Genomic DNA, 70,936 nt, shown 5'->3' with positions numbered 1-70,936 from the left:
ATTTTTGGTCCTGCTGTCATCATAACCTCCTTGCTCCAGGCCCCAAGGACTCAATCTTAAACCACTACCTTGGCCTTCTAGCCTGTCTCCTTAAAACTTCCTGTGCCCCAGGGAGTTCCCTGGCAGTTCAGTGGTTAGGACTCATCACTTTCACTGCCCGGACCCGGATTCAGTCTGGATCAGGGAACTAAGATCCTGTAAGCCACGTGGCACCGCCTCAAAACGAACAAACAAATAAAAACCCCAGGGTGCCTGGCCAGCTACCTAACCTACAACCTATTGACAGAGTAACCTCTGTAAAGCATACATTTAATCAAGCTACTCCCTTACTCTAAAATTTCTTAAAAAAAAAAAAAAAAACCAGAAAATTTATTAATAATTTTCTGCTGCACCGGGTCTTAGTTTCAACATGTGGGATCTTCAGTTTTAGTTGTGGTATGTGGGATCTAGTTCCTGGACCAGGGATGGAATCCAGGACCCCTGGATTGGGAGCCTGGAATCTGAACCACTGGACCGCCAGGGAAGTTCTAAAATTCTTAATAGCTACAGAACAAAGTTATTTAAGGTCACATTCATTCTTTTATCAGTAAGTGTTGACACTGTGTTACATATGTACAGTGTCTGGGACCTGTTCAAGTTATTGGAGAAATGGAGACGAATAAGACAGTTTCTACCCACAAGAAATTCATAGTCTGGCAGAAAAAGACACATTTAGGATTTATGACATCAGGATGGATGTGATGGAGAGACGTGGAGGGTGGTGTGATGCTGGGACACTGGGGCCAGCCTGTCTGCATTTGAACATCAGCGACAAGGGTGACCTTGGACAAGTGATCTAATCTCTCTCATCTATAAAGGAGTTGATGATGATAACAGTGTCTATTCTCTGGCTCGATATGTGATTAGTAATCATAACTCCGAGACCAGTGCCTAGTACACAGTGACACCTTATCAGTGCTTATTAAATGACCCACCTGTCAGTCTCCCCTTCCTGAAATCATCCTTTGCTCCTTTCTGCACCATTGCTTACGCTACTTCCTCCTTGCTTACGGTGTTCCTGCTTGCTGAAATGTCACACAGCCGTCAGGCACCTTGCAGATGCTCCCATCTCCACCGTGTTCTCCTTTGCCTCCCGTCCCCATTTGCCTGGTTTAGATGACCCTTTTCTGTGTGCTCTGGTAGCATCTGTCTCATCTGACTTTACTGAGGACATTTATCACTACTAATAATATCACTCATGTTCTTTTGCTTTGTGTATGTCTCTTCCTTTGGACTTAAGAAAAAAAAATCCATTTATTTCTTTATTTTTGGCTGCGCTGGGTCCTCATTGCCACGCCCAGGCTTCCTGTAGTCGTGGTGAGAGAGGTTATCCTCTAGTTTCAATGTGCAGGCTTCTCATTGCTGTGGCTTCTCTTGTTGCAGAGCACGGGCTCTAGGCACACGGGCTTGGTACTTGTGGTGCAGGGACTTAGCTGCCTCACAGCATGTGCGATCTTCCTGGACCAGGGGTAAACGCATGTCCCCTGCACTGCCAGGCAGATTCGTAATCACTGGACCACCAGGGAAGTCCTCCCTTGGACTTTAAACCTCTTAAGAGTCAACACATAGGAGGTAGTGGAGAAGCATGGGATTTGGAGCTCAAAACCTCTAAATTCAAATATCCGTTTTGTTACTTCCTGTTTCCATGGAATTCCCCTTAATATTTATGAGCCTCATAATCATTTCTTGTGAAAGAACACAAATACTAATCTTGAACTGCAATTGTAAAGACCAGAAATAACACGTGGAGGGACTTTCCCGGTGGTCCACTGTGGCTAAGACTTCAAGCTCCCAATGCAAGAGGCTTAGGTTTGATCCCTGCTCAGGGAACTAGATCCTGAATAGCGTAACAAAGACCCAGTGAAGCCAAATAAATAAAATTAAAAACAAATAAATATCTTTTAAAAAGAAGAAGAAAAGAACACATGGAAAGGCCCCCGGAGCACAGATTAAGATCTGAAAATCTTCTCCGACTCTCAAATGGCCATGGCAAGCCACAAAGTGTAAGCATCAATGCGATCAGTTCAGTTCAGTTCAGTTGCTCAGTCGTGTCCAACTCTTTGCAACCCCATGGACTGCAGCACGCCAGGCCTCCCTGTCCATCACCAACTCTAGGAGTTTACTGAACTCATGTCCGTCAAGTTGGTGATGCCATCCAACCATTTCATCCTCTGTCGTCCCCTTCTTCTCCTGCCTTCAATCTTTCCAAGCATCAGGGTCGTTTCCAATGAGTCTGTTCTTCGCATCAGGTGGCCAAAGGATTGGAGTTTCAGCTTCAGCGTCAGCATTCAGCCATGCGATAATGACCTTCACTAACCGCGGGATCTGTGGTGATCTGCACTGTGCGCCTCCCTTCCCTGTCTGATTTTGCTCCCACCCTCTGCCCAGGCAGCTCTGCAGGGAAGGGAGGGCATGACCAGTCAAACTGCAAAACTGCACATCACTTTTGCTTCTCCCTCTCTCTCCCTCCTCTCCTTCAGAATATCTCCTGATTTCCCCCTTCTTGCTGATCCATGGTCTCTTAGTCCAGATCCTTCTCACCTTGAGTTTTAATGGCTAACGTTTTAATGGCCCCAGCCCCTCCCTTCACACCAGGATAATCTGCCTGCAGAGTCGTCCAACTCCCTTGGGTGCCACTGCTGGTCAATCCAAAGTGGCAACTCCCTCCTCCTAAACCGTCCTGTTCACTTCTGGCCAACTCATCGTCTTAAAATAGAGCCGTCACGAGGCAAGGCCGCCTCCCTGGCTGAAAGCCTTTTGCAGCAGCTCTGGGTCCCACCTTCCTAAATGCCCTTTCTCTGCTCCCCAGAGGAAGCCTTCACTTCCCTGGGGCGGGTTCGCTCTCGGGTCAGCAGAGAGGACACTAATTTAGGACTTAGGCTGGCGCCTTTGCTCACCCTCTGCTCACCACGTCTCTCCCCAGGCACTCACGCAAGCCCTCTCTGTCTCCTAGACGCCGTCTTCTCTTTGAACCTTTCAACAGACACAAAATCTCCTCCGGGGACCACTATTGTTATAGCATCCACTGTCTCTGCTCTCTTGGGATTTAATAATATAAACAGTTTATCGAGACATCTCAGTATGTGGCCTGTTTCCTGTCCCTTAAAATTCTGGGCAGATTCAATAACTTTACAGTCACTTTCAAAGTCAGGACCATCCAAAATGCATGCACATCCAATAAGAGAGCATCAAAAGACATGGAACAGGAACTGACAAAACTGAAGGGAGAAATGTTTAGTTGCCAAGTCGTGTCCAACCCCTAGCTATCTCTTATATGGTCCTCCGTCCATGGGATTTCGGAGGCCAGAATACTGGATTGTTGCCATTTCCATCTCCAGGGGATCTTCCCGACCTAGGGATTGAACCCGCATCTCCCACTTGGCAGGCAGATTCTTTACCACTGAGCCACTAGGGAAACCCGAAAGGAGAAATAGAAAAATTCAAAACTGTTTTGGAAATAACGCAATAACTTTTCTTCTAAAACTAAACATAGAGACTTCCCTGGTGGTCCAGGTGGTCCATGCTCTCAATGCAGGCAGCCTGGGTTTGATCCCTGGTCAGGGAACTAGATCTCATATGCCGCAACTAAAAAGATCCCTCAAGCTGCAACTTAGACCTCATGCAGCCAAATAAAAGTATAAAAAAATAAAGCTAAACATATACTTTCCTTATAACACAGCAATCCCACCTCTAGATATTGACCCAAGAGAAATAAAACTATGTACACAAAAAAGGCTTGTACAACAATGTTCACAGCAGGCTTACTCATAATTCATAATAGCCAGAACTGGAAACTACCCAAACATCCATCAAAAAAGAGAATGAGTAAATAATGTTTGGCGTATTCATACAATGAAATGCTTTATAAACTTTAGAGGATCCTCAGATTCACCAGTAGCCTGAGAAATGCAAATTAAAAAGAGAAACCTGCTTTTACTTATCAGATGATTAAACTTGAAAGCCGTTTACAAGATCCAGTGTTGCCGCAGAGGTTGGAGAGAGAGTTAACTTTCACACGTTTGTGTAGCCTTTTCTGAGGATGACTTGATGGTGTCCATTGACTTTTTTTAAAGATTTTTTTTAATGTACATCATTCTAAAGTGTTTATTGAATTTATTACGATATTGTTTCTGGTTTTTATATTTTCAGTTTTTTTGGCTGCAAGGTGTGTGGGATCCTAGCTCCCTGAGCAGGGATCGAACCTGCACCCCCCAACATTGGAAGGCAAAATCTTAACCACTGGACCGCCAGGGAAGTCCTTCCATTGACACTTAATGTGAACATATTCATTATCTTGGCAATTCCACTTGTAGAAATCTACCTACGGAAATACATAAGTGCCCAAAGGTTTGTGAAAAATGAGTGGCAACCCAAGTGCCCATAGATGGGGTTGGCTCAGCTATATCCATCCTACAGAAGCTATGCAGCCATGGAAAGGAAGGGAATAGACCTGTATGTGCCAACATGGAAGGAGGTCCGTGATATAGTTGATTTAAAAAGTCAACCAATGTGTATAGTGTGATGCCTATCTGTCTGACCGTCCAGCCATCCACCCACCTGTCTATCTATCTACCTACCTATCACCTACCTTTGTTGTTTAATGCTGTTTAGTCGCTAAGTTGTACCTAACTCTTTGAGACCCGATGGACTATAGCCTGTCAAGTTGCTCTGTCCATGGGATTTCCCAGGCAAGAATACTGGAGTGGGTGGCCATTTCCTTCTCCAGGGGATCTTCCTGACCCAGGAGTTGAACCCATGTCTCCTGCATTGGCAGGTGAATTCTTTACTGCTGAGTATCACCTACCTATCTACCCACTTATCCATCTGTTGGAAGGGTTTGTCTAACACAAGTTAAAGAGCACAGATTATGGAACCAAAATGTCTGGGTTTGATTGCTGGCCCTGTAACTACCAGCAGCATGAACTTGGATCATTCATCTAAACTTTCTGTGTCTCACGCATAAAGCATTTAGAATAGGGCCCAGCATATACTGAGTACTATAGGAGCATTAGCTACAATAACATAGTAATTATTTCTACACCAAAGTGTTAAGGGTGGTTACCCATGGAGACTGGGTAGTGACAGGGTATCGTAGGGAGAGCTTTATTCTTGCTTTGCCTTGGTGTATTTTTAAAAACTTCATGAGGGTATGTTTTATTTTCAAATTCTAAGAGTAGTGAGACAAAATCATTCAAAATACACTGAATCTGGAAAGGTAGAGGTCTCTCCCTACAGGAGATGTGTTTATCAGAAAAATGGCCTAGAGTGTCCTTTTGAAGGGTTCACTTGGGACCCAGAATTTCAGCTGCCCCCCTAAGTGAGCAATGTCTCGTTTTACTGACAAACATCTCAGAGACTGTATGATTTAGAATTTAGTGGGAAACTTCCCTGGTGGTCCAGTGGCTAAAGTTCCAAGTTCCCATTGTAAGAGGCCCAGGTTTGATCCCTGGTCAGGGAACAGTAAAGAATCTAACTGAAGTGCAGGAGACCCAGGTTTGATCCCTAGGTTGGGAAGATACTCAGCAGAAGGAAATAGCAACCTACTCCAGTATGCTTGCCTGGAGAATTCCATGGACAGAGGAGCCAGGTGGGCGATAGTCCATGAGATCGCAAAGAGTTGGAGATGACTGAGCAACTAACACTTTCACTTTCAGGCAGCTAGATCCCACATTCCTCAACTAAATATCTCATGTGCTGCAACTAAGACTCGGTGCAGCCAAATAAAGGAACATTTTATTTTTTTAAGAAAGAAATATATATATATGTAAAGAAATTAATGGAATTCATGGGATGAATCATTTGCTTTAGTACACAGAGAATGGCATGTAATGAACCCCAAAGCTGAGGTTATTACTCACAGACCTAGAGGGGAAAATAGTTTTCCACCTATGCCTTCTGGAGACCAGACCAACAGTTATCCAACTGCTGCCTCTACCTCCTCTGTGTATAAGCCCCACGGCCCCCATTTTCCTGTTATACCACCTCCATGTACCCCGAGTCTCCCCTTCCGGCTTCATAGCCCATGATTCCTGACAACCTTCATGATCCCTGACACCACCTCTCACCGCAGAGGTGTCTCAGAAGTTCCCCATCCTCCCCGGGCTATCATTTTCCAGTTTCTTCCAATAAACCACAGGGAACTCGGAAAGGGCAGACTCTTACCTGCTAGGCTTTGTGTTAGGTTCCTTAATAAAGGAGGGCAAGGTGAAGAGGAGGAAGATGAGCACAGCCAAAAGCAAAGGCCCCTGGACAGTTTGGTCCAGATGACAGAGTCTCCTTGGGCAAGGCCTCATGTTTGGGGGTCCAGCCTTGCAGGGAATTTCTGCATGTCCTGAGGCTCTGATGTAGACAGCACACAGTTTAACTGCTCAGATCTCCTGGTCAGGGTGTGCACCCTTTTGTCTTAAAAACGAGCCACTGGTGAACGCAGAGCCTTTCGGAGTGTGCCAGGGAAGGGAGCCGCCTTCTCTGCCTTATGAAGGTTTAGAGGCTGGCGTGGCTTGAAGGAAGAGAAACTCCTTCTGTGCAAACAAGTTTACCTTCTTTTCCTGCTGTCTCTGAAGCCAGATTCTGAATGTGGAACTTTAATGAGAAACACATACACGTTACATGGAACCTCACTTTCATCAGGTCGCAAACCCTAGGGGACCCTGGACAAGTACCTGGGCTGGAAGGGCCTTGCATAGCCTCCATCTTCAATGGGAGTTTTACAAGAAAAACAGAGGGTACCCTTTCAGGTTTGACACCCCCTAGCCATCTTCCTCTGAGAGACTGTGCAGCCTTGGATGGGAGCTCTCAGAACATCTTGTTTCCCGAGTTATTTTGAAGGGTGGCTCTCAGTCTTGCGTGTCCATTAGAATCACCTGGGAAGCTTTAAAACATCCTGATGCTCAGGCTACACCTCGACGAGTCAAGCCTGAATCTCCGTGGAGAGCTAATTTCCACGCATGGGTATTCTTTGCCCCAGGTGATTCCGATGCGTGGCCACGTTGAGAACCACTGATGTGCAGCGGTTCTGTTCAGTCTTCACTGCTTCTCACGCAACGTGGTGAGCTTCGTATGCATAAATGCATCCCTCGAAGCCACCCCAGGAGCGGAACACTGTATTATCCACTTCCTTTTACGGTCGAGGAAACTGCCTCTGTGCGGGGGCAGCTTGCCCAAGATCACGGAGTGAACCACTGGCTTGGGGGACTGGATCCAACCTGAGCCTCAATATGAAAAGCACGAAAACACAGGACACTTGGGGAAAAGGTACAACTCAGAGGAATAATATCAAGATCAGTGGTAGAACACTGAGAAAATTCAGAGACGCCGCCCTTCCTAAAGTACTGTGGATTTTCCGTTTTTAAAATGACTGCTGGCAGTAAGATCGAACCATGCAGTCGAAGTGGAAGAGGTGGAGCTTGGAACAACAGGGCTTTGAAGAACTTGGGACCTGGGCTCCCTGCTCAGTCATCACAGTGTGCACTCCCCGAATGCACAGCGTCCAATTCTTCACCCAAAGTTCTTGGTTTTCACCCAGATGATGTGCAATAGATGCTTGGATCGCCTTCCCCAGGGAGGATGAAAAGGTACAAACGTGATCCTGTAACTTGTTGTACTACTCCAGCGGATGGACTGGAAGCAAGGAGAGAAAATTCGCTTAGTACTGGTCCTGTCTCTTGTCTCTCTGTCTCTGTGCACCTAACCTGTTAAGTGTTCAAACACCGACTCCATAATAAACATGTTCTTTATAGACCCATGTCCGCTCACAGCTCTTCGGCTTACCTGACACTTGGCCCTGGCTTCTCCTGTGCACTTGGCACACCCGGTCCCCTGACATCCTGGTGCCTGTTTTCGAGGCCAGGCAAACGCCCTGCACAGGGGGACGGGGCTTTCTTACCCACCGAGTGGATTTGCCTAAATGCCGTGTCTCTTTCACCTCACCTTGTGTTTTGAAGAAGGCACTGGTTATCAGTGTTCTTTCAGGCTTCCCCAGAGCGTGGAGATCTAGTTGAGCTCCTGGGCACCAGCTGAGCTGCTGTATACAGCCTGTCCCTCTCACCACCTTAGGGGTGGGTTGAATCTAGTGTTCTCAAAGCCAGTTGGTAGGGGCGGGTTCATTCAGCGTTCTCACTTCCTGGTTCTCAGATTCCAGTCCAATGTGCTTCTCTGCGTGTGCCTGGGCCCAAGGGGAGATGCAGAGAAGTATGAATTTTCATGGAAACTGGCTTGCCAAAAGTTTTTCAAATATCACGATGTTTGTGCTCAGCAAAGTCTCCTTTTTCTCTCCTATTTAAGCAAAGCTTTTTGACATTAATCTTCTTTATACACCAGCGCATAGGATGTGTGGGACCTCACATGCAGATATGACTTGTTAAAATATTATTTTCAGGGCTTCCCTGGTGGCTCAGTGGTAAAGAATCCACCTGCCAATGCAGGAGACACAGGTTTGATCCCTGATATTGGAAGACCCCCCATGCTGCAGTACAGCGAAGCCCCTGTGCCGCAACGATTAAGCCTGTGCTCCAGAGCCCAGGAGCCGCACTAGTGAGCCATGCGTCCCAGCTGTTGAAGCCCGAGTGCCCTGAGCCTGTGCCCCGCAACAAGAGAGGCCACCACAGTGAGAAGCCTGCCCACTGCAACTAGAGAGGAGCCCCTGCTTGCCACAGCTAGAGAAAAGCCCTCGCAGAAATGAAGACCCAGTACAGCCAGAAATAAATAAAAAATTTTAAAGATTATTTCCAAGGCAGAAATAGACGCACAGACATAGAGAACAAACATATACCAAGAGGGGCAAGTGGGAGTGGGATAAATTGGGAGATTAGGATTGACATTTCTATACTACCATAAATAAAACAGATAATTAATTAGAGCCTGCGGGTACAGCATGGGGGAAGAAAGAAGGTACGATCTGTTTGTAGGACATTACTAACTTTAAAAATACATTCTAGTATATATTAGGTGCAGAAAAATACTATTTGATTCCACTTATGCAAGGGACTTGGAATAGTCAAATTCATAGTGCCAGAAGGGCTTCCCTGATGGCCCAGAAGGTAGAGAATCTGCCTGCCATGCTGGAGACCTGGGTTTGATCCCTGGGTCCGGAAGATGGCGGGGGAAAGTAAAAGGCGACCCACTCCAGTATTCTGGCCTGGAGAATTTCATGGACAGAGTAACACTTTCACTTTAGTACCGGAAAGTACATTGGTAAATGTCAGGGCCAGGGGGTAAGGGGTAGGGAGAAGGGGAAGTGGGGAGTTATATTTAGTAGGGACAGAGTTTCAGTTTAGGAGGGTGAAAAATCTGGGAGATGGAAGATGGTGGGAGTTTCATAACAATGTGAATATATTTAGTGCCACTCAAGTGTACAGTTAAATATGCTGAAAATAGTATGCTTTATATTATGTGAGAGTGAAAGTCGCTCAGTCGTGTCCAGCTTTGTGACCCCATGGACTATACAGCCCCTGGAGTTCTCCAGGCCAGAATACTGGAGTGGGAAGCCCTTCCCTTCTCCAGTGGATCTTCCTGACCCAGGAATCAAACTGAGGTCTCCTGCATTGCAGGCACATTCTTTACTGACTGAGCTATCAGGGAAGCCCATATTATGTGACTTTTTCCATAATAAAAAAAAATTTAAAAAGATTGTTTTCAGCAAGAGGCAAAATCATAACTCTCTTATGGATACGAAACATGAGAATGCGTTACAGATTTTATTCCATTCAGGAGAAAACCAGGCAGATGTAATAACTAATTCAGAACAGAAGTGCAGAGGCGCAGCGCACACAGAGTGGGGACTGTGAAAATGAATTAAATAGGCAGGAGGGAGGTCACGGCCAGGGCATAATTTGCATGCTTATCAACAGCCCACAATCCACAGATTGTAAAGTTGTTCAAAGATGATGGAAAACTCGAGTCAGCTAACATGGAGGGGTGTCGTCTAGAGAGCACATGTTTTTCCACGGAAGCACAACCATTTTCAAGAGTGAGTGTGCACCTCAAAGCCAGTGCCCTGGGACAACCCTGAGGGATGGGATGGGGAGGGAGGTGGGAGAGGGGTTCAGGATGGGGGACGCATGTACACCCGTGGCTGATTCATGTCAGTGTATGGCAAAAACCACCACAATATTGTAAAGTAATTAGCCTCCAATGAAAATAAATAAATTAATTTTTAAACATACATAAAAATGAAGAACAAGGAAAATAAAAAAGAGTGAGTGTGCATGAGAACCACTCCAGGATTGGAATTCTTTAAAAAAAATTGATATTTATTAATTTATTCATGGCTGCACCGGTCTTTGTTGCAGTGCAGGCTTTCTTTAGTTGCAGCGAGCAGGGGCTGCTCTCTAGTTGAGGTGCTCAGGCTTCTCACTGGGGTGACTTCTCTTGGTGCAGAGCGAAGGCTCTAGGGCTCGCAGGCTTCAGGAGTTGTGGCACGTGGGCTCAATAGCTGGGCTCCTGGGTTCTAGAGTGCAGGCTCAGTACGTGCGGTGCAGCTGCTGTGTTGCTCTGTGGCGTGTGGAATCTTCCCGGATCAGGGATCGAATCCGTGTCTCCTGTCTTGGCAGGCAGATTCTCAACGACGGAACCACCAGGGGAATCCTGGAAATCTTTTTTCCTTTTCCTTTTTTGGCCACACTGTGCGGCATGTGGGATCTTAGTTCCCCAACTAGGATTCGAACCCTGTAAGTGGAAGCGCAGTCTTAACCACTCAACCACCGGGGAAGTCCCAGGATTGGAATTCTTGAAAAATGCCATTGGATGCCCTCTGCTGTAAGATACACTTTATGGTTTAGAGGAAGCTGGATTGAATGGAAAGAGGTTCAGCTCTCTAGAAGTCACCTTGTCGGTTATATATCCTGTCTTCTCTAATTCTGTTTTCTGTGCCAGGCCCATCCCTAACTTTTTTTTTTTAACAGCCTGAGATATAACTTATTTACTATATAGCTCACCCATTTAAGTGCACAATTCAATCGATTTTAGTATAGAGTTGTGTAACCATACCATAATCTAATTTTGAAGCATTTTCATCATGCCCACAAGAAACTTTATTTTCATGAATAGTGACCCCTCCCCCAACTCTCTTCCTTCCCCTCCCAGCTGGAGGCCACAACTAATCTATGTTAAGTCTTTGCAGATTTGCCTATTCTGGACATTACATGTAAATGAGATCATATCATGTGCATGCGTGCTAAGCTGCTTCAGTTGTGTCCGATTCTTTGTGACCCCGTGGACTGTAGCCTGCCAGGTTCCTCTGTCCATGGGCTTCTCCAGGCAAGAATACTGGAGTAGGTTGCCATGCCCTCTTCCAGGGGATCTTCCCGATCCAGGGATCAGACCCACGTCTTGCAGGCAGATTCTTTACCACTGAGCCACAGGAAAGCCCGAGATCATATCAGATCCTATGATCTCGTGGCTGTCTTCTACCACTTAGCATATGTTTTCAAGGTTTACCCACATGGTAGCAGGAGTCAATGAGTCATTCCTTCTTATTCCTGAATAATAATACTCCATTGTATGGAGACACTGCATTTTGTTTTTCCATTCGTCAGTTCATGGACATTTGGGGGTTTTTTTCTCCCCACTTTTTGGTTATTATGAATAAAGCAGCTCTGAACATTCAATGTGTAAGTTTTTGTGTGGTTATATGGTTTTGCTTCTCTTGGATAGACACATTGGAGTATGTCAACTGAGTTGTATGTCAACTATGTGTTTACTTTATTTTGTTTAATGTTTAATATTTATTTATTTGGCTGTGCCGGGTCTTAGCTGCGGCAAGAATGATCTTTGATTTTCATTGCGGCACGCTCTCGCATGGTCTAGTTCCTTGACCATGAACCTTGCATTTGGGAGTGCGGCGTCTTAGCCACTGGACCACCAGAAAAGTCCCTATTTATTTAATTCTTAACTAATTCTGTTTCCTGATTTGTGCAGAGTGTGCATCTTCTGATGTCTCTGCTCAGATTCTTTTTTCCCTTAGATTTCTTTTGGGGGGATACACACTGCTTTCTTTACTTATTTATTCTTGGCTGTGCTGGGTCATCATTGCTAAAAAATTGTTTTTTCTTAAAACATTAAAACAAAATATTTTAACCTGACTCCCCATGTCCTGCTCGGGAAGATCCACATGCTATGGGGCCACTGAGCCCTCAAGCCAGAGCTGCTGGGTCCACACGACCTAGAGCCATGCTCTGCTACAAGAGAAGCCGAAGCCCTGCAACGAGGGAGTAGCCTCTGCTCATTGCAACTAAAGAAAGACTGCGTGTAGTGACGAAGACCCAGCACAGTGAAAAAAAACACGAAGCTGTATGTTGATGGTAATGGGTCATGCTATAGCAGCTTTGAGCACCAGACAAGTGGCCTAAGTGCTCGCTGCTCTTTAAGTCTGTACATGCATGTGAGGTGAGGCCTTCTACCGTGTGAGGTCCAGGGAAGAGGCCCTTCTTATCCCTGTCTGAAGGTAAGACCATTCTATACTCCCCTTTGGCCAAACTTTCCTTTTTTTTCCTACCTAGAATGCTTCTGTTTCCCAAAACCACAGTATTTTTCTTAGTAATGGGTATATCCATTTCTTAGAGTTTTCTCGTAGGAAGACCAAGGCAAAAATAATGTGATTTGGTGCAAATAGGGAAAAAAAAAATGGAACTTTCATTCATGAATCATCGCTGTTTAATGAAGGAGTAGATGATTAAGGGTGCCCTAGGCAAGGATTCAATATTAAGTTGGCTTGCTAGCCTTTCTTCCATACAGAATGTTCTGCCTCCTGGATGGTCACACTCAGCAAGTGTGCTTATCTTGGAGACTGAACTGGATCAAATGGCCTGTTGTGAGCCCTCTGGGCTGCTGGAAAGGCCAGGCAGACACTAATAGACTTGTGTGATGATGGGTCTTCAGTCTCTGGACACAACTACGGTATTTCTTATTCTTGTAAGGCTCCAATATCAACAACAGAACTCTTGTTCATTTTCTAAGGTCACAGCTTACCATTCTCCAGGGCTTTGGAAGTCATCTACCATCCCACTGCTTCTCCTTTTGGAGGAATAACTGTCTGATAGACACTGGGCCCCCGGTGTCATTGGGTATGTAAAAGCCACATGACATGGGGACTTCCCTGGTAGTCCAGTGGCTAAGACTCCAAGCTCCCAGTGCGTGGGGCCTGGGTTCGATCCCCTGGTCAGGGAACTAGCTTGCATATGCTGCAACTAAAGACCCCATGTGCCAGAAATAAAAGACCCCACAGGCACGCTGCAATGAAGATCCTGTGCTGCCACTAACACCCAGCACAGCCAAATAAATACATTTAATATTTCAATTCTTAAAAACAACATGACTCGAAATCAAAGTTTTTGCTGGTGAATTCATTTAACTTGCATTTGTTGAGTGATCACTAAACACTGGACTGCTAAGGAACTGAAAGCTGGCATGTGACCGCGTGGCAGAAGACACGTGGGTCCACTGGAGCCACAGGGGAGGAGGCCTGACCAGCACAAGTACAGCAAGGTTCCCCGGGCCTTGTTCCCATCATGGCCAGTGAGACCCACAGAATGAAATGGGACACAGACTCTCAAAAGGCAGCACCAGGAAGGCTGAGGATAAGACTCTAGCAGGAAAATTCTACCCCAGCCACATCTAGCCCAGATTTCCACCAGGACCTAGAGAAGAAAGGGTTGAGAATTAATGGCCAAATTGCATGACAGGCCACCTGCAATGTTAATAATTGTGCGGAAAGTGCCTTTGTGGAGAGGTTTTCAGGATGGTGGCTCAGATGGTAAAGAACCTGCCTGCAATACGGGAGACCAAGTTTCGCTCCCTGAGTCCGGAAGACCCCTGGAGAAGGGAATGGCAAACCACTCCAGTATTCTTGCCTGGAGACTCCCATGGACAGAGCAGCTTGGTGGGCTACAGTCCATGGGATCGCACAGAGTCAGACATGACTGAGCGGCTAACACTAATTTTTTCAGGATTGGCAGAAGACTTTTTTTTTTTTGGCCACACCTCGAGGCTTGTGGGATCTTATCTCCCAGAACAGGAATTGGACCTGAGCCCTTGGCAATGAAAGCACAGAGTCTTAACCACTTGACCACCAGGGAATTTGCATGAGACTTATTTTTAATTATTACTTCCCCTTTCATCAGTGGAAGGACTGATGCTGAAGTTGAAGCTCTAATACTTTGGCCAATGGATGCCAAGAGCTAACTCATTGAAAAAGACCTTGATGCGGGAATAGACTGAAGGCAAAAGGAGAAGGGGGCAGCAGAGGATGAGATAGTTAGGTAGCATCATTGACTCAATGGACATGAATCTGAGCAAACTCCAGGAGATAGTGGAGGACAGAGGAGCCTCGTGTGCTGCAGACCACAGGGTCGCAAAGAGTCAGACTCTGCTTAGCCACTGAACAAAAATAAATATCAAGCACCTTCAGTGTGGCAGATACAGTGATGAGCAGCACAGATCAAGTCCTGACCTCACAGAGATTAACTTTCTACAGCAGAGATGAGTCAATGAACAGACAGTGGTCAGTGCTATCAGGAAAAATGAAGAAGGGGAGGGGTGAGAGCTGTGATCCGGGACAGGCTCTCTGGGGAGTGACCAGGTAAAGGAAGCAAGCCAAGTCACCAGAAATCTATGGGCAGAAACTGGGCTGAAGGAATAGAACTAGAAATGTAGGGCCCTGAGTCAGGAGCACACTCAGCGCTTTGTAAGATGCGAACAAAGGTCAGCCAGCATGGCCATGGCAGGAGCCGGGTAGGAAGGGATGGAGGGGGAGGCGGAGGGAAAAGCAAAATCCCCTCCTCTTGACCTAGAAAACCTCCCCACAAAGGCAGGCAAGAAAGAAAACAATTTCGTTGTTGACTAAGCATTAAACCAGAATGTGCTGTGTATCAGAGGCCATCCACTAATAAGACAGGAAGACATCCCGCCCTTTCCTACAGGCGAGCAGATACATCTCATCAAAAACATGTTCGCATGATAAGCAGTGACTGCTTCTCAATCAAGAGGCCTTGGCAGCGCCGTTTGTCACAGCGTTCATCCTAACTGCCCTTGGCGGCTGTGTTCACTAGTTGGCTCTGTCATTTTTTTGACCACACCATGCAGCACGAGAAACTTCCCCAACCAGGGACTGAACCTGTACCCTCTGACCCCTGAACCATCAGTGTGTTCACTAATTGACTTTATCCAGAGAGAAATACACGCAGGCTTCTGAGCTCCCAGAGAAACAGGGAGATGGGTGGCTCTCACTCATCCTTGAGGGTGACATTTCCAAGAGACTTCCCTGCTGGTCCAGTGGTTACGAATCCACCCTCCAGTGCAGGGGATACGGGTTCAATCCCTGATCCGGGGAGATCCCACGTGCCCTGGAGCAACAAAGCAGTGGGCCGCAGCTCCTGAGCTCACAGCCCTACAGCCTGTGCTCCACAATAAGAAAAGCCACCTCAATGAGAAGCCTGCCCACCACAACTAGAGAAAAGTCCTCACACAGCAACGAAGATCCAGGGCAGCCAAAAATGAAACGAATTAATCCACTAGTTTAAAACAGGAGATGTCACAGGTCTGGTGAGAAGATTATTTAGCTTTCAGAAGTCACATACATTTCAAAGAGACAAAGAATCTAAGTGTTTTCCAAAGCAAGTGCTCTAAGAAAAGGGAGGAGGGACTTCCCTGGTGGTCTAGGGTTAAGACTTCACTTTCTATCGCAGGCAGTAGGGGTTCGATCCCTAGTCAGGGGGCTCACATTTCACATGCCTCAGGGCCAGAACACCAGAACATAAACAACAGAAGCAGCACTGTAACAAGTTCAGGGCTATGCTATGCTTAGTCGCTCGGTCATGTCTGACTCTTCGCGACCCTATGGACTGTAACCTGCCAGGCTCTTCTGTCCACTGTCATTCTGCAGAAAAGAATACTGGAGTGGGTTGCCATGCCCTCCTCCAGGGGATCTTTCCAACCCAGGGATCGAACCCCGGTCTCTTGCATTGCAGGTGGGATTCTTTATCGTCTGAGCCACCAGGGAAGCCCAAGCATACTGGGGTGGGTAGTCTATCCTTTCTCCAGGAGATCTTCCTGACCCAGGAATTGAACCAGAGTCTCCTGCATTGCACGTGGGATTCTTTACCAGCTGAGCCACCAGGAAAAGGCATTAAAAATGATCTACATTCAAAAAAAAAAATCTTAAAAATATAAAAAGAAAAGTGGGGAAGAAAGGGTATCGCTTCCTTTACTTTCTACAGGGGAATCAAGCCTCTTATTCTTTCCTTGTATTTGTCCTTATCCTAGAAAAGCAGAATATGCGATGTATTCTACGTGTTAAGAGAAGCCACGGTGGGTGTTGAGCTGGAGCAGGTTCTAAATGTGGGGTGGGGGTGCTCGGCGGAGACTTGGCCCTCGGGTTTGGCCAGGAGGGGATGACGGGAGCTCCAGAAGGTTGCGGATGGTGCTGGTTTCCTTCATGGTTTGTGCCAGATAATCTGAAAGGTCTGCTAAACACGGCACTTGCGGTGCTAAACCCGTGTGCTTCTGTTTCTTGTTCGGACTGCTGTGTGATGAGCGTCATGCGGTCATCAGAGAACACATCCATCTTTCTTCCGCGTTTCTGGTATTTCTCCAGAACAACCTCTCTCACACAACTCAAGTTTCTTGTAAATGGTGGAAGTGAAGTAAAAAGCCTTGGGAAATCAATTCTGAGCAGTTAATTAAAAAAAAAAAATTCTCTTATTTGGCTGTGCTGGGTCCTAGTTGGGGCATGTGGGATCTTTAGTTGCAGCAGGTGGGATCTAGTTCCCTGGCCAGGGATCGAACCCAAGCCCGCTGCATTGGGAGTGTGGAGTCTCAGACACTGGCCCACCATGGAAGTCCCCTAAGGAGCTATATTTTTGATATTAAAAAAAAATCAAAAGTTCAAAGCACTCAGAACAAGAAAATGCTAATGGGAACCTTGGTGCAGCAAAGTCAAGCCAAGGCAGACAGTAACTCGCGTTGTCAGGACCACCAGGCAAGGTTTTGATTTTGCTCAGAGCCTGAAAAAGCAGGTGAAGAGAGATAGTACTTAGATCAGAAGGGTTTTATCCAGTTTCCCACCTGGGTTCTTTGTGCTGCGCTGTCATTTATTTAACCACTTGCTGGTAGAATACGCCATTTAAACAGCTCTCTGAAGAGAAGAAACTAATTACATACAGTTTCTTTCATGCTTGCAGTGTCAACTCCACAACACAGAATTAAAATCGACAGCTCTGGCTTCCAGGCTAGGAGTTCATTCTCACTGGTTGAGAACCACCTGGTCCTTGGAGTTCAGGCCCTACTTGGGTGTGTCACGTTCTCTGGCTTGGTTCTGGCCGTTTGGTGGGAGTGTTGATGTTTATTTTAGAGCACTGACCCTTTCTCTGACCAGCAGGCTTTTCAGAAATAAGAAGTTCATGGAATCTTTTCTCTGCCTGTAAAGGAAGATTTATTGTGTTTTGTTCTTAAGCTGTAGCCTGGCCTTGATGCTCAGAAATGTGTGTTTAATTGCACACAGAACATGGGTTTATAGTGGCTTTTCAATGGAAACGTTTATCACCTAATTGCACCATTGCCACCAATAAAGGCAACTGCTGACCGAATCATATGATAAGAATGATTTACAATGGGACTTCCCTGCTGTTCCAGTGGTTAAGACTCCAGGTAGGAGTTCAGTCCCTGGTTGGGGAACTGAGGTTAAGATTCCAGGTAGGAGTTCAGTCCCTGATTGGGGAACTGAGATCCCACAGGCTGCATGGCATGGCAAAAGCAACAAAAACAGGGGCTTCCCTGGTGGCTCAGTGGTAAAGAATCCACCTGCCAATGCAGGAGACACAGGTTTGATCCCTGATCTAGAAAGATCCCACACGCTGTGGAGCTCTGCAACAAGAGAAGCCACTGCAACGAGACCCCTGAGCACCACACCTGGAGAGTGGCCCCTGCTCTCTGCAAGTAGAGAAAGCTCACTCGCAGCAACAGAGACCCAGCACAGCCAAAATAACTAAACAAAATCATGAACAAACAAAAAACAAGGCGGCAGCAGGCCTGCCTCCAGAGAGCTCACTGTCTAGGATATAGCATGTCCAGCCCTGGTTCTCAATCACAGTGAGCCTCTGTGATTTGCATTGATAGTGACACCCTCCTTAAGGGCCAATAGACTCTTCCTTTCAGTATCTCATTCTTTCAGTTCAGTTCTGTTCAGTTGCTCAATCATGTCTGACTCTTTGCAACCCCATGAGTCACAGCACGCCAGGCCTCCCTGTCCATCACCAACTCCTGGAGTTCACTCAGACTCATGTCCATCGAGTCCATGATGCCATCCAGCCATCTCATCCTCTGTCATCCCCTTCTCCTCCTGCCCCCAATCCCTCCCAGCATCAGAGTCTTTTCCAATGAGTCAACTCTTCGCATGAGGTGGCCAAAGTACTGGAGTTTCAGCTTTAGCATCATTCCTTCCAAAGAAATCCCAGGGCTGATCTCCTTCAGAATGGAATGGTTGGATCTCATTCTTTGGATTCTCATAAAGGGAACTTTGAGATCTGTATGTTCACAGGGCCTATACTTTGCTTTCTCTGATTGCCTTCTTCTCCTTTGGACAATGTCAAATATTTTGTCTCCCCTTTCAGTTCTCCCCAGGACACCCTCTGCAGTTTTTCTATATTCCTCAGCCTTTTCTGTGATGGTCAGTCTCAGCTCTCTGTTCCCCTTCACTCTTGACGTTGGTATCTTTCTTTCTTACTCAAGCCTATTTGTCTGGGCCTTTCCACCGTTCCTTCCTGGCTTCCTGCTGACTCCAGTGACTGATCTTACTTAACACTCTTATAAGTGTTGGGTATGACAGTAAGTATATTAGTTAGCATTTCCAAGTAGCATTTCCTGGAGTTCTGTCATGAATTCAGATCTTCCTCCTAACAATTCTTTCTTTCTCCCTGAATACTGAATCTGGAACTATTGCCCTTTAAAAAGACAATGGGGAACCTCCCTAGCAGTCTAATGGTTAAGACTTTAACTTCCAATGCAGGAGGTATGTGTTTGATCTCTGGTTGGAGAGCTAAGACCCCACATGTCTCATGGCCAAATACTAAAAGGTAGAACAGAAACAATGTTGTTAACAAATTCAATAAAGACTGTAAAACTGGTCCACACACACACACACAAATCTTAAAAAAAAAAAAAAAAAAAGGTTTCTTGAGAATTCCTGTTTTAAAGGTCGTACTAAAAGACTGATAGAGACTTTCCTGGTGGTCTGGTGGCTAAGACTCCACGCTGCCAATGGAGCAGCAAAGTTTGATCCCTGGTCAGGCAGCTAGATCCTGCATGGAACAACTAAGAACCAGTGCAGCTAAACAAATAAATTTTAAAAAGATAGAGACACTGAAAAATGATTGTACAACTCAACAAATGATGCTTTTACTTTGCTTTTAATTTTCACCATTACTAGTGTTGAATTCTGCAAGCATAGCTAAAACTCTTTAGTGTGGGATATCAATTTTACCCATAAAGGCTAGATGAAAAAACTCAAGTTTTGGCTCTGATAGCAAATTAAAATGCATATGAACACATGATGTTTGAAACTTAAAAACAATTTAAGTGATAAAAGCTAGATAATTAAATGGGCTTCCCTGGCGGTTCAGCAGTAAAGAATCTGCCTGCAATTCAGGAGACTGGATTCAATCCCTGGTGCGAGAAGATCCCCTGGAGAAGGGCGTGGCAACCCACTCCAGTACTCTTGCCCAGAGAATCCCATGAAATGAGGAGCCTGGAGGGCTGCAGTTCGTAGGGTCGCACAGAGTCAGGCACTATCGGGGCCAGTGTGAGGAAAGCAAGAGAGACCCCATCTTGAAGCCTGTCTTCCACCTTAAAGACAGGATGTGAATGGGGCCTGAACCCTGCCCAAGAGTGAGGAAACCGTTGCTAGTGAAAACCAGGTCTCCTGGAGACTTCCCTCCCTACGGATGGCAAACGGAGACTGTAGATAAGGTCAGGCTGCCCCTGTTAGATTAATGGTGGAGACATCCGCCCTTGATGCATAATCATTGTTTCCCCCCTCTAACCTTGTTAGGGACCAAACGACAGTCTCTAGGACCTGAGTCATGTTTACCAGAAAGAGACAGGATATGCGCTCATCCTGCCTGGCCAATCATGTAACGCCAGCTACTCCTGTAACTGAGACAAAGAACTGCCTGTATATAAGCCGCCATACTCCTTTGTTCGGGCCTCTTGTCAGATTCCCTTGTGTGGGATGAGACTTGGGCCCTAGCGCGCTAGGAATAAACAAACTCCCTTCTTGCGTTTGCAATACTGTGGTGGACTTGCTCTCTCGGTCGGTTCGGAGATACGGGCTGGGAGCATAACATCTGGGGGCTCGTCCGGGATCTCCTTCCCCCGGGGAGGACAACTCTCCTGGTAGAAGGGAGTAACCTCGTTAGGAGATAAGAGCTCTGAGCACTGGTGCTAACGTTGCAGAAACCCAGATTAAGTCCGGGGCCCGGTATCGTACTGGGGAGGCATCTGGCTGTAAAGTACAGAGGCAAGTCAGCGTAAGGCCGGGGCCTGGTTTCGTGCTGGGGAGGCAGCTGGCTCTGGTTACTGGATTAAGTCAGCGTAAGGCCGGGGCCTAGTTTCGTGCTGGGGAGGCAGCTGGCTCTGTGAACATCCTGCAGGTAGGACTGAGGGCATTGTCGGTGGCCACCTTGCGTTTGTTATCTGTTTGTCTATTTGTGGTGTCTGCGCTGCTCTTTGTGTGCTCTGTTGGCTCCCAGTGTACTTTTCTGTGATCATGGGACAAACAACTTCTACTCCTTTATCTCTTATGATTAACCACTTCTCTGATTTCAAGTCTAGAGCTCAGAATCTTTCGTTACTGGTAAAGAAGAGCAAACTGGTGACTTTCTGTTCTGCTGAGTGGCCCACCTTTGACGTCGGATGGCCACAAGAGGAAACCTTCAATCCCCAAATTATCCAGGCAGTTAAAGAGAGGGTGCTTACTTCTAGTCCTGCCGGGCACCCAGATCAGACTCCCTACATTCTGGTCTGGCAGGATCTAGTGAGGAACCTGCTGGAATGGCTTAAACCCTTTGTTCTCGCTCCTCCTAAACCTCCCCGTCCCTCTTCCCCAACTCCAACCTCGTCAAGCCCACAGGTGCTAGTCATGAAGGCTTCCGAAGAAAAAGAAGAAAAAAAGGATGAAAATCGACCAAAGCCGGTCTTCCAGAAATCTTCTCTGTATCCTAATCTGATAGATCTGGAGACCGAATTGTTCCCACCCCCGTATGCGAATCCACATCCGCCCTTGCTTCCACAGGTTTCATCGGGAGAAGCCAGGAGGAGAAACGAGCCTTCAGCTCATTCCAGAGAAGGGGGCCCCGCCCAGAGAACTCAGGGAAAAACAAAAAAAATGGCCAATGTAGTGGAAGAAGACCCAGAAGTCCCCTCCTCCACTGTTCACGCGTTTCCGGTCCGGGCGGGACCAGCCAGAGAGGGTGGAGAGCGGACATATCAGTATTGGCCCTTTTCCACTAGTGATTTGTACAATTGGAAAACCCAGACTCCCTCCTTCTCTGAAAAACCGCAGGGTCTTATTGATCTTTTAGAGTCTATCCTTTTTACTCATAATCCCACTTGGGATGATTGTCAGCAACTGTTACAGGTGCTTTTCACTACAGAAGAGCATGAGCGGATCCTGTCAGAAGCTCGGAAGAATGTGCCAGAGGTGGATGGGAGGCCCACAATACAGCCTAACCTCATTGAGGAGGGATTCCTCTTGGTGCGACCCAACTGGGACTTCGAACACGCTAAAGGTAGGGAGCATCTCCGGGTGTACCGTCAGACTCTTATGGCCGGCCTTAGAGCGGCCGCCAGGAAGCCAACTAATTTGGCCAAAATAAATTCAGTGAGGCAGAAACCAAATGAGAGCCCAGCAGCCTTCCTTGAAAGGATAATGAAAGCTTTTAGACAGTATACCCCTATGGACCCACAGGCAGATGAGTCACGAGCGGCAGTTATGTTAGCATTTGTAAATCAAGCAGCCCCCGATATTAGAAAAAAATTACAAAAGATAGAGAGGTTAAATAAACAATCCTTGCAAGATCTAGTGAGGACAGCCGAGAGAGTTTTTAATCATAGAGAGACCCCAGAAGAGAGAAAAGACCGCATTAGAAAAAAAAAAAAATTAGAGCTAAAAAAACCTGTAAAAATAAAAAAGAGCTGGCCCAGATATTTTTTGCTGGGGTTGAAAACAAAAACAGGTTCCAAAAAGGAAAAAAATTGGACTCAAAAACTGAAGAAAAAACGATAAGGCGTAAGCTTGAGAAAAACCAACGTGCGTTTTGTAAAGAGTTTAGACATTGGAAAGATAAATGCCCCAGAAAAAATCTAAAAGAGGGGCCCAAGAACCCCAAGAACGAGACTCCCTCTCCAGACAGTCATATCCTTTATGTGGGTGAGGATAGAGACTAGGGGGGTCAGGGCTCGAAGCCCCTCCCCGAGTCCTGGGTAACTATAAATGTGGAGAGAAAACCAGTTGGCTTCATGGTGGACATGGGAGCCCAATACTCAGTCTTAAAACAAAAAGATGGACCCATGTCTAAAAAAAGTAGCTGGGTGCAGGGAGCAACCAGGACTAAATGATATGGATGGACTACAAAATGGCATGTGAACTTGGAGGCCCACCAGGTAACCCATTCTTTTCTGGTGATACCTGAGTGTCCAGCGCCCTTGTTGGAAAGGGATTTACTGTCTAAAGTAAATGCCCAAATTCATTTCGACCATGGACAAGTGTCAGTTTTAGATGGGACCGGGCATCCTCTTCAGGTCTTGTCTCTGGCATTAAAAGATAAATACAGACTCTACTTGCCAGAAGCCCCAGCGACAATAAGCCCGAAATACAACAATGGGTTCAAAGATACCCTCAGGCCTGGGCTGAAACTGCAAAAATGGGACTAGCCAAACAGAGGCCCCCTATCATTGTGAAACTGAAAGCCAGCGCTTCCCCGGTGAGGGTACGACAGTATCCCGTGAGTCAAGAGGCTCGACAAGAAATTACTCCTCATATACAATGCCTCATAGACGCTGGGGTCCTAAAAAGGTGCCGGTCCCCATGGAACACTCCCCTGTTGCCTGTGAAAAAGCCTGGGGGAACTGATTTTAGACCGGTTCAAGATCTACGAGAAGTCAACAAACGGGTAAATGATATTCATCCTATGGTTCCTAACCCTTATACATTGCTGAGCAACTTGCCTCCAAACTACATTTGGTACACTGTTTTAGATTTAAAAGATGCCTTTTTCAGTTTGCCTCTTGCCCCCGCAAGCCAAGAGATCTTTGCCTTCGAATGGCAGGAAGACGGTGGTCTGACCCCTGTGCAGCTGACATGGACTCGCTTACCACAGGGTTTCAAAAACTCGCCCACGTTATTTAATGAGGCCCTGGACGAAGACCTCCGTGAGTATCGAGTTGAACACCCTACCATTGTTTTATTACAATATGTTGATGACCTTATGCTGGCAGCGGCTACAGAGAAAGAGTGCCAAGAGGCAACAGGTGACCTTCTCCAAACCTTGGGGACTTTAGGCTACAGGGCTAGTGCCAAAAAGGCCCAGATTGCCAAGCAAGAGGTTACATACCTCGGTTATAAGATAAAACAGGGCCAGAGGTGGCTAACACAGGCTATGAAAAAAACCATCCTCCAGATCCCTGAGCCGGCTAACCCTAGACAAGTGAGAAAATTTCTGGAAACGGTGGGATATTGCCGGTTATGGATCTTGGGGTTTGCAGAAAAGGCCAGGCCCCTATATGAAGGGACCAAAGAAAACAAGGACTGGAAATGGACTGAGCCAATGAAAGAGGCCTTCCAAGAGCTCAGGCGAGCCTTGCTAGAAGCTCCTGCCCTTGCCCTCCCTGATCCATCTAAGCCTTTCCAATTATTTGTAGATAAAAAGGGGGAATAAAAAAAGGGGTACTAACACAGAGATGGGGACCATGGAAGCGACCTGTAGCTTACCTTTCCAAGAGACTGGACCCAGTGGCAGCCGGATGGCCACCTTGCCTCCGTATCATCGCGGCCACCGCGCTCTTAGTCCACGATGCTGATAAACTGACTTATGGACAGAGACTCTTGGTCTACACTCCTCATGCCATAGAGAGAGTTTTAAAGCAACCCCCAGGTAAATGGATTTCTAATGCCCGCTTGACGCACTACCAGGCCTTGCAACTTGTCACCCCATGGATTCATTTCCAAACGCCCTGCACTCTAAATCCGGCCACTCTTTTGCCCAATCCGGGGAAAAATAGCCCCCTCCATGATTGTGATGAGATACTGGCCGGGGTAACAGCAATGCGAAAGGACTTAACCGATACTCCACTGGATAACAGTGAGCTAAAATGGTTCACAGATGGCAGCAGTTATGTAAAAGATGGACAGAGACGGGCGGGAGCCACAGTAGTAGATGACTCTGGACAGACGATATGGGCAGAGGCCCTTCCCCCGGATACCTCAGCACAAAAGGCAGAGTTAATTGCCCTGATTCAAGCATTAGAGAGAGCCAAAGGAAAAAGAATAACTATTTCCACTAACAGTCGCTATGCTTTTGGCACGGTACACATCCAAGGCCCAATATATCGGGAACAGGGGTTTTTGACAGCTAAAAGAAAAAGAATTAAAAACTTACCTGAAATCTGTAGACTTTTAGAGGCTGTACAGATGCCTCGGGCTGTGTCAATAGTACACGTACCTGGACATCAGAAGGGTGACAGCCCCATGGCACGAGGGAATCGTGCCGCAGACCTGGCAGCTTGAAAAGTAGCTGATAAAGATTTCATCACCCCTGTGTTGGCGATCGGACTTCCACCTCCAGGTATGGGAACTCTGCCCCCAACCCCTGAGTATTCATCCACAGACTTTGCTTGGATCCAAAAACACACCAACCTCCAAAAAGATAAAGATGGATGGTACCGAGACTCAGACGGCTACTTGATACTCCCTGCTCAGTTGGGACGGCAACTATGTGAGCATTTGCACTTGTCTACTCATCTGGAAAAAAAAAAAGACTCTGATGCTCTTTCAAACTGTGTGCCTGCAATTTCCCCGGCACTAGACAACTGTAAAGAACATAGTGCATGCTTGTAAGGCGTGTCAACAGATGAGGCCAGGAAAAGGACAACATGCAGGACTGAGGTATCGGGGAGAAGGACCAGGGCAACGCTGGGAAATAGATTTCACCGAGGTAAGGCCAGGCAAGTATGGTTACTGGTACTTGTTAGTGTTGGTGGATACCTTCTCAGGGTGGGTGAAAGCTTTTCCTACAAAGGGAGAAACCGCGATGATAGTGGCAAAAAAGATTTTAGAAGAAATAGTTCCCAAGTTTGGCCTGCCAGTGACCATCGGCTCTGATAATGGACCTGCTTTTGTGAGTCAGATAGTTCAGAGCCTTGCCCTAGCCCTGGGGACTAAATAGAAGTTACATTGTGAATACAGTCCACAGAGCTCAGGACAAGTAAAAAGAATAAATCGGACTCTAAAAAAACTTTAGCTAAATTGGCTATAGAGACTGGCGGGGACTGGGTGACCCTCCTTCCCTTCGCCATCTTCCGTGCGCGTAATACTCCTTATCAATTTAATCTGACCCCATTTGAGATTCTGTATGGGAGACGTCCCCCTGTATGTCCAATATTTAAAAGGAAGAAACTACCGCCTCCCACGTTGGGGCAATTCCAAGAGGCCTTGATGGCCTTAAGTAAGGGGCACTCTCGTGTCTGGAAACTGCTCCGGGAAATACATGTGGGTCAAAATAAGGGAACTATTCCCTCACATGACATTGGCCCCGGAGACTGGGTATGGGTCAAAAGGCACTAAACCAAGGCACTAGAACCCAAATGGAAGGGTCCTTATGTTGTTCTTCCTACCACCCCAACTGCCCTAAAGGTCGACGGTATCGGGCCTTGGGTGCATTGCAACCACGTACGCCCAGCTGCTTCAGCAGAGCAAGAAGACGCTAAAAAAAAATGAGAAGCATCTCTGCACCCGTCCAACCCCTTGAGGCTAAAGCTTCGAAGGCGCCAACCGGACCAGGACAACTCGGCTGGGCCCTCTTGTGGATGACCCAGTTACTCTGCTCCGGAGTTGCCAGCGTGAACCCGCATCAACCCGTCAAAATCACCTGGAAGCTGCAAAATGGACTAACACGAGAGGTGCTAAACTCCACTACCGCAATACATCCACCAAACACATGGTGGCCAGACTTGTACTTTGACCTTAAGCCGATGGTAAATGTGCCTTGGGCTAGGGGTTATCTCCGAGAACAAGGGTTCTGGGCATGCCCAGGCGCACCCAGGCATGACTGGAAGACCTGTGGGGGGCACAAGACTCTTACTGTAAAACTTGGGATTGTGTTACTTCTAATGACGGACCTCGGCGCTGGGAAGTAGGAAATCGAGATTTACTTAACTTTTCATTCGCCAAGCCCCTCCGTAGGCTCCTCGGAGATCCAACTTTTAGCTGTGAAAGTTGCAATTATGCACAAGTCAGAATAAGGTCCAATGCAGAAAAAAGCAAAAAGGAGGGGACCTGGATCTCTGGCCTATCCTGGGGGCTACAGATGAGAAAATCAAAAAAATTTGGGGTTGATGGGAAAGGGATTATAGTAGTGAGCCAGGTCTTAGAGCCAATTCTTGTACACAGTATCGGGCCCAACAAAGTAGAAAAGCTGGCTGTAACCCCCCGCCTAACGACTTCCATGCCAACATCTTTGGCAGTGAGTCCCGAAGCAGAAGCACTGGCTGAAATAGATCCCCTATGGAAGCTGATTAGGGCAGCTTATGCCACCCTGAATCAGACCCATCCTGAGGCAACTAAATCTTGTTCGTTATGTTACAACTTAATTCCCCCTTATTACGAAGCAGTAGGCCTCAATGCCTCTTATGACTTGGCCAACAGCACCGATCCTCCTCAATGTCCTTGGGGGGACTGAAAGGTGGGTCTGATGATGAAAGAGGTATGGGGAAAGGGCTTATGCACGGGCACGGTGTTACCAGCAAAGTCTCCACTTTGTGTGCATGTCGTCGAGCCTGATGATTTGCCTGTAGCTAAATGGTTAATACCTCAAACGGGGGGATGGTGGGTCTGTTCACACACGGGGCTAACTCCATGCCTGCATAGCTCAATCTTTGACCCCAAAGAAAAACTCTGTGTTATGGTGGCTGTCATGCCAAAGATTCTGTACCGACCAGAAAAAGCAATATATGATTATTGGGCCCAGAAATTAACTCTAAATCCTCCAAAAAGAACTTATAAATTTAAGAGGGAACCTCTTACCGCCATAACCATAGCAACTATGTTTGGTCTTAGAATAGCCGGGGCTGGAACCAGAATAACAGCTCTGTCCCTGCAAGGCCAAGGATTTAACTCCCTGAGAGCGGCCATAGATGAAGACATTACCCGTATAGAGCAATCTATTAGTCATTTAAAATCGTCTCTAACTTCTCTATCTGAAGTAGTTCTGCAAAACAGGAGGGGATTAGATCTGCTCTTTCTGCAACAAGGGGGACTCTGTGCTGCCCTAGGAAAAGAGTGCTGTTTCTATGCGGATCATACAGGAATAGTTGGAAAATCTATGGCCAAAGTGAGAGAAGGACTAGCCCAACGTAAACGAGAACGTGAGGCTCAACAGGGATGGTTTAAATCTTGGTTTCAACAATCCCCTTGGCTGACTACCTTAATCTCCACCTTGCTAGGACCCCTGCTAGTACTTTTACTAATGCTTACCTTCGGCCCATGCATTATCAATAGACTTGCAGCCTTTGTAAAGGAACGCATAAATACAGTACAGCTGTTTGTGCTTCGACAACAATATCAAACTGTGTCTCAGGACCGAGAGGAAGATTCCTCTATATGATCTGAGGACATGGGGGAATGTTAGGGACCAAACGACAGTCTCTAGGACCTGAGTCATGTTTACCAGAAAGAGACAGGATATGCGCTCATCCTGCCTGGCCAATCATGTAACGCCAGCTACTCCTGTAACTGAGACAAAGAACTGCCTGTATATAAGCCGCCATACTCCTTTGTTCGGGGCTCTTGTCAGATTCCCTTGTGTGGGATGAGACTTGGGCCCTAGCACGCTAGGAATAAACAAACTCCCTTCTTGCGTTTGCAATACTGTGGTGGACTTGCTCTCTCGGTCGGTTTGGAGATACGGGCTCGGAGCATAACAACCTTAATTGTCTGTTCTCCTAGCACCCACTTGTTGTAAAACTCAATCATATACAACAAAGAGGTTGCTAACATGTAACCAGTCGTGTAGTGGGAGGTATAAAACTGGGCCTCTCAGAAACATCAGGGTCCTTGTTGGGAACTGATTCCCCTTGGACCCACTGGCGTAATAAACTGTACTCCACTTCTCCGGGGTGTGTTTTGCGACTCCGGATTCCACAGCAACACGACTGAAGGGACTAACAGCAGCAGCAGATGATTAAATCTGCACGAGTATAACTATATCCTTTACCAAAAATGATACATAAGGAAGAATTCAACTATTTTTATGTTTGCAAGTCAGAGGCTGTCAAGCAGACTGTGGTGTACGATCCATAAGCCTTAAAAAAATTTAACCTAAAGGCAAACAGAAAGATTCGGTAAATTTTAATTTTCCAAAGGTACTCAGAAGAAATTACCAGAAGCACACTCCAGTTTATAAGGCACAGTTGGACAATCCATTTACCCCAAATGAACTACCTGTGTTGCGAGGTAGTGATGTGAGACCATGATCTCTGTGGTTGTACCCCCTCCATGCAGAAGCATCACTCCTCAGGTGCAACAGTGCATAAAGAGAAGCAACAGACTCACCTTTCATTACTGCATCAGCTACTGGCTTTGTCATACATAGAATTTTAAATGCCTGATTACAATTGTACAACAACAATAACCATACCAATATTTATCCCGAAAGGTAATCATATGCTCCCTGTTGTTATTGTTTGGTCACTAAGTTGTGGCCGACTCTTTGAGATCCCATGGACTGTAGCCTACCAGCCTCCTCTGTCCATGGAACTTTCCTAGGCAAGAATCCTGGAGCGGGTTGCCATTTCCTTCTTCAGGGGATCTTCCCAATCCAGGGGTTGCACCCGTGTCTCCTGCATTGGCAGGCAGATTCTTTACCACTGTGCCACCTGGTTTCCCCTTAATTCCCAACCCAGGGATTTCCATTTCATGCTCTCCACACCAGAGAAGCTAGGAAGTTAGGCCTTGAAAAGAGAGGGAGTGAGAGGCGCCATACAGCCAGACCACACCCACGCCCCGTCTCCCCTGTCCTCCCAGCTGCCAGGGTCAGTGCCCCAGCTTGTGCCTGGGAGAGCAGCTGAGGAAGCTCTGCCTCAGATATGCAAGTGGAATTTGAAACAGCTGGCTTGAGTTTCAACAGCCTAAAGGGACTGAACCTGCCCAAGACATTGCAAGGGACAGGAAGGGCAACTGCCAGGATGGTGGGGAGCTGGTGCTTAGAAAATAGAGAACTGAGCTGAGGCTCAGTGAAAAGGCTGCACTTAGATTCTTGTCTGGACCACAGTTCCCCTCCTCCCCAGTCTCCCTCCTCTCTGATACCTGCAGTTGTGTCCCGAGATGGCCCTGGAGCATTTTCTGCTCTGCTTCCATTTGGAAACTTAGCAGTCAAATGCGGAGAAGGTAATGGTAGCCCACTCCAGTGTTCTTGCCTGGAGAATCCCAGGGACAGGGGAGCCTGGTGGGCTGCCGTCTATGGGGTCGCACAGAATTGGACACGACTGAAGCGACTTAGCAGCAGCAGCAGCAGCAGCAGTCAAATGTGCAGGCTCCTTAGCATCCCAAGGGGAGGCAACCTCTTCTTGTCCTTTGACTTCAGACTTCCCGTTTTTCCCTGGGAGCTGTGGTCCTTAGGACTGGGGAATAGTAGAAACCCAGCACCCAGCATATCACTTAAGACGTCTGTTCTTTCAGATAATTCATGAGCGCAAGAGAGAGGATGGCTGATAGAATAGCCGTTCCCCATTGAGGAGCCCTTCTAAACCACAACGGGAAGGACTCTAACCAAGAACAATGGTCTCCAGAGATGCACAGGTGGGCTGACTGAACTGGGACAAAGCGACTCCTCTGAGGCACTGTATGTGTTTATGGCTGGAGTTCTGTTTTGCTCAATTACCTAATGTTTATACAGGTGTTCTGACCCTTCCTTGACAGACTTGGATGCCCCAGGTCTGTGTTTGTACCTCTAGTTGACTACAATAAATTAATAGTGTTAGATAAGAAAAGACAAAGAAACCTTCCAGGCCATCAAACGAAAAATGAAAAATGAGTGTACTCAGGGATTATACTGGCTGAACCATACCCCAAGCCACGCCAGTGGACAACGGCCGTATGTTCCTCCCTGATTTTCCTGGTCAGAAAAACTGATCCGCAAAGGCCAGTCTGAAACTGCTGTTCCCCCAGACAAGGGGGATGGGGCATGGTTGGTGGGGGCGGGGGGAAGCCCTGCTCCAGTGGTCTCATTCCCCATCAACAGCAGCATCATCAGAATTCAGTTCCCATCTCAAAGCCCTGGTTCACATGGAAGGAAACCAGGGATCTTCAGAGAAATGGTCATTAGGATAAGGAATAGTTAAGGTACAGATGAACTTGGGACATCTTGTTTTGCCAGAAAGCAAGGAAGCTATCAAAGACTAATTGTGTTAGCAGATCACAGAATCTACTAAATAATTGGCCTGTGCTCTTCAAAAATGTCAAGGTTGCGAAAGATCAAGAGACTTGGAAGCCATTCCAGATTACGGGAGACTAGAGAGACAGGATAATTAAACGCAATGCTTAACCTTTAATTGGATCCTCAAGTAGAAATTTTTTTTTAAATAAAAGACGGGATGACTGGCAAATCTTGAATAAGATCATAGACTGAAGAATAGCATTGTATCGATGTTAAGGTCATGGTTATTTCAGAGCACGTCCTTGTTCCTAGGAAATATACACTATCGTGTGTGCCTGCTCCATCACTTCGTCTTGACTCTTTGTGGCCTTCTGGACTGTGGCCCGCCAGGCTCGTCTGTTCATGGGATTTTCCAGGCAAGAATACTGGAGTGGGTTGCCAATTCCTCCTCCAGGGGATCATCCTGACCCAAGGATCGAACTCATGTCTCCTGCGTCTCCTGCATTGGGAGGCAGGTTCTTTACCACCTGAGCCACCAGGGAAGCCCCCCCATACACTGTTGTATTTGCAAGTAAAGGAACATTACGCGTGCAGATGGGAGGGAGGTTCAGGATGGAGGGGACATATGAATACCTGTGGTTGATTCATGTTGATGTATGGCAGAAACCAACACAATATTGTAAAGCAAATACCTTGCAATAAATTTTTTTTTAAGTTGTATATATGAGAGAGAAAATGATTAAGCAAAAGTGGTGAAATGCAAACAACTGGGGAATCTACATAAGGGTCTGTGGGAGTTCTTTGCCCTACTCTTGTAACTACTTTGTAAATCAAACATTATTTCAAAAATTTAAAAACTTACCAAAGGGGAAAAAGGCTCACAGGAGCCGATGTAAAAAATGTTCTCTCCTGTTCAAACTGTATTTTAGTGAAAGGAAAGAACTGATAAAAGAAAGCTATTTATAGAATTTCAGTAATAAGTGCAGGAGGGATAACAGAATTAGAAAACCACCATCTTAGCAACCCCTAAGGCAATAAGCATCAAGGCTAAAGCCATGAGGTGGGATCCTGGAGGGATAAGACTGCCTCCACCCAAGTTCATTGGCCAGTCCTGGCTAAACATGGTACCACCTGTGAAGAGTTCTGGCCAAAACCAACATACTTGAATATGGCAAGTGGCTGGCAGTAACCACCAGGTCACAGGAAACACAGAGTGTAACGAACTGGGGAAACTATACCACGAGGTCCCCACCTGCCAAATCTGGTGGAAGAGTTTATAAGACATATGAATGACATTTCTTTAGCAAATCAATGTGATTTTTTTTTAATGGAGGAAAGATTATTATATAAATGATTAGAGGCACAATCATTAAATGTAATGTGTAGCCCTTGTTTGGATTCTGATCTGAAAAAAAAAAACAGCTAAGCAATCAGATTAGATGATACTGAGGAATTATTAATTTTATTAAGTGGAACAGTTGCACATGATTATGTTTTTTTTTCAAATACTCATTAAAAATGCATGTTGATGTATTTATGGGTAAAATGACATAATGTCTGGGTTTGGCTGAAAAAGACTTGCCGGGGTGAGGGGAGGAAATGAAATAATATTGGCAAAACATTGGTAATTGTCGAAGCTGAGTGATTAGCACAGAGGGTTTTGTTTTGTTTTTGTAATTTTTTTTAATATAGTTGATTTACAATGTTGTGTTAGTTTCTGGTGTACAGCAAAGTGATTCAGTTATATATATATACATCTTTTTTCATATTCTTTCCCATTGTGGTTTATTATAAGATATTAAATATTCTATACAGTAGGACCTTTATAGTAGTTTATATGGAGGGTTTTACGACATGGTTCCCTCTATATTTGCATATGTTTGAAATTTTCCATATAAAATTACTTAAAAAAAAAAGAACTTTAGCCATCAGGGAAGCCCAGAAATCTATTACCAAATGCTATAACTTGGTCACATAAAACCATAAATAAAGTAAAGCTCCCTCCCTATGGTGAGCTGCCTCACTGGGGAGAACAAGCTTCTTCTCAGGGTAGCCAGCATCCTATGACTGATGGGCAAAGTGGTATTAAAAGCTGGTGTTCACACCCCACAGGCTCTGAAGGGCCATCCCATCTTGAAAACTCCCCACAGGGTCTGTTTTGGCCTCTACGGAGATTGTGTTGGACTTGAATTCTCCCTCACTCCAGTCCTGCCCCCTTCCCTTCGCACCACGGGTGTTGACTCCAGGAGGACTTCCTAATGAACCTCTTCTATGATAATCTCCAATTTAGAATTGGTTTCCCAGGGGCCCAAGCTGACACACACCACTTTTTCCATAAGGACTATATCACATAGAACATCAAGTTCTCATCACAGAGCCAGGCACAAGCTCATAAGAAACATTAGTTGTAAATTGTTACACACCCAAGGCATGTCTTTATTTCCACCCCCTGATGGTTATAGATTAAAAAAAAAAAAAGCCCAAAAGATTAAAGAGGTATCCACAATATGTGTTCATGTTGCCATTTGGGCTGAAATGCCACCAAACACAAACAAAAGCAAAAACTATATATATCAGAATCAAAAAAATATATATTTCATATACCATGATTCATATACCATGCCATTCATCTATTTAGTATATACACGGAGTTGTGTAAACATCATCACGATCGATTTTGAGTGCTTTCATCTCTTCCCCCAAATACCATCTTCCTCCTGAGCCAATTCTCAGCCATAGGCAACCACTAATCTCCTTCCTGCATCTACACATTTGTGTGTTGTTGTTTAGTTGCTAAGACATGTCTGACTCCTTTGCAATTCCACAGACTATAGCCCACCAGTCTCCTCTGTCCACTGGATTCTCCAGGCAAGAATACTGGAATGGGTTGCCATTTCCTTCTCCGGGGGATCCTTTCCACCCAGGGATTGAACTCGAGTCTTCTGCATTGAAGGCAGATTTAGATTCTTTATCTTTGAGTCAAAAAGAAAGCCCGGTAAATTTACTTACTCGGGACATTTCATATAAACCGGATGATGCAATATTTGGGGTTTCTCTTTTTGCTGCACTGGATCTTTGTGCGGGGCATGAGCTTTTTCTAGTTGTGGTGCATGGCGGCATCTCTCTAGTTGGGGCGTCTCTCTAGTTGCGGCGCTCAGGTTTAATTGTCCTGTGGCATGTGAGATTTTAGTTTCCCAATCAGGGATGGAACAGGCATCCCCTGCATGGGAAGACAGATTCTTAACCACTGGACCACAAGGGAAATCCCAAAGTGTGCGTGTGTGTGTGTGTGTTTTTTGTATCTAACTTTTCTCATTTAGCTTAAAAGTTTCAGGGTTCATCCATGCTGTAGCAAGTAACTACCTCATTCCTTTTTATCACTGAATAATATTCCATTCACTTCATGGGAAATAGATGGGGAAACAGTGGAAATAGTGTCAGACTTTATTTTTTTGGGCTCCAAAATCACTGCAGATGCTGATTGCAGCCATGAAATTAAAAGACGCTTACTCCTTGGAAGGAAAGTTATGACCAACCTAGATAGCATATTGAAAAGCAGAGATATTACTTGCCCACAAAGGTCCATCTAGTCAAGGCTATGGTTTTTCCAGTGGTCATGTATGGATATGAGAGTTGGACTGTGAAGAAAGCTGAACTGATGCTTTTGAACTGTGGTGCTGGAGAAGACTCTTGAGACTCTTGGACTGCAAGGAGATCCAAACAGTCCATCCTAAAGGAGATCAGTCCTGGGTGTTCATTGGAAGGACTGATGCTGAAACTGAAACTCCAATGCTTTGGCCACCTCATGCAGAGTTGACTCATTGGAAAAGACCCTGATGCTGGGAGGGATTGGGGGCAGGAGGAGAAGGGGACGACAAAGGATGAGATGGCTGGATGGCATCACTGATTTGATGGACGTGAGTCTGAATGAACTCCAGGAGTTGGTGATGGACAGGGAGGCCTGGTGTGCTGTGATTCATGGGGTCGCAAAGAGTCAGACATGACTGAGCAACTGAACTGACCTGAATATTCCATTATTTTGATTTATCACATTTTGCTTGTCCATAAATCAGTTGATGAATGTTTGGGTTGTTTCCACCTTTTAGCTCTGACAAATAATGTTTCCGTGAATATTCATTTATAAGTTTTTGTATGGACATGTATTTTGTTTTTCTCCAACTTTATTGAGACATGATTGACATATAAAAGTGTGTAAGTTTAAGGCGTATGATGGGTTGATTTAATACATGTATATATTGCAAAATTATTTACATGACCTCCATCATGTCACATAATTTTCCACCTCATCACATCACATAATTGCTGTTTCTTTTTCTGTGGTGAGTGTAAGGGTATGTTTCCATTTCACTTAGGTATATAGGTAGAATTGTGAAGTCACATGGCAATTCTTTGTTTAATACTTGGTGGAACTGCCACTGTTTTCCAAAGCAGCTGTATCATTTTACTTTCCCATCAAGAGTGTGGGGCAGGGGACTTCCCTGGCAGACTCTGCATTTCCACTGCAGGGGATGTGGGTTTAATCCCTGGTCAGGGAACTAAGATCCTACATGCCATGCAGTGAGGATAAAAAGTTTAAAAAGAAATAAAAAATTAAAAAAAAAAAGTGTGTGACAGTTCCAATTTTCCCACATCCTCACCAACACTTGTTATTGTCTTTTTAAATTAGGGTCATTCTGCTGCTACTGCTGCTAAGTCGCTTCAGTCGTGTCCAACTCTGTGCGACCCCATAGATGGCAGCCCACCAGGCTCCCCAGTCCCTGGGATACTCCAGGCAAGAACACTGGAGTGGGTTGCTATTTCCTTCTCCAATACGTGAAAGTGAAAGGGAAGTCGCTCAGTCGTGTCTGACTCTTAGCAACCCCATGGACTGCAGCCTGCATCCATAGCATTTTCCAGGCAAGAGTACTGGAGTGGGGTGCCATTGCCTTCTCCAGAGTCATTCTAGTGGTCCTGAATTGACGTCTCCTTGTGGTTTTGATTTACATTTCATTTGCATGTTGAGCATCTTTTCATGTGCTCATTGACCGTTTGTATATTTTCTTTGCAGAAAAGTCTATTAAGATCCTTTGCTCATCTTTAAAAATTGGATCATCAGTCTTTTTTGAATCCTGTTTTCTTCTGTAGGAGAATGTTATGTCCTTCACAGAGTTGTGAAGATTCATGACAGAACACTGGCAAGGCATTCAGCAAGTGTTCTGAAAACTTACGGAACCTATCTTGCACCTTGCCTTTCAGCTAGGCATTTTGCATTACATCACCTAGCGTAGTGTTTGTGCTTGAAGCCAGACTCAATAAATGTCTGAGAGGGTAAATGTGCCAATTCACATCACTCAATATTCAGATCTGAATCTTATGTGCTTTGACTTCCTTGCTCTCATTTCCTCCATTAAACCTTTTCTTCCTGGAACAATTTTCTTAATTTTATTCCCCTTGCCAGCTGCTTCCTCTCCTAAAACTGAACTTGGAGCATCATTGACGCTAATTACAAGAGAACCAAAGACACCACCTCACACAGTTCTGAAGTAAGTGTGATCAACCTTTGAAGAAGCTAAATAACTGACAACCTGTCAGTTTAACCTGTCCCCTATTGGAGCACTCACAAAAGGTAATTGAGGCACCTAAAGAGGTGAGGGGGTGGGGAGGAGAAATTTATAAAGAAATTCTGATTGCAGACTGTGGATTACTTAACAGTTCAGTAACCTCTTATGACTCGGCATGCTCTGGGGCATGGGTCTCTTTTTCATTTTGTAGAGGACCCAGGCCGCCATCAGGCCCAAAGATTCGCTGTCGGTGGAACCCCGTCTAGGGCTGTGGAGCCTCCAGTGGGCCGGACTTGGGTGTCAGAATGGAAACAATTTGACCATTCATTCCAGGAGGCTGAGTCCAACTTGATCTCACACTTAACTCAGCGCTTGCTTTGATAAACCTCAGCTTAAGCGCCTCGGGCATAATGTGAAAGCGCGAGCGCAGATGAAAGAAGGTGACTCATTTCACTTTGCCCCTGCTTGAAGGTAATACCAGACACCTTGGTGAGAATATATGGGTGTGTAGAGTTGCTTGATCGGAGGATTTGTTGGATTTTGCCTAAACACCGAGGGAGGTCGAGGGTGTGTTGGATTCAGAGGCGGGACCGTGGCCTGGGAGTCCAGGGCGGGCTTGGAGAGTCACTGGGGTGCAGGGACCGGCTCGAATTCATCTCCGTATCATTGGTCTAACACGGTGGTCGGCTTGCTCACTTGCGGGAGCCTGGCTTCAGGAGGGAACTGGAAAGCGGCCCCAGGCGGGACATGTCGCCATGTCGCTCCGCTAAGCGTCAGGGATCTCGGTGAGGGGACGGATCGTCTGACTTGAGCTCAGTGGGCGAGGCCGCCGAGAGGCGCTGGACTAGAAGGTAGCCCTGTGGGCGCGCACTCTACGGAGATCTGGTTCCCGAACCCGCTCCAGGCTGCCTCCGCCGCCGCCCAGGAGCATGGTGGCAAGGCCTCGCGCTGGCCAGATGAGCCAGCCTGCGCTCCTTATTGGACAAAGGCTCTTGTCAATCACTGAGGAAATCTGACCAGACACTGAGGGTGCGACCGGACTCACCAGACTTCCCGCCTCGGAGGGAGGCGGGGAGGGATGGGAGGGTGCGGTACCCAATGACAATCAAGGGCTCCGCCTTTCACGATAGATTAGCAGATGCTTGAGCCACTGAGGCGCCGCAAGGGATATTGGCCCTGGAAAGCGATTGGTCCAATCTGCGGGCGTGTGGTTCCTCAGACTATATAATGTAGGCGATTAATGACAGGATGAAAATTGTGCCGCAGAAACCCCTGAACATTTGAATGGACATGCAAACTTTTTCATAAGAAAAATGCAAATTAAAATTTTACTGAGCTAACATTCTGACATATGAGATTGGCAGAAGTCCAAAATTCAACAAGGTTCTCTGTTAAGGACAATGCAATGGCCCTGTTGGAATCTAATTTTCTTCCTCCAGACGCTTATGGTTGTTTCCTTTTGCTTTCAGCTTGCAGAGAAGGCTATGTGTTTCTTGCACTGACTCCCAGAAACTTCTAAGAACAAGCTCTGATTCTGCAAGTACATTTTCCCGAAGGGGCTTTGATTTTCCTGATCTCTAGCAATGTTGATATCTGGTAGGACATATGGGTGTCAATTGAAAATGGGTTTAAGTGGACTCTTCTGGCCACTGGTGTCCCAGTGAAGCAGACGAAGTGACAGAAATCATATAAACAGAACGAACGTGAACGTGAAGTCGCTCAGTCGTGTCTGACTCTTTGCGACCCCGTGGACACCAGGCTCCTCTGTCCATGGGATTTTCTAGGCAAGAGTACTGGAGTGGGTTGCCATTTCCTTCTCCAGGGAATCTTCCCTACCCAGGGATCGAACCCAGGTCTCCCGCATTGTAGACAGATGCTCTACCGTCTGAACCACCAGGGAAGTCCTATATAAACAGAAGCCAGGGCTTATCTGGAAATGGCGTCAAAACCACCCAAGTGATGGTAGCAAGCCAGCAGTGCTTCTGCAGACCATCAGAGGCACAGATCCTGGGCAACAGAACCACTACCCAGGAGTGTCATGTATGCTGGGCACTCAGACACTGGCTTCCAAGTCACCATCAGGTGACAGAGTGATCCTGTCTATCTGTACCCTACCCCTTTCTCACAGAGCCCCAGTGAGGTCCAGTGACCTGCTCCTCTGCATGACTATGTGCTTAGAGGATGCTGGTCCCAGCCCCAGACATCTCAGCCAACCATGGTGGTCCCATCTCCTTGCTAGTGATTGGTGAAGGAATGGACACATGACATTCTGGCCAGTTGGCGTACCTGATTCTGGGGCACCTGAATCAGTTGCCTTACTCCTAGAGACACAAGCAAGAAATGTACCTTTTCCTGCTTCTGGACGTGACATCTGAACTCCTGCAGCCATCTTGCAACCATGAGGAGCGCTGGTTTGTGACAAAAGCCTACAGTGCAAGGAAGTCCAAGTTAAGAGTTATAGCGTGGGCCCTGACTCTTCTGGACCTGCAGCCATTCTGCTTTTGGACTCCTCTCATGCCCTGGTTCTCCTCTTGTTTAAGACACCTGAGTTGGACTTTTCAGTTCTTTGCAGTTGGAACATCTTAGCTGCACTAAGTGTAGAAAATTTCCTGCAATTTACTTTTTCTGCAGTCATGAGAATTTTGACTCAATTACCCACACGTCATTTGTTCGTTTGATAAAATGAGAGAAGGACTGGAAGAAGGAGGCGAGGAAAGAGACATAAAGTGGCTGCATGGCAGTGCGAGTTCTGCTGACATGCATTCAGGGCGGGCAGGAAGACAGAAGACAACCTAGTTGCGGGGCTGGGGTGGGGGGCAATCCCTGGGACACGAGAGAGGAAACAAACAATACTTAAATCACAACATTTTAAGACAGCGGTGACACAAAAGATAAAAATAATATTTAAAAAAGAACAAAAGTACTGACATTTGGATACAACAACAAACACAGAGAGCAGACCCCCCTGTTGTGAACTGTCAGCAAAGAAGCTAAAGCAATTACTGTGACAGATGCGGGAAGGGGCCTGGGAAAACCTCTAACAAGCAAGAGAGGAGGAAAGAAAGTTCACTGTGTTCCCCGTAATTATTAAATTGAGGTTCGGAAAACGCCACTGCTGCTTTTACTTCCGTGTGTTTAGTTTTATTTCAGCAAATAAAAAATATTTTCAAGAACTTTCTTAGGTTATCCCTTTAGCGTACCCTCCTTAATTCAGTTGGCTATGGATTTTTCTGCCAGTGGGGTGGTCAGAAGCAGGATCTGGACAGCATGGAAGAACCGCTGTTATTGTCATCATTGTGCACTCACTGACTCACAGAACTTTATTGACGTGCTAAGGTGGCCCAGACACTCTTCATGAGGTCATTTTGGCATTTTATTGAATGCTAACTGGTGAGGTTTTCTTTCTCTGCATGTGCACCTGGCTTCTCCAAAGGTCTTGATTTTTATTTGTTTGTTTATGGCTGTACCTTGCAGCTTGCAGGATCTTAGTTCCCTGACCAGGGATTAGACCCACATCCTCGGCATCCACCGTTCTTAACCACTGGGCCAGCAGAGAATTCTCCTCCACAGGACTTTAATTTTTCTCAAGGTAGGGACTGTGCTGCGTATTTTATTTCTGTTGACAGTGTCTAGCATTTGCCTGATGAGCACTCACAGAAATCTTAATTATATATAAAGTAAGTGTCATGGTTAAATAAGAGACACTCTTAGAGGGTCCTAACTCTGATACCGTTGCTTTGTTCCAGGATGGAAGGTGAGTCTTTGAATCAGACTTTTTCGCTTTTTTAGAGATGCTCCCCTATGGCTTGCTTCCATACAGTGACAGAAGCTTCCAGAAATTCTTCCAAGGCAGAGGAAGCTGTAGTGATAATAGGCTGGATACTCGGGCAGCGGGACCTGATACTCTTCCTTACAGCATCCCTGAATCTTTTCCACACCATGTGCTGGGTTGGAGGGGGATGCAGGAGGTGGGGAACTGAGGCTTCGAGCCAGCCCTTCTGGGCCGGTGCTTGCCTAGGATCTAATTGGGATCAGATGACAGGCTCAGAGGGGAACCCATGTCACAGCTGGGGCCTCCCCAGCAAGCAGAAGCCAAAGGACTCAGGGACTTTTTTTTCTCCTTTGAGGACAACTGTCCTGACTCCTGTAACATGATATCTAAACTGCAAGATCTGAGAAACTCTGTATATGCTACATCTCTACATCTACGTATATAAGATAAAAGGAAGCCTACAAAAGTCTGAGAATAGCAAGGGTGTGGGTCCCAGGTCGGGGCAGAGTCATGGCCCAGCTGTCGCGGCCCAGCTCTCGCAACCCAGCTGTCACGGCGTCCTGCCAGGCGGAGGTGGCCTACATGTCGTAGAGCCGGAGCTGCTCCTGCACGTCACCATCGGACATCTCGCCAAAGGTCTCCTTGTTGTCCTTCATGAGCTTGAAGATGGCAGCCAGCTGTTCCTTCTGAACTCTGTCAAGAAGAAAGGATAAAGAGGAAAAAGGTGCTCCCAAGCCAGGGAGAGACAGAGCCTTGTGTATCCCGTAGAGTCAGAATAAGGAAATGAAACAAAGACAAAACGCGCTCTTAACACAGGAGCTCATTTGGTCTTAAAAAAAAAAAAAAAGAGCCTTCTACTAACTGGGGTTCTAAGTCTTGGGGTCTACCCTGGAGATCTGGGGACCCCAGGTTATCACTCAGGTTCTTGTCACTGCACTTCCCCATAGGCCTCCCTTTAATGTTGACTGCACATCTCCCCGGGGGGTGGGCCACAAGGGACGAGAGGTGTCCCACTAGGTGACTGGAGAGGCTGTGAAGAGACATGTTAGAAACAGCCTTCGTTTAGCAGGGGTCCCCAGCCTCCCGGATCTGATGATCTGAGGTGGGGCTGATGTAATAATAATAGAAGTCAAGTGCACAATAAATGTAATGTGCTTGAATCGTCCCGAAATCACCTCCTCCCACCCCTGGTCCCAGTCCGTGGGAAAGCTGTCTTCCACCAAACCAGTTCCTGGTGCCAAAAAGGTTGGGGACCGCTAGTTTAGATGGCTGAGCCAAAAGTGCAGGAAGGTAAAACATAATTGGCTGGGAAACGGGCACGTACAGATGTGTGCGCAGGATGCTTGGCCCAAGGGCAAGGGTGGGTGTGGGGTCTCACTGCCCAGAGGAAGGGGCGCCTTTTTCCAGTTTGCACAAGGACACCTTAGAGCCAGTGGGGGCTCTGCCCCTCCTACCAGGGAACAGGCCTGGCTAGAGATCAGTTTTATGTTCACCGTGCCTGGGCTGGGGGGTTGGGGGCTGGGACTGATGTTCTGTCATCTCTGTGAAGCTGGGCCATGTCATCTGACCAGCACAGGACACCTCCCAGCAGTGCAAACATGAAAGGGTGGGGAGACGCTCAGCTGCCACAGGTTGCTTTCTTGTTGGCTCTGCTCTGCTGTGCTGTGCTGTCAGCCTGGCTGGGCCCTGCATGCTGGCACGGGCTCACCATGCCAGTTTCAGGCTTCTGTGATTCCTCCCTCCACCCTGTACCAGCGGATCGGCATGGGCCACTTTCAGAGGATGTCAAGTAAACGGCAAGTCTGCTCTGGTCCCTGCAGACCCACCAGGAGGCAGGGCCTCAGCACAGCCTCTGGGCACCCTGGCTTTGCAAGGCACAGCACTGCCCAGCCGGCACCTCCATCCTGCCTAGAGGGGCTCTTGATCCATGTCTGGTCTTACACTTGTCCTAACATATTCCTTCTGCAATAATCCTCTATCTCCAAACAGCAGGTCGTTTGTTTTCTGACTAGACCAGCAGCTAGAAGCTGAAATACTGAAGTCCCACATCCAAGCCTCTCTCAGTCACCCTGGAGACGTTATTTCTACAATCTGCTTTCCTATCCAGAGGAAAAGGAACCTGTGAGAAGTCCGTGGTATCCTACTGCCTGAAGAAAGGAATACTATGGGTCAAGAGGCTGTGAGTTGAACTCCTTGGATGGAATCCAGATATACAAGTGGGCACCCCGCAAAGGAACACAAATCCTCCATGTGTCTCTTAATGGCCATGGCGCTTGCGCGTCCTAGGATGTCGTACTTTGCTGGAGAGTAACAGGCACCAATTGAGAGAGAGAGAGAGAGAGCTCGAATTTTAATGGGTTCAAAAAGATTATTTTTGAAAGACAAAGCAAAACGGAAATAAACACGCAGTAATCAAGACCATCTACTCAAAGTTTATTGGACCAAAGGCTGAATACAGAAATCCAAGCCATAAAGAGTACATGAGGTTTGGTGCCTGCAAGCCACATTCAGAAAGTGTCCAGACAAACTTCATAACCTGGAAAGAGTCACCTGTTTTTCCAGTCAGACCCTGGGCTGGACAAGGACACCTCTTACTACCGCTGTGTGGGGCAGGGACTACTCACAAGAGCACATCTGCTATTTGTTACATGGTTCTGTGTGGTCTTCCTTGTTCTCTGTTCTGTCCTAAGCCCATGAACCTAAAGTACTAGACCCGGAAGAGAAGGTCCCTGGGAATGTAACATGCCCTGGGAACTGACACTGAACATTTCCCAGCCTTGCATTAGATAAAAAAAGAAAATTTCCTATAAACTTAGTGGTTTTAAAAATGTTTTAACCAATAAGTCTAAAACCTGCAGATTAGTTTGGTATAGTATAAATATCGTCAAATATAAAATTCCAAGAAACGGATCTGGGACCCCATCTGAAGATCTGGTGAAGTTCTAACTCATCTAAGAAACCGAGTAAAAGGCAGAATTGATACGGCCATTTTAAGCCATCACTATCATTATTGCTTCTGCTAAAGCGAAGGTGGAGATGCAGCTGAGCTGGTAAGAACATGGTGAAAAGGCCTCTTAGCAACAAGAAGGCTGGATCCAAGCCTGCTCTAAGTGGAGGGTAAGGGCCAGAGGAAATCAACAGCTGGTTCTGGTGCTTTGCTGCCCACGCATCAACCATTGTCTCCCTCACCCACCAATCCAGCCAGCTAAAGACAGAGGGGAAGTGGGCCCTAAGGGGGAGGAGGGCAGTCGACCCCCCTGAGCACCCAGTGGGCCCAGGCAGCACCCCATCATGTGTCCACCACACCTCAATGTCTCTCTTGGTTTGGCTTTGGTGATGAAAAGCAGAAGGGCTGGCATGAAACTATACTGATTTTAAAATGATGGCATTGGTGACATTGGTGATATCTCAGGTGTAAAGGGTGTGTGGACGACAGGAACATTGAGTGACAAGGAAAATAAAAGTCCAGGAAAACCCTTCAGCTAAACAAAGCAATCCACACAGACAGGGAGGAACGCCTCTGGAAGGGATCACCCCAGGCATTGTGGACCCTCCCGGCCAAGGAAAGTCCTGGAGTGGGGGTCGACTCCTGGAAGATTTATGTAGAAAAATGCACCCCAGGAGCCCACTTGCTCCTCTCTGGGGCTTCCACTGTATTGCTCAAGTTTTAAGATGCCAAAAGGAAAAGCCTTTAGGAGGAGCCTAAGGATAACTTCATTATTCCTCGGTTCTGTAAAGAGAAATAAGGGGAAAAGATCATTGATTTCACTCATACCATCTTACTGCGGGAAAAGGAGAGGGGGAAATAGGGTGAGGAAGGGGAACGTTTGGAATTGCAGAAGCCAGCCCAGACGCTAGGATCCAGACCCCAGGGGAGTCACCTGCAGCAGGATGGCCCACTAACCAAAGCTAGCCTGAGACCCTCTGCCAGGCCTACCAGGAAGCAGGTCAGGCTCCATGTGTGGGTAGTTAGGCCAAAAGCTCCCACTTGTAGGTCAGTAGGCAGGTCAAGTCCTTCATGTATGTATTTAGTTCAGGTCCCACAAATGGACAGTTAAGCAGTCCCAAGGAGGGTCCCAAGTGTGGGGGACCAAGCCGGTTGGGGTCCCACACATGGGTAGTTAGGCAGGGAGGGTCCTCAGTTAGGCAGTAGGGTAGAGAGGGGCCCAGGTATTGGTAGTTTCGCAGTAAGGTTCCACTTGTAGGTAGTTGGTCAGGGTGGACCTTCAGTTAGATAAGTGGGCAGGTCAGGGCCCACACATTGATAGTTGAGCAGGTCAAGGGCCCAGTTGTAGGTAGTTGGCAGACTGGGACCCACACGTGGGTAATTTGGCAAGTTAGATCCCTCAGTTAGGTAGCTGGGCGGGTCGGGTCCCCGTGTGGGTAGTTGATCAAGTAAGGGGTCCACGTGTAGGTAGCTGGGCAGGTTGGGTGCTACCAGTGGGTAATTGAGCAGGTAGGGGTTGCTGACACTGGTAGCTGAGCAGGTCAGGGCCCTCATTCAGGTAACTGTACAGGTTGGGTCCCACAGGTAGGAGCTGAGTGGGTCAAGCTGCACAAGTAGGTAGTTAGGCAGGGCAGGCCCCACTTGCAGAGTGCTGGCAATCAGTGTCAGACTTCAGGTGGGCAGGTAGGGTCCCTCACTTAGATATTTGGGGGGTTCAGGTGTCCATGTAGATGGCTGAGCAGGTTGAAGCCCAATTGTAGGTAGTTGGCAGGGAGGGTCCCACACTGGGTATTTGAGCAGTCTGGATCTCGCATGTAAGGGGTTGAGCAGGTTGGGTCCTCAGTTAGGTAGCTGGGCAGATTGGGGCTCACTTGTACCTAGTTTAACAGGGAAGGTCCCTTAGCAGGTAGTTGGCGGGGAGGGTCCCCCAAGTGTCAATGAGCAGGGCGGCCAAATGTAGGTGGGTGGGCTGAGGCCTCACCTATATTTAGTTAGGTAGATCAGACTGCAAGGGTCAGATTCTTGGCTTTGTGGCCGTTCTAAACTGGTCCTCTCACCAGAGGTTATTTCCTGTCCTTGCTACGTGGGTTTTGTCCCTTCTGGGGACAGTGGGTTCTAAGGACATGTGCTCCCCAGATGAGGCAAATGGTGTGTGCGCCTTTTGTAAGGGACAAGTTGAGCACTCTACCCAAGTGAGCGCTGAGGGAGCCCTGGGGGGACCCAACTTTATCCCTCTGGCGCCCTCATGTGGACATAAGCCAGCATGTGTTTCTAGAAATTCACGCTGGTGGATGATTCACGAACACGTCAGGAGGCAGAAAACAGAAGATCCATTCACCTTTGCCAGTTATGCATTTCAAAACATCATCCATTAGAGTGGTGTCCACTCCCAAAAGGGTCAGGCCAGCCCTGGGGACATTCAGAATGGAGTGGGTACTTGGGTCCCGGGTCCTTATTATCAGAGCTAGCTGGTCTACCCACTGGGTTCCATTTTTCCCTGGTCCGGAAGATGGGACGAAGGGATGGTGTACAACGAAAGGAGTGCCCAATGGTCCCTTTTTTCTTTTTTTTCTTTTTGCTGCCAAGCTAGAAGCCAGCCAAGCTCTCCAGTTTCACTAGTCTTGGGTGTGAGCAGCGGTGTCTTGCTGCGGGGAGCAGTCACAACCTGCAAGTCCCCCATCCCAGCCACATTCTGAGGCTGCATGTGGCACCTCCCAGAAGAGCTGCGGGGGGAACCCATACTATTGTGTTGGCCGGCTTAGTGAATTTAAAGTCAAGAATTTGCAGCATGGGCTTTTAATCTGCTTGCCACGTGATGGGGACCCTGAATGCCAGGAAAGGAATTAGAAACAAGCAGAGTTTGGTTGATTAGAATTTGACAGTCAAAGAAGGGCACACACTTTTCACTGGCCTCTGGCTTTAGTGGTTTGACAGTATTTTTCACCCTGACAATCCCAAGGCAGTTTTCTGAACCCAACGGGGACCAGAGCTGTCTCATGCCCGTCAGCTCTCCTGGTCCCCAGGGGATCTATCTCGCTGTAGATGGAAAGACAAAGCCACACTTGCCAGCCTCTGCAACCCCAAGCATCCCCATGCGAGGACCATGCGAGAAGGGTGGGCGTCATGGGGCCCCATGCAGTGCTGAGTGGGCTGACCACGTGCAGGGACCACGTGCAGGGAGAGAGCAAGCAGACCCCGCAGGCAGACGTGTGGGGCAGCCCCAGGAGCATGCTGGGACGGGTGGTAATGAAAATGAACATGAACTCCAGCCCCGTCCTGGGAGGACCGTGTTTACGGGCCACGAAGTCCGCCAGTCCCTCCTTCTCAGCTTGGGCAGGGCTGTGATAACCAAGCCTGCAGGTGAGGAGGTGAGAAACCTTCACCCCAACAGCAGCACTCGGGCAGTCTCCACCCCCCAGAACAGCACTCATCTGGAGAGCCCCAAAGATCCAGCCGGGAAAGACCCATCCCGCCCCGGGCAACACAGAGTCTGCTCTCTGGACACCATGGAGGAAGGACTTTCCTTTTTCCTGCCCGACATCCCCGCTCTGAGCCCAGGGACGGTGGCAGTCTGACTCCAGCCCGATCCTGCCATCTAGTCAGCTAACTGGCCTCTCCCTTTCTAATGGTCCCTCACATCTGCAGCGGACGCAGAATAAGCTCAGGGTCTTGGCCACAGCCTCTGCCCACAGGGGCCTTCGAGGGACCTGCAGGCACGTCAAGCCCCCTCCATCCTTAATGCTGGGCTGCACACCTTTTCTGGAAAGGGCCAGGTTCCGACTCTTTTAGGCTTTATGGGCCCCGCGGTCCCTCTGCTACTACTCAGTTCAGCCCCTGCATTGCAAAAGCTGCCACAGACCACAGAAAAGCAGGTGAATGCAGCCAGGTTCCAATCACACTGGATTTACAAAAACAGGGCCGTGGTCCTCTGCCAGCCCTTGCTCTGATCATAACTACCCGCCTGACCCACAGCTTGGCACAGGGTTTCTGCTGGGCACTGTTTTACTTTCTTTTGATGTTGTTCGGTCGCTAAGTGGTATTCGACTCTTTGTGACCCCGTGGGCTGCAGCACATCAGGCTTCCCTGTCCTTCACTATCTCCCGGAGTTTGCTCAAACTCATGTCCACTGAGTCAGTGATGCCATCTAACCATCTCATCCTCTGTCGCCCCCTTCTCCCCTTGCCCTCAGTCTTTTCCAGCATCAGGGTCTTTTCCAGTGTGTCGGCTCTTTGCATCAGGTGGCCAAAGTATTGGAGCTTTCTTAGGGCAGGACTAACGCTGCAGGGGTGAACACCACCTCCTGGGGACGACAGTTTCCCCCCAGCCTCATAAGGGGGCGCTGGTCCTCCAAGCAGCTGGTTCATTAGGTCCAGGATGGACTTGGGCCTCCAAGAACCCCTCGGCTGTGGGAAAGGGGCCTACTGGCCCAGGAGCCTTGAGCTGGATGAGAATGAGCCGGCCAGGGTGCACAGAAATGAATTAATCGGTTATGAAGGCGGCGGAGGAGGAGAGATTTAGATCACAGTCGTGATGGGGCCAGTCACAGACAGGGTGAAGGAGGCACTGCTAATCTAAGAAGTCAATCTCCTTACCAAAAGGATTTGCAAGAATATTTGTGGCTCAGGACCTAAGGAACTTGCTACAGGGAAGTGAGGTCAGAAGTCAGCTCAATCCTGAAATATAAAGGCAGCAAACCGGGTCACACCCAGAGGCCGCAGCGCGGGGGCACCAAGGAGTGGGGGGACACCTCCCCCAGGCTGGGCTCACCCTGCCACCCCTCCATCCCTGGGTGAAGAGCCTTCCGGAAGGATTGGCGGCAGCTCCAGGAGGGGAATAGGGGTTCTCGTGGGCAGAGCACCTTCTGACTCCTGAGTGATGCTGGGTGGGTTGGAAATAACAGAACCTAGATCCTGGAATAACAGAGCCTCCATTCCTGACCCTAGAACCCAGCTTGTGGGGGCCAGTGGGGAGTGACTGCCCAGCCCCTCCGGGTTACCGGGCTCAGGAATCACGCCCCCATTTGTTAACAGATGTGTGCCTGAACCAAAAGGACCCCAGGCCACAGGCTGGCCTGTGTCAGACCAGCGGTTTTTCCCCCTGATGCGTCCCCGGTGTACTGCTGCTCCTTAGGAGGGAAGCCCATGGGTCTAAAGGAAGCCAATGGGTCAGTGTGGGTGTCTGGCGGGCGACGCGCGGGGGAAGAACCCAGTCCTAAAAATGAGTTGCTGCCGTGGCTGCAGCTGCCTCAGAGCTCCACGGAGCAGAACAGATAAAAAAGGACTGCTGGCCCGGTGCTGGGGTGGGGGTGGGGGAGCTGGACGGTGCTGGCGGGGTAGGGCGGGGGCGCTTGGCTGCCAGGCGGATGAGCAGGAAGAATCGTGCTCTGTCCTGAAGTGATGGATTGGTTTTGTCATGAACTCTACGTGAACAGCCGGATCTGCTTCAGGCTCTTCCCAAGCATCTCGGTTTCTCCCTTTCGGTGGGGGAGGTGGGAGGCAAGAAAGGGCTCGGCCGCCCTCCCTCCTCCCTGTCACTCGCTCCTCCAGAGTTTCCCAAGGGTACTGTTAGGGGGTAATGGAGCCAGGACAGGGGGGAAAAAAACCTCTAAAACGGAAATGGGGCAGTGGGGGCGTGGCTTGTAGGAGGCCCGCCTCCTCTCCGCGATACAACGAAGGGGCCTCCGGGAGTGGCACCAGAACCCCAGAAAGCTGAGCAGCCCGGAGGAGGGCCGCCGGCCTACCTCTGTTCCTCCTCCAGCTCCTCCTTGGTCATCATCTTCTTGTACTGGTTTCCCCGCAGCTTCCCAGGGCTGTATTTGAAGGAGAAGGCCTCCTCACCCCCTGCGGAGACGACACCCAGTAGAGCCGGTTAGCATGCCGGGCTCTCCGGCAAATTTAGTCCCCTTTTCCTTCCTTAGTTTCCAAAGAACCACGTGGGCCAGAGACGGCGCCCGCTTCAGGCTCTGGGGTAGACGGGGCCCCATGCCCACCCCAGGCCTGCGCCTGGAAGGTTCTCCCCACACCCCTTCCACTCAGGAACTCTTTTTAGGAACTTGACCCGGGGATGAGGTAGCCAGAAGGAAACCTGCACACAGGCACACACACACACACACACACCAGCCCCCCCAGGCCATTTGGTTCCATCCATTCTCCCAAGGGGCTTCCCAGGCTAGTGTTAAAGAATCTGCCTGCCATTGCAGGAGACTCTGGTTGGATCCCTGGGTAGGGATGATCCCCTGGAGGAGGGCATGGCAACCCACTCCAGTGTTCTTGCCTGGAGAGTCCCATGGACAGAGGAGCCTGGCGGGCAACAGCTCATGTGGTCGCAGAGTTGCACATGACTGAAGCGACTTAGCAAGCACACATGCATTCTCCCAAGACCAGGCTGGACCATCCTCAGAGCTGCCTGTCGGCCCCTCTCCCTCAAGGGCTCTGGCCAAACAGCTGTCCCCAGGGCTCTTCTCCCCCTCATCCTGACCCTCCCTTCCCAATGCTGCTGTGCTCATTACACGGTCAGACAGAGGTCCTTATCTCTGGGAAGCAGGCTGTGCCTGGGCACTGTGTTCCCTGCCTCTCCTTGGGTCCCGGGTATAGAAGGCAACAGGGACCTGCGACCCTTCTGCCGAGGTCCTGGGCCTCCTGGGCTTGAGAGTGCCCGCCCTGCCATCTAGGAGCGTCATGTCGGCAGGCCCTTTCTATGCCCCTCCTTCCACCGGTGACTAAAAATCTAAAAAAAAAAAAATGCATCCAGCCCACAATGGGACAAGGGATAATGTGGGCTTGTCCATGGCGTGTTTAAATAGGTCATTAAAACCAGTACTTAGGGGGACATCCCTGGTGGTCCAGTGGCTAAGACTCTGAGCTCCCAATGCAGAGGGGCCTGGGTTCAGTCCCTGGTCATGGAACTAGATCCCACATGCTGCGACTAAGGCCTAGTACCACCAAATAAATAACTGTATTTTATATATGTATATATATATATAAATGGCTTCCCAAGTGGCTGGCAAGGAATCCACCTGCAATGAGGGAGACCTGGGTTTGATCCCTGGGTTGGGAAGATCCCCTGGAGAAGGGAACAGCTACCCACTCCAGTATTCTTGCCTGGAGAATTCCATGAACTGTATTCATGGACTGTATAGTCCATGGGGTCGTAAAGAGTTGGACATGACTGAACGACTTTCACTTTCATATGTATTTTAAAGTACTTATTACTGAATGGGTGTTCCCGGGTTTGCCAAACCCAGAGCAGCCTTCGTAAGACCTTGTAGCTGCTTTGGAATGTACAGAAGGGCAGTTCTAGAGGCCTGAGGAGGGCACACCAGGGGGTCTGGACAGAGAAAAACAGGCACGTGTGATGTGGGGAGAAGGCTGCAGGGCAGAAAAGGAAAGAGCTGTGAGCATTCTCCTGGCCAAGTGTCCAATGGAGAGCATTCCCTTGGGAAGCAGTGCCCTTACATGGACCTTCAGCTCAGCAGGTGGAGGGCAGACAGCCTCCGGCCAGCCTGGGGGACCGAGGCTGAACAGCTTGTCTTATCTAATTTCCGTTAATGTATAAAGAATTGAGTATGGGAAACGCAGAGACCAGCAAATCACCTTCCCACACAGATGTCTTCTTTTTCAGTTCTGTTCTATGTCACTCAAAAGTCAGGGATCTCAAACACCTCCACATCCTGCCCTGCGGCCACCCAGACGGTCTCCAGCTGGCGGCTGTCCCCAGTGATCAGACAGGCTGGCGTGGGCTCCAGGCAGGAAAGGGCTGCAGCCTCTGAGCCTCGTGTTCTCTCTGGGCCAAAGGAAGAAGGTTCTGGATGCAAATTCAGAACCCGGGGGTTGTTGTGGGGGTGATGTTTGCTCTCACCACAACCTGACTGACTTTGCAGGAGAATCTGGCCCCCAGGGCTGAGCATTCCCCTCACCCCACGTCTGGACAGGGTTTATTCAGCAAATATTGATATTCAGTGAGCACTCTGCTGGGTGCTGGGGGCTTAGCAGGGAAGAAAGCATACAGTGGGCAAAGATGAGTAATCAAAATAGCAGTTTGCAGTAGGTCCTGAGAGCTCTTCAGCAAAGGATAGTGGGAGGAGAGAGGAAGGTGGGGAGAGGGCTGCTTGGAAGTTTAATGGCAGCGGGGAGGGCTGTCAGGAAGGGCTTTTCAGGTGATGCTGCAGGTCTGGGGAGGCGGATCTAGCAAAGCAAGGAGGCCGGGTGACAGGGAGCAAGGGGACAGGAGGACATGGGGTGAGGAGCCAGGGCTCCAGGGGAGGCCTTATTACATTTCTCTTAAGGTATAAAGAATTGAGGATGGGAAATGCAGAGACCAGCTGAATATTTTTTGCTCTTCACTCTGCGCTTGGCTCTTCATTCATTCTGCAGTACTTGCTGCACATACTTCTGGTGAGCTGGGGCTGGGGCTTGGTGCTGAGACTGGATGAGCCCATCCCCCTCCCTGGAGACCCCTGCTCCCATCAGCTGCTCTTCCCTCCAGGCTGAGCACAGCTCAGGCTGATGAGCCAAGGGGCCACAGCATCATCAGGAGCTTCCAACAGCTCAGGGCTTGGACTGTGACATCCGGGGATCTGGGAGCCAAGCTGAGCAATTTGGGGCCATCGTTTGAGGGGCTGGGGGTCTTTGGTGGTCGGGAAAGAACCTGCCAAGGGGCAGAATCACACAGAGCTAGTCTCAGAACGAGCTTGCGGCCATGCTGGCTTCTGGACCTCAGGAAGAGGCAACGGACAAAGAAAACGGATTAACCTCGACGTCAAGGTCATGGTGTTGCTATGTTTTAGAAACATAAAGCAGAAAAATGCTGCCAGCTGGGTACTATTCAAGGTTTTCAACCTGTGGGGCAGGTCTGATGATGCTTCTCTCCTGAGCTAGAGAGAACAAACCACTAAAAAGACTTTTGCTTAATCCCATATGGTGACCAAGGGACACAGACACATCCAAAGGCGGCTAGACCAGGGAGGGTTTCAACGTGAGAGCCCCCCGGGGAGGGGGACTTCCTTATGCCATCTTCTGTGAATCCGCCCAGTCACTTAGGGAAAGCACCTTGGCGAACACTAATTAATTAGCAAGCGGAACTGCTCACTGCAGAGGGCCTGGGGGCCTCTCCTGTGCGCTTCTGATAGCTGGGGCCCTACGCCTCTCCTGCCTCGGCCTCCAGAGGGCTGCCAGGAGGCGGCCTGGGGGATGGGCGAGGTCCAGGAGCAGCAGTCAGACAAGGAGGGAGGGCCCCGTTGACCCTGCACATGGCTGGGTGTGGGGCTGCACGTCTGAGAGTGTTCCAGAAGAGGGGTCTGCTGAGCCTCCCCTTGTCCTGGCCCCCAGGGCCGCCAGCAGCCTCAGCTTTTACCTTCTGCATTCCCAAATCACTAATAGGATCCAATAACGTGGCAGGGACAGGCCCCAGGGCCGCAGTTCCTGCAGACCATCTGAGAGACCAGCAGCAGTGGAACGGGAGCCCCTAGCAAGGGGTTGATGACCCCCCCGCCACGTCCCGCCCCCCCCCCCCCCCCGGCCTTCTGCCCCACCCTCTTCCTCTAAAGCTGTCTGGATAGAAACCCAAGGCCCTTTCCTGCAGGGCCTCCTGGTAGGGGAAGCCTCCTCACACACCCCCTCCCCTAGTCCCAGCCCAACCCTGGCTGCCTGGCCCACACCACCAGCCCCAGTTACTGCATTCCTGCAGCCCTTTCTTTCCGGGGGCCCTGCCAGCTGTTGACTTAAAAATCACAGCAACAATCCCTCCTTTTAAAAAAGCCTAAAATATTTCAAACGTACACAAAAGTACAGCAAGCAATAAGTCTTCGGTGTGCATGCCATATAGATTTGACCAATGCTGACATTTTGCTATTTTTGCTTCAGCTTCTTCTTCTTCCTTTTTTTTTTAAAATAAAGAAATAAAACATGACAGATCCAGCAGAGGCCCCACCCTGTGTTGGGTCCCATCTGTCTGGGGCGCTGGTCCTTGTGGGTGCTGTGCCCAGAGCAAACACATTGCTTTCCACCCAGTTAAGTCTGAATTGGTCCATTTCCTCAAGGCTCCCGGTCACTCTGTTTCTTCCACCGGCTATCTAGGATCTGATGGCCACACAGGTCTGGCTGGTCAGCTAGAGCTGCTTGGAAATCAGACATTTCCTCTCCAGGGAACTTTAACCTCCAGAACCCAAGAGGCGGGCTTGAAAGTGGCTTTAGTCTCTGTAAAATAGGTCCGAGGTATTTGAGAGAAACATGAAATGCACAAAGTGGGGATGAGAAGGGAGTTAGGCACCGCAGGAAATAGAAGGTCAGTGATGGGCCGTCTGTATTTGCAGGCAACTCATATTTTATAGAGGGCTTCTCAGGTGGTGCCAGTGGTAAAGAACCCGCCTGCCAATGCAGGAGACGTAAGAGACTCGGGTTTGATCCCTGGGTCAGGAAGATCCCCTGGAGGAGGGCATGGCAACCCACTCTGGTATTCTTGCCTGGAGAATGCCATGGACAGAGGAGCCTGGTGGGCTACAGTCCATAGGGTCACAAAGAGTCGGACATGACGGAAGCAACTCAACATGCAGGCGTGCATACCGGATAGATAGAAAAGCGATGGCCGAAGGAGCAAAGCGGGTGATCGGGGAGACGGGTGCGAAGGTGGGGTCAGCGAGGAGCAGGCTCTGACCTCAGTGTTCTCCAGGTTGCACCAGACCCAACTTCTCAGTCCTTCTCCCTCACCTCTCCCTCTCTACCATCCACTCCCCTTCATCCTGCCACTCGAATCCTCATCCGGGGAATCCAATGGACCACGCGAAGCCCAGCCCCCACAGCCAAAGGCGATAATGCCGGCCTCCAGGGGCAGCGCTGTGCAACCTGGAGGCCAGGTCCCACTCACCGTCTTCCTCCTCAGGCCCTGCCTGTGGTGAAGCCTCCTCACCGTCCAGCTCCTGCTCCTCTTCCTGCAAGACAAGGAGAAGGGTCAGTGCCCAGGCACCCGGGTTACTCTTAGATCCCATCATTCGGTGTTTGACCCCTCGGTCAAAGCAACCTGACCCCTGGATCTGCTGTTAGGAGAGATGTGCTTGTGGACTGGAAGTGGACCTCGGGGATATGGGGCAGCGATGGACAGGACGTCTCGGGGAGAGGCAGGGGCCATCCAGGGACAGCCTGATCACGCACAGCACCCGCACTGTCCTTTGAGCATGGTTGGGAGGTCCTTCCTGAGAAGGGGCCATGGTCAACAGCAGGTGGAAACAGGGATGTCAGTGTGAGTGCCAGTTGTCTGAGGCCATGGGGGGAGACTCTAGGCCAAGGACCTGTGTTTTTCACCCTGACACTTTGGCTCCTTTGCCTTTTTCAGGTGGGTCAAGTGGTGGGTGCCACTTTGATAAGTGGACTGGGCGACTCCCGCCTCCCACTACAGTGAGTAGAACAAAAGGCACGTGGACTTCCCTGGTAGCCCAGTGGTTAAGCATCCATGGTCCAATGCAGGGGATGCCAGTTCGATCCCTGGTCCGGGAACTAAGATCCCACATGCTGCAGAGCAACTAAGCGTGTACACCCTGGAGCCGGTGTGCCAAAACTAGAGAGAAGCCCCCGTGTGCCACAACTAGAGAAAGCCCACGTGCTGCAACAAAGACACAGTGCAGCCAAAAGAAAAAAACCCAAAAGGCAAGAGAGGAAAGCTGGTGGGGTCTCTGGAGTCCGGGCCGGGCCGAGCATCACAGAGCAGCCGTGTTTGCGCTCACAGTCTCCACCTCTGCTTCCTCCAACCTCTTCTCCGTCCCTGACCGTTTCAGATCGCATTTTTCCCAAAATTGGAACTCCACCTCCCTCAGCCCAGTTCTCTCCCATGGACGCATGGACAAAATAAACAGTAGGCTGGAAGGAATGTCCCGGGATGGCCTTGGTGGAGAGGAAGGAGTGACTTCAGCTTGCAGGAATGTTGGAGGATGAGAGGGAGGTGGCGGAGCCGAGGGACTGGAGGGCGAGGTGAGGGGACTGAGGAAGCCCAGCGGCAGACAGGGCAGAGCGGGCAGGCGGAGGAGAGGGGAGCACAGACGCGAATGGCCGCCCCGCAGGGCACGAGGCAGCACAGCTGACAAGCCAGACCCAGGCCTTCAGGCTCTGAGCCCTGGGGTCCAGCATCCTCAGCCTCTGCAAACTGCGCAGGCAGGCTCCCGGCCAAATCAGAGCAAGCCAAGCTGGGAGACAAAGTTTGCACAAGGCCAACGGCAAGTCATGGGACTCCCCTTGTGGTCCAGTGGCTAAGACCCCATGCTCTGGGGGAAGCGGGTTCAATGCCTGGTCAGGGAACTAGACCCCACGTCCCCAGACTAAAAGATCCCACGTGCTGCAACTAAGACCTGACACAGCCAAAATAATTAATTAAAAAAAAAAAAAAAGCCAGTTGTAAGTGGCAAACCCAAAAGGTTTCCCTTGGGTCTCTTGTAACTCTCTCTTGATGGACCCCAAAAGATGCCTCCAGGAGGAGCAGTGTGGGAGGCAGGAGCTGGTTCTTCTCCACTTAGCAGTTTACATGCAGCTCAGCACCACCTGGGGCTTCCCAGGTGGCTTAGTAGTAAAGAATCCAGTTGCCAAGCAGGAGACATGGGTTCGATCCCTGGGTCGGAAAGATCCCCTGGAGAAGGAAATGGCAACTCACTCCAGTATTCTTGCCTGGAAAATTCCATGGACAGAAGAGCCTGGCTGGGTACAGTCCATGAGGTCGCAAAGAGTCAGACACGACTGAGCGACTGACACACACACACACACACACTCATAAATGTGGAGAAAATGTTTTCTAGAAGCACACGCAAGATGCCATTAACTGAGACTGCCTTTGGAAAGAGGAGCTGGTGGGGGCGGCCCTTCCTTCCATCTTACCCATGTCAGTATAATTTGGATTTTCTAATAATAAACATGAACTGCACTTCTAAAATGCTACACAGGGATCGCTGAACAGTGAGCCTGAGGCTATTATACATATATTTTCCTTTAAAAAAAGAAAGAAGGGAAAAAGAAAAAAAAAAAGATGAATCTAATCAGAGCTGTAGCCCAGAAATAAGTCCAATATCAAGACTAGAGAGGAGACCAATTCTATTGTGTGTGAGGGACACGAAGGTTAAAGGAAAAACAGCAAAAAAGCAAGCACACTCCCTTTGTGAAGGAACTCACCATCCAGTAGGAAAGATATAAACCCAGATAATTGCCACGCAAGAGGGGACATTCAAGAGCTGATGCAGACCTCTTTAGTCCAAAGGGAGGCAGCGTCATTTGACCTGCCAACACTCCCTCGGGGAAAGGCTGGTTTACATTTGAATTCTGCTCTTGACTTTTGAAGTGTGGTGCTTTTCAAAACTGGACTTCCCTGGCGGTTCAGTGGTAAGACTTTATCTTCCTAACACAGGGGGTGCGGGTTTGATCCCTGGTTGGGGACCTAAGATACCACATGCCCCACCACCAAAGAGCCAGAACATAAATAACAGAAGCAATGCTGTAGCACATTCAATAAAGGCGTTAAAAATAGCCCATGTCAAAAAAAAAAAAAAAATCTAGAAAAAATTGGCTCTAACCCATTGGTGGGGCATGAAAGCAACTTAGAGGTTGCTACTCGCATTTTAAAAATGTGCAGCCAATGTCTCAGTGTGGTTTTAAGATTTAATAACTTTAGGAGCACAAATGCTCCAAACAGCTCCCAAAATGACATTTGAAAGGTTATTTACATTTAAAATATATTGATGTTTCTTATCTAAGCTCATATAATACCACCGTCCAATAGCTCTAGTTGATTTTCAGACTTTGAAACAACATTCATGGGCGGATGGTCAGTGACTAATAGGATTGCCTTTGTGATTTCAGCCCTGTGATCTTATGGGATTGGATGCACACGTGACCTCAAGGGAGGTCGGCCCGGTGTCTGAGGTGCCCAGAGGAAACTCCTCTAGCTGCCCTGTCTGTCTGGATTCTGGCACTTACAAAGACTTAAAAGGAAAAATACAGCATTCAAATGTCAGGAAACTGAGTATAAAAGGAATTTAAATAAGTAAATACTCAAACAATGTGTTTTGTGGGTTTGTAGCATTTACACTTCTTAGGTTATTAAGACTTAAAACTGCACAAGACTTTGAGGGCACCCTGTATCCCAGAATTAAATTAAAGACAAATACTGGTGTGTGTGTACATGTGGTAGAGGTAGATACCGTTTTAAAAAGCTTCTGTGACTTTATAAATGTGGGTGCAATTTAAATAGATTTCTTATGGTGAGACTTGACTTTTGGAAAACACTGCTGAATCGGCCATTTACTCTTTTCTGCCTGCACAGAAACCCCCTTCTTTCAAAAGGTGTTCTTTGAAGCCTGTGGTCCTGGTGGGAACTGCCAGACAGGCAGTCAGACCACCCCAGCCCCGCCATGCCCTGTGATGGCTTTGACAGGCAGATATGAACCATGGGCCTGATTTCTGCTTGGGCACAAGGAACCTCTGGTCCCAGAGCTGAGAGCTTGGGAGACGGGGGTGACCCAGGGTCACCAGGTGGAGAGTCCCTGGCTGTGATTTGCCCCGAGGTCATTCTACCCCAGCCTCTGCTGTACGTGAGCTACTCAAATCCTGGTTCCACAAAAGCTCACCTAAGCTGAGTTTCTGTCACCAACATCCAGAGTCCTGACCACTGTCACTGTCCACTCACATCCCTCTCTGCAAGCCCAGAACATCTCAAGTTCTGCCAGGAGGCTGTTGCCTGTTTGATATACCAGCTGCTCAGCAGCGGGAGGTGGGGAGTGGGGGCTGCTCCAGGGAGGCGGTTACTTACCGGTGTTTTAGATAACAGAATAATGGAAAGGCTTCCATTATTTAAAAAAAAAAATTAAAAAAAAAATCATTCAATTGCATTTTGCCCTTAGTTTATAAAAAGTGTGTACCCAGCAGCAAAACAAAACTGCTGGGGGCTTCCCAGCTGTCCAGCGCTTTCACTGTGGAGGGTGCAGGTTCAGTCCCTGGCTGGAAAACTTAGGATCCTGCAAGCCATGCCCTGGGGCCAAAAAATAACCCCAAACAAACAGAGCAAACCCAAAAAACCAAACGTGCTGATACCAACAAGAGGGGCAGGTTTCAGAAACAGAGCGCCTGAGACAACCGTGGAAGCCCTCCTGGAGGTGGGAGCTCTTAGCCTCAGTCCAGGGCTCTGCGCTTCAAGGTGATGAGCTGTGTGCACAACCGCGAGGGAAGAGAATAAAGTGAGACCGTGTGCAAAATGCCGGAGCCTTTGTCTCAGTAAGGATTTTACTGGGAATTCCCTGGTGGTCCAGTGGTTGGGACTCAGCACGCTCACTTCTGGGCCAGGTTCGATCCCTGGGTGGGGGCTAAGGAGGAGCGCTCAGCTGAGCCCGAGTGGTGCAGGGGAGGCCTCAGGAGGGACGAGAATCCCGAGCTGGGTCTGAGAAGAGCTGGCCAGGCCTGGAACATCACAGCTTTTTCAGTGACTCCTTGGAGTCTTGTGTGACCACAGGGAGGGTGTGGGAGGCCAGGAAAGCAAGGCCTGGACCAGAGAACTCACATGGGACAAGGTACTGAGGAGCCACCGGGAATTTAACAGTGGGGAGAAAGAAGATAAGAGCTGCAGTTGGGAGCAGTACATGGGGATGCGCCGGCAAGAGAGGAGGCAGGAGGGACTGAGTGCAGGGCTCCATCCGCGCTGGTCCCCCACAGCAGGCCTGAGGCCAAGACCACACCCCAGTCAGCTCACTGACCAGCTTCTTAGAGACTGGTTTATATGCTGCTGCTGCTAAGTCACTTCAGTGGTGTCCGACTCTGTGCGACCCCAGAGATGGCAGCCCACCAGGCTCCCCCGTCCCCGGGATTCTCCAGGCAAGAGTACTGAAGTGGGGTGCCATTGCCTTCTCTGCTAGTTTATATACATATATATATAGAGAGAGACTCTTTGTGACCCCATGCCCGTGGACTGCAGCATGCCAGGCCTCCCTGTCCCTCACCATCTCCTAGAATTTGCCCAAGTTCACATCCAGGGCATTGGTGATGCCATCCAGCCATCTCATCCTCTTCTCTTTCTGCCCTCAATCCTTCCCAGCATCAGGGTCTTTTCCAATGAGTCAGCTGTTCGCATCAGGTGACCAAATATCAAAGCTTATATATCTAGTTCCCGAACCAGGGATTGAACCCATGCCCCTTGCATTGGGAGCATACAGTCTTAACCACTGGGCCACCAGAGAAGTCCCTGGGTTACTTTTCTAATTCAGCTTTTCCATCAATGGAGGCAGGTGGAGGGACGGCCTCCTGACAGCCTCGCCAAGGCCAGGAGCCCAAGATGGGGGTCCCCCAGAGGCCAAAAGGGGAGGGGTGGCAGAGGGGACAGGGAGGAGGTTGTAGGGCACAGAGGGGCTTGGAAGGAGGCTTCTTGGAGCCCCTAGGAGCCAGAGGCACACGCTGCAGACAGCTCATTGCCATTTATGGCTGCCCTGGCTGATACACAGGCTCAAGTGGAGCAGAGGTAGGGAGAGATGGCTGCAGAGACAGATGTCTTTTTGTCTGTCTGTCTCTCTTTCTGCCTAAGGAGGTGAGTCTGCCCTGGGGTCCTGCAAACAGGGTCTGTTGGACCCTGAGACCACCCACCTGAGTTGCACCAACACCCCCGTCCCCACCCCCCTCCCAGTTAATCCAGACTGATTTTAAACCTGGAGGACCAGGGCTCCACCAGGCAGGCATCGAGGAGGCCCAGCTCTTCTGTGGAGGCAAAGACTGAGGTAACAGGAAGCTCTCAGGGGCCCACAGCATCCCTTGCCCTGGCCTGCAGCCTGGGACAGACCAATCAACTGCCAGGTCTCCAGAGAAGGCTTCTGAGAGGGGCCCCGAGAACAGGCAAGGCTCAGGGGCTGCCTCCTGGCTCCCATTCAGGCGGGAGCTGATTCGGCATTGCTGGCAGTCCTTCCAGGAGGATTTCATCAGGCAGTCAGGCTACTCATCTTCGGCACTCAGAGGGGAGTGTCGGCTGTGGGGTGAGCCGAGACAGCAGCAGAGCCAGCGCCAGTGCCCGGGGCGTTGGTGCTGGGCGGGTGCTGGGTGGGGAGGACGGGCCAGCAGAGGTCATGACAGTTCTTTGCCTGCACCATCAAAACAACTCTGCCACCCCTGCCTCCAGATGAGAGCTCCAAGCTGAGGCCGCTCAGGCCAGCTCCACACGTGCAGCTAGAAAAGGCTCATCCCCTGTGACAAGGAACTTACATCTCATGCTTCAAAGTGGCCCTTCTCAACCTGTCCAATTTTCCCCTGCAGTCACAGCATCTTGACTCTTCATCATGGCCTGAGAATGTAGATGCCAACCTGCCGTTTCCTTTCTATGGGGCCAAGACACGTGGCAGGTGGGATCTTAGTTCCTAACCAGGGATTGAACCCGCTTTCCCCACCTTGGAAAGCCATCTGGGTTTCACCTCTTCCTTCTCCCCGCTCCTGCCTCAATCACTCAGTACCTTCATGGGCACCACAGGCACTCCACTCTCCTGCAATCATCTCTTCTGAGGATATCTTAAAATGATGACTTTATCATGTTTTTCCTTCTCAAAGCCCCATAATGGTGGTTGCCAAGTTCAATCCAAAACTCCCCTGGCTTTTGAAGCTCTCTGGCTTCCAGACTCAGTGAGGTCAGTGTCTAAGAGCTTCCTGGGAAGTGCTGTCCCCTCCCACCCACCATGCATGTCTGGTGGGGAGAGGATAGGCTGGAACACAGGGTCATCCTTGGGACCACAGCCTCAGGCACTGATCTGTCCTTGGCTGTTCACCCCTGAGCCCTCCTCTTTCCCCTGAACAGGGTCTTCTGAGATCACTGGATCCAACTTGGACCATCTTGAGCTCAGTTATTCTACCCTTGGTCGGCTGAGCCCTGGAGCCACGTGGAACTGCCGCAGGGACCACTGCGAGGGGAGAGGGAGGAGCCAAGGGGCTGAGACGACCCCCACCACCACCCAGAGCAGTTCCACTTTTCCTCCATGCACTGGACTTCCGTCTGTATAAGACTGAGGAGGGTAAAAGGTATTGAGACTTTTAAAAAATCTTAGAAGGTAGGCTTCCCTCGTGGTCTAGTGGTTAAGAATCCCCCTACCAATGCAGGGGACAAGGGTTTCACCCCTGGTCCAGGAAGATCCCACAAGCCATGGCGCAACTAAGCCTGTCACGTGTTACAACTAATGAGCCCAAGCTCCAAAGCCCATGGGCCGCAACTACTGAAGCCCTCCAGCTCTAGGGCCTGTGTCCCGTAGCAAGAGAGGCCTGCGCACCGCAACGGAGAGAAGCCCCCACTCGCCACAACTAAGAGAAAGCCCCCGTGCAGCAAGGAAGACCTAGCATAGCCAAAAATAAGTGAATAACTCTTTATCAAAAATGTTAGGAAGCCACTGATTTAATGTGGCTTCTACCCAACAGAAAACGCCTGTTGATCAAACCTTTGATGAATTGCTAGTTATCCAGTCTGTGTTTGAACTTGTCTTACATCGGGGAGATCACTAGCTTACAGAGCCGTCTGCCTCTTTGGAGCATAATACACGACTTTAGGGATGCTCTGCAGGCGGGCGACACGCAAGGCCGTGGGGACATAGAGAAGTAGACTCCTGCTGCCCAGGGTGGTTCTTCCCAGAGCCTGCCTGTCAGCAGGAACTGACAGAGTTTTCTTGTCTTCTTGTTATTATTGCAGCTTATTCAATCAGCAGGTACTTTGGGGGTGCCAGTGTCTGCCAAGTCTGTTTAGGAGCTGGGGACATGGCTCTGGATGTGGCAGGCAAGGACCCTGTTCTCACGCACTGACATTCCGCCGCGGCAGACAGCACAGGCTGAAACAAAAGATGACCTCAGCCCGTGCTGAGCGCTGAGAAGGAAGTCAGCCCAGATGGGATGACGTGTTGGGGGAATTCACATCCGCCAAGGTGGTCAAGGACCCAGAGACTTGATAGGGGAGGAGGAGCAACCATGAGGATCCAGGTCGGGGAGGGTCCGCCAGGCCTGGGGCTTGGGCTGAGCAGAGAGGGGTGGCTGAAGAAAAGGCTGAGGTGGGGTCCTGCTGGGCCTCAGGGGCCCGGGTAAGAGGGTGAGGATTATTCTATCAGCCACTGAGGGGCTTTACGCAGGAGAATGGACTTGCTACCTGTGGTGCTCATTAGAGAGGGGAAGGGAGATGTCCAAGAGGCCACTGGGATGGTGCTGGGCTGGGTGTATATATTTTGACATCTTCAGCTATTTTTAAATTAATTAATTAACTTTAATTTTTGACTGCCCTGGGTGTTTGCTGCGGTGTGTGTGGGGGGGCACAGTGGTAAAGAATTAGCCTGCCAACGCAAGAGACACAAGAGACTTGGGTTTGATCCCTGGGTTGGGAAGATCTCCCGGAGAAGAAAATGGGAACCCACTCCAGTATTCTTGTCTGGAAGTTTCCACGGACAGAGGAGCCTGGAGGGCTACAGTCCATAGGGTCACAAAGAGTCGGACATGACTGAGTGACTCACACACACACACACACACACACACATGGGTTCCCTAGTTGCCTGTGGCACATGTGGGATCTTGGTTCCCTGACCAGGGATAAAACACAAGCCCCCCGTGCAGTGGAAGGTGAATTCTGAACCACTGGAGCACCACGGAAGTCCTGCATCAGCAGTTATTGACCGGGAGGCCCATGTTGGCCAATGTGTTCTGGGAGGTGGCAGGGGTGGCCCAGGCCCAGATGTGAATCCTCCGCTTGATATTATGAGCATGAGCTTTTCTAGCAAAAGGAAAGCACCGGGTAATCCTTGGACTCAAGGGGTAGGGGTAGGGGGAGAGGGGACCGAGATTGAGAACTTGCACATCACCCCAGGGCACCAGGAGTCAGCCCGCAGGATGGTGTGGTCAAACGTCCAGACTAAAAGGACCATCCTGGACTCTGACCTCAGATCCCAATTGAGGGCACATTCACAAGCCCCAAACACTAACCCTAAGCCACTCTGTCTGGCTCAGACATCAGCCTGCCAGATTCAATCCTATCAGATTAACGGGTTTTGGCACTGTTCCTACAAATAGGATTTAGAGGACATCAAAAGCTTCATTAAAAAACACACACACACACACACACACACACAAAAACCCTGAGGCAGCAATCAGGCATCTACCAGACCCTCAGTCAGTGAGAATTAGGTTGAATTCTCATCTCTATATTTCAGGATTAACAGAGAAGGTCAAGGATAGGGAGGAAAACCAAGGGACTGATCAAATCAGTCTGACTAAATCAGACTGACCAAATCTGAGAGGGTCAGAAGAAATGAGATCATTGTGTTGGGGAAAGCCAGGCTGAAGAATTTTGAACATGACTAACTCCGAGGATAATAACAGAACACAGATGGCCAGCATTTAAGATCTCTACCCGAGGAAGGGAAACCAGTTTTAGATCATGAGGAATAAAGAAAAAGGACTGTCTGACCCTACAGTAGGCTTATTGATTTTCATAGGAGGCCACTGGGCCAGAGGTATTTTCTTGTCCTGAGATTGATCTCAGACTCGGAGTGTTCAGCAAGTAAGAACTTGGCCGGGAGAGTGTTAATGCCGAGGTCACAGAATTAGACCCTCGCTGAGGCCAGGCTCAGGGCTGTGTTGACCAGACGGTTAGCAATGTCTGCAAGGACTTCTAAACTTGAAAATACTAAACAGGGACAACCACTGGTGGTCCAGTGGTTAAGAATCCGCCTTGCAATGCCAGGGAACTTGGGTTCGATCCTTGGTCAGGGAACTAAGATCCCACATGCAGCAAAGTAAGGCCGAGTGCCACAACTACTGAGCTGACACGCCACAACTAGAGAGTCCGCGTGCCGCAACGAAAGATCCCACGTGAGCAACGAAAGATCCCACGCGACCAACAAAGACTCTGAGCGCCATAACTAAGGCTCGGCACTGCCAAGTAAACACGTGCGCACACACACACATGCTCGCTACCCAGGTCATGAAACAAGAGCTGATGGCGAGAAAGCAAACAGTCCCGGACTGCAGACCTCCTTTTAGCTCAACCCCTCCGTTTTGTCGATAGGAAAACTCATACCCAAAGTTATACGGCTTCCCCAAGTCTCCAAGGCTATTCAGAGGCAAAAATACTAGATAAGCAAGTTCCCTGAATTCTTGCATTTCGATTTCCTTCAGGCCATTCAATCTCATTGGCTATTCTTTAGCTATTCACTGTAGCCAGGAGAAAGGGACCCATGTGCCCACCTCCCTCGTGAGAGAGAAGGAATGGTTGCTTTAGCATCCCAGCCTTCCTTTTTGGTTCGGACCAAGCAGCGAGAGATCAGAAGGACGGCCAGTGGCTCTGTCTGTGCATCAGGGCCTGATAGGAGGAGGTTTCCGGACTCCTGTTCCATTTATCTGTCCTCACCAAGGGCAAAACCGAGTGCGGTCAGACTCAGGTTGTTCCAGAAATGCTCTGGCCACTAGGGACTTGGCATTTCTCAGAAAAAAATGTCCACCGGAGGTCTAAGTTGGTCTCAGCCCTCCCACGTTGTAGTCTGGGAAGGAAAGGGCTACAGAAGAGAAGCTGTCTAAAAGTGAACACGCTCAATATTTTATTTCTAACTCTTTGAAGCCAGGCACTTTTTTTTCTTCCCCTTAAGGTATGTTCTTTAGGAATTTATTTTTCCTACTAAGCAGAAAAATTTAAACTGACAGCTACATTTTCCACATGCAAACAAAACTCTATCACTGAAAGAAATAACAAAATTTAGCTATTAGGAAAGCCCCAATTTCTTTCTCATATGAAAAAAATTAAATTATGGACTTAAAGAACTTTGGGCTTCTCTGGTGGCTCGGACAGGAAAGAATCCGCCTGCAACGCAGGAGACCTGGGATCCCTGGGTCGGGAAGATCCCCTGGAGAAGGGAATGGCTACCCACTCCAGTATTCTTGCCTGGAGAATCCCATGGACAGAGGAGTCTGGCAGATTGTGGTCTGTGAGGTCGTAAAGAGTCCCATGGGACTGAGCGACTTTCACTTTCACTTTCAAAGAACTTTACAAAACATACCCTTTTACACGACTAAATGTGAAACTCTGCTTACAGCCCTCTGCATCATCTTTTTTAGTTGATGTTCAGTTCAGTCGCTCATTTGTGTCCGACTCTTTGTGACCCCATGGACTGCAGCGCCCCAGGCTTCCCTGTCCATTACCAACTCCTGGAGTTTACTCAAACTCATGTCCATCGAGTCGGTGATGCCATCCAACCAGCTCATCCTCTGTTGATGTACATTGTTGTAATTATTGTGAAGAGACTATTCCCGTGAATTTTTTTCTTAATTTTTAATATATATGTTTATTTATTTGGCTGTGCCAGGTCTTAGTTGCGTGTGGCATGCTGGATCTTTGATCTTCGTTGTGCCTGGGGGATCTAGTTTTCTGACCAAGAACGGAACCTGGGCCCCTTGCATTGGCAATGTGGAGTCTTAGCCACTGGACCACCAGGGAAGTCCCATTATTCCTGTTTTGTGTTCAGCTTTTTTCCCTTACTTACGTCTACCAGTTTGCTAACATTTGGATTCTGTCCCTTCACCCCCAGAAAAATCACTAGATCTGCTGCAGACTGTTTTTGTATCCCCCAGAATTCATATGCTGTTCAGCATATGAACCCCAGTTCTGAACCCCCCACTTGGAGGTAGGGCCTTCAAGAGGCAATTAGGTTTAATGTGGTCATGACCTTGGGTCCCCCATGATGAGATTAGGCCCTTAGTAGAAGAGGAAGACACCTGACTGTTTTCTGTGCTGTGTGAGGACACAGCAGTCGGCTAGCTGGGAAGTGGGTTCTCATCCTGAACCGAATCTGCTGGTACCTTGATCTTGGACTCCTCAGTCTTCAGAACTGGCAGAAATAAATGTCTGTTGTTTAATGATTTTTTTTTGTGTGTGTGTGGCCACTCCACAGGGCATTCGGGATATTAGTTCCCTGACTAGGGATCGAACCTGTACCGCCTGTGGTGGAAACATGGATTCTTAGCCAATGGACTGCCAGTGAAGTCCAATCTATAGTAGTACTCTGTGTTATAGGAGCCTAAGAGGACCAAAGGACAAGACTCAAAGTGGTATGAACAACTGCCAGATACCTGTTTGGCCATCCACTAAACGGACTTCTGTTAGAAGAACAGAAAGTGGGGCTACATTGACATCACAAAGCTCAGGACACAAAAGAGAAAAAGAAAAGAAAATACAATAAAGAAAAAAAATTAACAAAGGTCAGGACAGATGATGGGAGATGGGATTTACCTTCTTGGTCATTCTGAGAAGGCTAGGGGCTTTGCAGCTCCCTGAGGGACAGACCTGTGGTGACAAGGCTGGTATCAAGATGGGCCCAACAGCAAGATAATGTCAGAAAGGCGAACAGGGGCCCAGCTGCATGGTGAGGGCAGACAGAGGAGGCTGTGCAGCTCAATCAAATCGGCACCCTCAGAGTGCCTGAAACACCAAGCCCTTTCCTGAGAAATTCCCCATCAGGTTCCTCTTTCCCAGCATTGGATGTTGGAAAGTCCCAAACATACAGAGAAGAATAATACAATGAACTCTCCTATACCCTTTCACTTAGATTCACCAATTGTTAACATTTTTCCATCTCTGTACTCTCTCTCCATACACATCCATGACGTGTGTGTGTGTGTGTGTGTGTGTGTAACTATCTGAATCATGACATGTTATCCCTAGATGTTTCAGCATGCATCTTCCTAAGAACATTTTTCTATATATTACCACAATGCCAGCCAGCATCACGCTCAAGAAAGTGAGCATCGATACAATAAAATGATCTAATAAATCATTCATTTGAAACATGATCCAATTATCTCTAAAATATTCTTTATAGCTTCCCACCCCATCTGGAATCCAATCAAGGACCAGGTATTTCATTTGTCTTTCCTGTCTCTTAGTCTCCTTCAATCTTTAAGCGTCTGCATTGGCCAGCAGCCTTAGAGGAAGTCCCTTCTCCATTTCTGAGCTGACTGAGGGCCTGAGCACCAGGATGTCTGAGTCCTGGCTAAGACAGAGCGATTCGACTCCACTACTACTGAGTGACATTGATCCTCTGTCCATGACCTCTGTTTGGCATCGTATGATACAGCCCTGCTGGAATCCACATCTCCATTAGGTGAGAGGTCTGCAAATCCTAAATCTTAACCTGTACCTTGTGGGCTTCCCAGGTGGCTCAGTGGTGAAGAATCTGCCTGCCAATGCAGGAGACATGGGTTTGATCCCTGGGACAGGAAGATCCCCTGGAGATAGAAATGGCATCCCACTCCAGCATTCTTGCCTGGAAGATCCAATGGACAGAGAAGCCTGGTGGGGTACTGTTCATGGGGTCGCAAAGAGTCGGACACAGCTGAATCGACTAAACAACAATGACCTCAGCACCGGAAAGCACTGCTTCCTGGCCTTACAAGGGACCAGCTTTGTTCTTGACATCATTCTCCATAATTCTTGGTGACGGTGGGCATGCCCGCCTCCATCCCTGCACACTTCCACACTAATTCCTCAGAGAAATGACAGGCAGTTTAATAATACCACACTGCTCTCCGCTCAGCCTCCCCAGCCTGCCTGATCTAACCCCCTTTCCCTCAGCGGTTGCTCAGCCTCCCAGCCCATCGAGGGCCTTCATGCGACTCGATTCTCCTGCACCTCGGGGTCGCTTCCCCGTGACCCACAGCCGCAGCGGAAGGCGGCTTCCTTGGGCTTTGGATGCTTCTCAATAATCAGCTTTGTGAGCCTGGGCAGCAGCTGCCCGGGGGCCTCCCAGGCCTCGCTGGGAAGGAAGATGATTGGATCAGAAGGGGCTTGGTTAATGGAAAAAGCAGGGGGGAGGGGAGAGGTGAGTTAAGTGCTGCTCTGCCAGGCTGGGGCTGGGCCCGCCTGCTCTCCCACTGCTGCCGTTTCCTTAGTGACAGATAGACCCGAGGCTGGCTGACGGCAGCCCCAAACCCAGACGTGAGTTACTTTTCCCGGCGGGCCTTCTGGCCTGCTCTCCAAGAAGGGGCAGCACGGTCATCAGGAAAAAGTACTGAGACCTGCTCTTTTTCTCCCCTAATATTTATTTATTTGGCTGCACTGGGTCTTAGTCGCAGCATTTGAACTCGTAGTTGTAGCATGTGGGATCCAGTTCCCTGACCAGGGATGGAACCCAGGTCCCCTGCATTGGGAACTCGGAGTCCCAGCTACTGGTCCACCAGGGAAGTCCCTGGGACCCGCTCTTGAAAATCCCCAAGTCCATTTCCAGACAGTTTCTTAGCAGCTTCTTCCAGGGTAATCCCACACGCAGCAAGGCAGAGGAGTCGGGAACAGCTGATATGTGTCCCCAGCACCTGGCCCTGGGCCTTATGCACAGTTGGAGTCGACAGGGGTTTGATAGCTCAGAAGAGGCTGGAGACCTGAACCCAAAAGGGAGGGGCAAGACCTCCAAGGGAGGAAAACAGACTTAATTCTCCTGTTGCCTGGATCACGTCAGGTCAGGACGTGGAGACGAAGGACGGACACACAAGCCTCAGCTGTCACGGTCATCCGCTTGGACAGTGCATTGGGTTCAGCTCCGAGTCTGTGCCCAACACATGAGCCTCCATAAGGCGCCTCATCCTTCAGAGCCTCTACTCACCCTCACAGGACTTGCTTTCTCCTAGGGAGAGGCAGATACGGCCTCTTTTTAAGCCAGCACGAAACCCGTTACCTAGCTATATTGCTGACAGCCTAGAGGCCTTGTAGAAACTTCTTTCAGAAGCACTGTAATCTGGAAGATCAGGAGATGACCGAGCACTACTAAAGGACTTTTAAAATTTTTTCATTAATTAATTTTTGGCTGCACCGCACGAGTGCACTGCCTGGTATTCGGGATCTTGGCTTCCCGACCAGAGATTGAATCCAGGCTTCTGCAGAGGAAATGTGGAGTCTTAACCACTGGACCACCAGGGAAGTCCATAAAGGACATTTTAAAGTTCAGTCCAGAACCTGCCTCTGGATGAAAAGGGGCCAATGTGTTCACTGTAGGAGCATGGCCGATTGAGAGCAAGTGGCAGCCTGAGGATAGCCCCTATGCGTCTCCTGTTCCCAAGAGAATCCTAAACACGGGAGCAAAGCTAACACATCAGCATGTGTCCAAACCCTACCTGCCAACACCACAGGTGAGGGCAGCAAGAACAGCAGGGCCTCCGTGCTCCTTGGGAAGAATAATACAGCAGCCCTGCTCAAGCTGGTTAGAATACACTCTAATGACACAATTAGTCACCCTCTTGTCAAGCAAAGCACCTGCTCACAGGGGGTCTGGAACAATTACTCAGCATGCCTCCACCCAGCCTTGCTGCCTCCTCCTCCCGTCAAAGGGTTCTCTCCAGTATAAACCATTGTGTCCAGGAAAATTCAGAGTGGGCACTGCAGGCACGCTGACAACGCACCAAAACCACTTGCTCATGGTTTCCACCGTCCTGGCCAGCCTCCCTCTCAAGGAAAGGAGCCTAGGAGTCAGAACAAGGCGTTCTGATCAGGCTCAGGGCCCTTGGCGCTGGCCCCAAAGGTCCAAGGGCGCTGAAATCCTGGGAATGTGCGGCTAGCAAGTAGATTTCCAATGTCAAGAGGTACATCGGGGAATTCCCTAGTGGTCCAGTGGTTAGGACTCTGTGTGCGCTTCCACTGCTGGGGGCCCAGGTTTGATACCTGGTTGGGGAACTAAGATCCTGAAGCTCTTAGTTCTACTAAGGACTTACCTCTCTGGCTATCCTAAAGCAATACTGAGGGGTCAGGACAGAGCTGCAGGACAGCAAAAGCAGGAGGGTGGGCTTTGGGGGTGCTCAGCTGCACTGCAGGAAGGCTTTATCCTGCTTGCTCACTGCACACTGGCCAGGCTTATCTGCAGCCCCAGGTGAGGTGTGCAGAGCACCCTGCAGTTTGAAAAGGACAACAAAATGGACTGCAATGGTCCCGTACTTTTCTTTCAGCCCCACCCAGTGGGTTTCAGACATAAATGGCTCAGGAATCCGAATTCCAAATTGGCCTAAAAAGAAAACGCAGTTTTCCTTCTTTTAAGTATTCTATTTTATTATATTACTATCAGGACAACCGCCATCCTTGAAGCCCTGGAAACAAGCCACATACACGTGCGTTTGAAATCCCGTGGGCTGGAGGGTGAGGGGTGTGTGTGTGTGTGTGCGTGTGTGTGTGAGGGGGTGGGTGTGACCCGTACAAGGGGAGGAGAGGCCAAGCAGAGGAAAGCCAGCCTGGCGACAACCCACAACTCCGAGGCTCTGCCACACTTCGAGGGAGGGCTGAGAGTCTGCACGCCGGGACCTTCCCTTCCTGCCGATCGCCGGCTCTGCCCTTCTTGGGGCAGCCCGGCCCGAGGCTGGGGGCCCGGTTCTCGGCTCGGCCGGGGGCGCCGAATCGCGGGGGGAACCGGGCCCCGGGGTGGGAAGGGGCGCCCGGGAGGGCGGGTCCGTACCTGCCTCTCCTCGGCGGCCTGCTCCTCCGCTTCCGCCGGCGCGGCCTCGGGCTCGTCCGGCCGCGCGGGCTCCCCCAGCCCCTCGGGCGCGGCCGCCGGCTCCGCGGCGCAGGGGCCGGGCGGCGCGGGCTTCACGCTGGCCTCAGCCGGAGGAGCGGGCTCTGGGGGCGCGGGCTCCTGGGGGTCCGGGCTCGCGGCCGCCCCGCGCCTCACCAGCAGCCAGGCGAGCAGCAGGGCCAGCGCAGTGGCCAGCGCGGGCAGTGCGGCCAGCAGCTCTGCCGGCGCCTCCATCGCGCCGCGGCCACCGGAGTGCCCGCCCGCGGGGACCCCGAGGGAGCCCGCCTCGCCACGCCCGCGCCCCGCCCCGGGGCGGAGTCCCCGCTGCGCCACGCCCCCCGCCCGCCCCCGACGTCCTCGATCCCCCGGTGACTCAAGATGCTGGGGACAAGAGCCCCTTGGGAAGCGCTCTTGAGACCCAGGTAGGCCCGACACTTTAGGCTTAGGCTTCTTTTTAAAACTAGGGTGAAATACCCAGCATTCCGGGGTCCTTTC

The 70,936-nt window shown here is 49.2% G+C and overlaps 2 protein-coding genes across 4 annotated transcripts in view; both read right to left on the bottom strand.

Moving 5' to 3' along the window:
• Positions 1 to 7,821, bottom strand: part of ST6GALNAC1 (ST6 N-acetylgalactosaminide alpha-2,6-sialyltransferase 1) — an 18,285-nt gene extending 10,464 nt beyond the window's left edge. Inside the window, exon 1 of the mRNA XM_005694107.3 lies at positions 6,202 to 7,821. Within this exon, the coding sequence (XP_005694164.1) occupies positions 6,202 to 6,332 (131 nt within the window). The 5' untranslated portion in view covers positions 6,333 to 7,821. The remainder of the gene's footprint in view (positions 1 to 6,201) is intronic.
• MXRA7 (matrix remodeling associated 7) lies at positions 39,355 to 70,723 on the bottom strand. 3 transcript variants are annotated; one of them, XM_018063732.1, is made up of 5 exons: positions 70,385 to 70,723; positions 53,815 to 53,878; positions 48,695 to 48,794; positions 47,547 to 47,627; positions 42,420 to 43,737 (listed from the first exon to the last, which is right to left on the bottom strand). In XM_018063732.1, the coding sequence occupies exons 1-4, from the start codon at positions 70,673 to 70,675 to the stop codon at positions 47,594 to 47,596; spliced, it is 489 nt and encodes a 162-aa protein (XP_017919221.1). In that variant the 5' UTR covers positions 70,676 to 70,723; the 3' UTR covers positions 42,420 to 43,737; positions 47,547 to 47,593. The 3 variants fall into 3 exon arrangements, with proteins under 3 accessions (XP_017919220.1, XP_017919221.1, XP_017919222.1); XM_018063731.1 differs by lacking the exons at positions 42,420 to 43,737; positions 47,547 to 47,627 and adding an exon at positions 39,355 to 40,700 and having other exon boundaries at positions 70,385 to 70,722; XM_018063733.1 differs by lacking the exon at positions 47,547 to 47,627 and having other exon boundaries at positions 70,385 to 70,722.

Source organism: Capra hircus, chromosome 19, assembly GCF_001704415.2.
Source record: "Capra hircus breed San Clemente chromosome 19, ASM170441v1, whole genome shotgun sequence".
NCBI classification, from domain to species: Eukaryota; Metazoa; Chordata; class Mammalia; order Artiodactyla; family Bovidae; genus Capra; species Capra hircus.
This window is presented reverse-complemented; position numbering and strand designations above follow the sequence as displayed.

What these genes read in the sequence shown, in the direction of transcription:
- MXRA7 (XM_018063731.1), bottom strand. Translation starts at nt 70,675, where the DNA reads ATGGAGGCGCCGGCAGAGCTGCTGGCCGCACTGCCCGCGCTGGCCACT. An exon ending in AGGCCGCCGAGGAGAGGCAG is followed by an intron (nt 53,879 to 70,384) that starts GTACGGACCCGC and finishes CTTGTCTTGCAG; the next exon opens with GAAGAGGAGCAGGAGCTGGA. An exon ending in GAGCTGGAGGAGGAACAGAG is followed by an intron (nt 40,701 to 48,694) that starts GTAGGCCGGCGG and finishes TCTTCTTGACAG; the next exon opens with AGTTCAGAAGGAACAGCTGG.